Raw genomic sequence first — 67,552 nt, 5'->3', positions numbered from 1 at the left:
CATTGCTCCAGCCCCAATAAAGGCCAGTAGAGTCACAGGAGACTCCCCACAATTGATCTAAGATGCTGATGTCTCCTTGTAAACAGCTACTGCAAATTACCAATCCCTTTGCTACCCCACCAGCTTATGAGGGGCGGAGGGGCACAAGCACCTGGCCTAAGGTGTTGCCATTAAAACAGTCTCTAGTCCTGGGGTTTCACGAGGCATTGCTCGACCCAGCCAGAAAAACAAGGCAGCACAGGGTCGCATGCCAGAGGCAGGGCACAGGCTGTTCCGGTGTCCTGGCAAGAGACAGGACCAGACCCACTGCAGGGTCACACAGCAGAGGCAGATGCGCAAGGGGGTCTCAAGGTGGCGGGGGGCACCAGCCTGATTCCAAAGGCAATCTGCTCTGTTCTCTAATAGAACGATGACAGTCCCCATAGCCTTCACCTCTCCCCCTACCCCACCCCTCCACTCCCCTCCCCCATTCAGAGACGCAAGCAGGCCTCTTCCTTCCTCTCATGCTATCCTGGCCTGACAATTGCTGGGCCCTGATTCTGAGCCACCTTTCCACCTCCCCAATTCCAGGCTCAGCTCGGGGCCTGCTCTAACTGAGTGAAATCCAATGACCTGCATTATGCACTATGGCCCCTTCCGGCTTTAACATCTATTAACCCAACTTGTGACCGTCTAGAATAGCTGGAGTGCAGAAGTGGAGTGGGGAAGTCGTACCCCTGCAACAAGAGCTGTGCCCATTGTGCCAGCCCTATCCACAGAACCCCGCTGGGCCAGGGGAACACCTGACTGGGGGGCCCCCCGCTGCAGCATAAAGGGTCCAGAATGCAGGCCAGAAGCAGAGCCCAGCTCTGCCGCCAACTTGCTGCCTGACTTCAGGCAAGTCATTTAACCACCCCCTCGGTGCCTCAGTTTCCCCATCTGTGACACGGTGAGAGAGACTGACCCAGGTCCATTAACATCCACAAAGCAACGGGACCAGAGAGGAGCAGACTCACAAACCCACCCTCAGGGACAGAGCTTCCGCCTATGGGACCTCAACCAGCGGGTTTTGTCATTCATGGACGCAGCGGGACGTGGGTGCCCCCCAGCAGCCCTGCAGGGCCCATGGGAGCAGGCCCAGGGGGGAGTGGAGGTATCCGGGGTCACCCTCCCGGTTATGGCTCTGACACTCCGTGGCCGGCCCAGGCTGGCAGGGCATCGCCCCCTGCCCGCAGCGCTCACCGTACTCGATCCCTCCCGAGAGGAAGAGGAGGCCAATGGTGAAGTTGGTCAGTTTCTTCTTCCTCTGATACTCCATCGACCCGGCTGCTGCTTTCCTCCCCGCGGGGCGGAGGTGACGGTTCCCTGCAGGACTCAGCGCCCGGCTGCGGCGTCTCCGCTGCCAGGGGCCATCGCGGCGGCTGCGGCGCGCAGCCTGGGGGCCTAGCCGGGCAGCCCTGGCCTCTCGCCAGCCCTTCCTAGGTGCACGTCGCTGGGGGCCCCAGCCCCCCACCAGGATCCAGCGAGCCCGGGGCGGAGCCGAGCGAGCCCGCAGCTGACAGCGACCAGGGCAAAGCGCCGGCTCCGGCTCCGGCTCCGGCTCCGGCTCCTCCTCTCCCAGCGCTCCCAGGTGGGCGTGGGCAGGGCCCCGCTCCCGGCCGCAGGCGCCTCTGAAGGAGAAGCAGCTCAGTGGCCCCCCCCGCGCAGGTGGCTGTTATTGGTCCCCGTGCAGGGCGGGGACGGGGGGTCTCAGGGACAGCGGGGCGGAGGAGCGGTTTCAAGATTTAATTGCAATTGGTTGATGCCAAGCCCAGGCGCTCGGGCAGCGTCTGCTCCGCTGCAAGCCAGGCCCCCGCCCCACGGCAGGGGCTCAAACGGGGGGGGGAGGCTTTCTGGCCGGACACGGCCACGGGCCTTGGCGGGCCCTCCGGGACCTGGAGCCGACGGACGGGGGAGAGCTCAGCGAACACCTCCCCCCCCCCCACCTGGGCGGGAACCGCGGGGCGTTTTGAAACAGTAGCCGCGTGCAGCCGGGAGTTTAAAGGGTGCCCCCCCCCAGTCTAGACACACCCCTGGGCCTGAGAGATCAGGAGACCCCCCCCCTCCCCCGCCGGAGTTATCACAACAGTCCCGCTGCCCCCCCCCGGGATCGGGTGAGGCTCCCACCCCTGCGGCCAGATGGTCCCCCCCTTCCTCTGGGTGTTGTGAGGGGCGGGGGTCGCGGGCCTCAGGGGAAGGCGGGGGGGGGGCTGGTCTCTCAGGAGCGGGGCACCTAACGCCCGCCCCTACTGGCGCTGCCCGCAGGTGGAGCAGACAGGGACAGAACCCAGGCGTCCGGGACTCCCCAGTCAGGGGGCGGAAGCGGAAACGGACTTGCCCCGTTTCCGCCCGTCAGGCGAGTAGCGAGGAAGCCTGTACGCATGCGCAACCGCTTGCCCGGGGTGGGGGGGGGGAAGAGTTTCCGCCCCGCACTGACATGGCGGCTCCGCGTGGGCTCGAGCGGGCGCAAGGCGGCCGGAAGTGAGGCTCGGAGCCCCTGCCGCGCGCTCGCCGACCCGTGCTCGCCATGGCCGGGATCCTCTTCGAGGACATCTTCGACGTGAAGGACATCGACCCTGAGGGCAAGAAATTCGACCGGGGTAAGTCAGGCCGGGGCCTCCCTCCCCCGGGGCTCCTCCCGCCAGGGCGCGAGAGGGAACAGCCCCATAGCCCCCTCCACCCCCTGGATCTGGGGCTGGATCGGGACCCAGGCCCCGGGGGGGAACAGCCCCATAACCCCCCACCCGGCTGGATCGGGACCCAGGCCCCGGGGGGGAACAGCCCCATAACCCCCCACCCCACTGGATCTGGGGCTGGATCGGGACCCAGGCCCCGGGGGGGAACAGCCCCATAACCCCCCACCCCACTGGATCTGGGGCTGGATCGGGACCCAGGCCCCGGGGGGGAACAGCCCCATAACCCCCCACCCCACTGGATCTGGGGCTGGATTGGGACCCAGGCCCCAGGGGGAACAGCCCCATAACCCCCACCCCACTGGATCTGGGGCTGGATTGGGACCCAGGCCCTAAGGGGAGCAGGCCCCTTAACCCCCCCCCCCACCCCCTTCGCTTTGAGGGCTGGATTGGGACTGAGGCCCCAGGGGGACAGGTTCCATAATACCCCCCGACCCCAGATCTGAGGCTAAATTGGAATTGAGGCCGTAGAGGGGACAGGTCCAATAACATCTCCTTCCCCCTGGGATCTGGGGCTGGATCTGGACCGAGGGCCCCGTATTTCATGTGTTGCTGCTTCCGCTCCTTCTCTTCCAGTTTCCCGCCTGCACTGTGAAAGTGAGTCTTTCAAAATGGACCTAATCCTGGATGTGAATATACAGATCTACCCCGTGGACCTGGGTACGTATGTAGGGTGCCCACAGGCTGGCAACTGATCATCCCTGTAACAGGCAGCACCTGTTGAGCAAGAGCCAGCTGCTGGCAGAGGTGCCCATAACACTGAGGGCTTGTCTACCCAGGATACAAATGCAAATTAAGGAAAGGTGTGCATCTGAAGTGTATGATTTAAAGTGCAGTAAGCCCTCACTTGTATGCTGCCATTCTGAAGGAAAGAGGCCTTGGATGCGTTCAGTGCATTTAATTACTTAGGTCCAGTGGCCACAAACAGCTGTGATGTGAGGAGAGATGCTCTTCACCTGCCTGACAGCTCCATGACCTCTGGGGTCCGTGCTACTCCGAGCGCATCACCTGGCATCTGGATGCGCTGCTGAGTGTCCCTGATCACCTTTTCTGGAGCTGGGAGCCCTGAATATTGTGTTCCCTGGTGACTGGGCAGATCGGGCTAGGAGCCAGTTCGCACGTAGCTCTCTCGTCTTTGCCATCGAGCACCTTTGAATTAACATACAGCTAGTACTCCTGGTGTGCTCTGGTTTCTGTGTTGCTCCCTTTTCCCCTGCCCTTGTGTGCATGAGAACGTGTGGCCTGTGACAGGTGTGGCTGTGAGCAGCTGGCCTCCTTGCAGGCTTGCCTTTTATCTCTTGCTCTCTATTGTGTGGTTCAGGTGACAAATTCCGCCTGGTTATCGCCAGCACTTTGTATGAAGATGGGACCCTGGATGATGGGGAGTATAATCCCACTGACGACAGGCCGTCCAGGTAATGGGGCAGTCCTCAGTATGAATTCCCCTTGGGTCGGGTGTGGTCAACTCTTGTGGGGATCCGAGCTGGCTGAGGGCAGTGAACCAAGGGGTACTGACAGTGGGGAAAGCGTGGAGTTGGGGAGCTGCCATGGGTCAGCGTCACTGTCTGATGACTTTGGCCTTTAAGCACCTGGGAGAAGGGGCTAACGAGTTCCCAGCCTTTGTCTGGTGGAGTCCCCTTGTGGTCTGTTGGCAGCGGGGTACTGCTCTGTCTCCTGGCGCGTTTGCTTGGTGCCCACTCTCTTGTCCTGCCCCCATTCACTTTTCCTCTCTCTCGGTTTTCCTTCTCATCTTTCACTTTTATCCAATCTCTGTTTCTTTTTTGGTTTCTAAATTTTCTTGTGTCTGTGACTATTTATACATCATCACTGTCATATCTGAGCAGCCCCTACCTGTTCTTGGCGGCCCTGGGTCTGTAGCTCCCGCTTCCTACTCACCAGGGGGTTATTTGCTGCTTGGGCTGGCGGTGGCCATTGGTGACTCCGTAGGGCTGGATCGCACATCTCTTGAGCGTCCCTGTGTGCTGTGGGGGCAGAGGCCAGACTGTGCTTATGTGGCTGGCTACATTCGGGGCCATTGCAGGAGTGCAGAGGGCCCCAGGTGGCTTTCCAGGTCAGGTCTGTGGGTGTGCGCCTCTCTCCACCCCTGGTGTCTTGTTGCACGCAGGGCCGACCAGTTTGAATATGTGATGTACGGGAAGGTGTACAGGATTGAGGGCGATGAAACATCCACAGAGGCAGCCACACGCCTGTAAGTGCCCTGCTTGCCCCTACCCCCCATGCCACTCCCCTGTTGTCCACGAGAGGTGATGCGGTTCTGTGCCCCTCCAAAGCGCGGTGCCTGGAGCTTGGGGTAGTCAAGGGAGGGGGCAACATGGTCCTGCCCAGAGTCCCTAGTGGATCCCTAAGGGGAACACCGGGGCACTGAGCTCTGTCCACTGCACTCCTCTCACGTAGCAGGCTCCTAATTCCCAGAGGTGATGGCTGGAGGCCATAGCCAGGGGCTCCCTTTAGCCACGAGTAGGGCCGCTGACATTAGGGAGGTGAGCAACTGTGGCTGCCTCTTGGCTACTCAGGCTTCTGGAACCTGGGTGTGATGCCCCCTCCCTGATCCGTGGGATCCTGTTCTCACCTCTGCCCCTCTCCTGCCCTAGTTCTGCCTACGTGTCCTACGGTGGTCTGCTCATGAGACTCCAGGGAGACGCCAACAATCTGCACGGCTTCGAAGTGGATTCCAGGGTTTACCTCCTGATGAAGAAATTGGCCTTCTAACCACAGGGGGCCGAGCAGCTGGGGACTGCGGCTGCAGCTGGGACCCTGCCTCACATGCAGGCTTTGCAAATCGACACGGCCTTGCTGGCCGAGACTGGGACCCTTGTGTTCAACGGCTGCTGGATTTCAGCTCTTTTGGCCCATCAGGACCCTCTGGAGTGACGCAAAGAGGGAGCCACTAGGCTGTTGTACTCCCTGCTGGTCCAGATCCCTGCACCACCTGCAGTTCTGCCAATAATGCCCCTCTGCTGGGGCCTGCAGCCCACTCCTGTTCCAGGCCAGCGCTCTGCCCCTCGTGAGCAGGGGGATAGCTCTAGGCAGGTCCCTGGCTGGAGGCGATGGTGAGTGGCTGCCGTGTGTGCTGCAGGCTCCATTCCAGACCCCTCCTTTCCCATAGTGGCTGTGGGGCTGCTTCCCTGTCGGCTCCACTCTGCTGGCTGCATGGCAAAAGTCTGCACCATTTCCAGCAGTCCTTGTGTTTCGTGGCCTCTGTGTTGGCTGGGAGCAGGACAGGGAATCGTTATGAGCCAGCCCCACCTGGTTCTTTACTAAAGTGGGTTCTTCGGATGTGTCTCTGCTTAGGTCACTCTAGCACGTGTGAGATGTGGGGGCGGGGAGATGAGAGGTGCCAAGGAGATGCGACATTGTGAGACTGGCCAGGACTAGGACCACAGGGATCGAATCAAACGCTTCAGCCCCAGCAGATTGCTACACTCTGGTGCAAGAGCTCCAGTCCCGACGTCCTGCTAAAACCATCAGCAGTGACACAGCTAAAACCACTGGTGTTTAAGATGGGGAGTTCACCTCTTTCTGCACTCTGGCTTCTAGGTGCGCAGACCTGACTGTGTCGGTCCCTTGTTTCAGGCACGGCTGCACTAGTTACACTGGAAGGTTTCCTTTGTGACTCTAAGGGCTAGACGCTTCATTTTGTCTCCGAGTTGACTCTGCTGTTGTCCTCCCTTCCCCACGCCAGTCATTTCTGGCTATATCCAGACTGTGACCCTGGGTTACGATTGTAAAAAGTTTTGGGACCCGCTACTTGTCCAGCCTCAATAAAAAGGGGAGAGGGCTCCCCCTGCCGGAGAGCTTGTGAGCCAAGTCTTCCAACACATGGGGTGGCCCTTAGTGACCGGCCACAGGTAGAGTTTTTCCGAAGTAGCTATGGCAGCAAAAGTCCACTCCACCTGCAAAAAGGGGCTTTTGCCAATAGAGTTTTTTGTTTGGGGGGCTGGGACAAGCTCTGCCGGCCCAGGGGCTCGTGCCCTTTCTGGTGGAGGGAAGGCCTGAAAGCCAGGTGCAGAGCCAGCCAGTGAAACCAGACGCAGCTCTATTGAGCATGCTCAGTCTCGCTGATTTCATTCGCGGGCTGGATCCTGGCCTTTAGATTCCTCTCTGCTGCCTGGAGTTTCCTTAGTGAAAAATCCACTCTGATCAGAGGTGCGAATGGCCCCGAAGCTCCCAGGAGAGCCGAGAACGGGAGTGGGGTGGCAGGCAGTGGGGATTGGGTTTTAGAGGGGGCGTGGAGGAAGAATGCAGCAGGCTGTAGGAAGTGTGTGCATGACGTAGTGCCTGTGGCGTAGACATGGTCTCTCTAATGCTGTCTCCTTCCATGTAATTCAGCCTAGAAATTGCTGCAGGGTAGGGGTGAGAGGGGAGATGCCTGCGAGATGCTTTAGCCTGGGAAGAGGGCCAGCCTAGGAGAAAGTGTGAGAGCCGGAGCTTGCTCTGTTTCTGGAAAAGGCACCTGTCTGCCTGCCGTTCCTGCAGTGGCCACAGGAGGGTGCTGGATACCTCATTCTTAGGGGAGGGTGGGGCTGGTTCTCAGCCCCCACACAAACCCTCCAGAGCAGGATAGGGAGCTGGGTGGAGGAGAGAGTCTGGCCCCCCAGTAAAAAGGCTGGCGCCCCCCTGTGCATGGGCCCCCAGCGAGCAGGCCTGGGTCCCAGCGCTAGCCCCAGATCCCACAGTTGCCGGTGAGCTTTGCCCCCCCGCTAAGCGAGATCACAGGGCTCTTTAGAAAAATACGCTCTTTAATCGTAAGACGTTTTCCCAGTAAAAGACACCCGCCCCCTTCCTGATCCTTAACTCTAGCGAGCAGCCCGAATCCATCTCCTTTCCGTTTCCACCGTCGTGATAAGCAGCAAGTACAGCAACACCCTCCCTGCGGGGAGGCTGGGCTGCGGTGACGCATGGAGAGCTGGGGGCACGAGCCTTGGGGCTGCAGGATCGTGCACCTGCAAGTGCCTTAGCCCACAGCTGCGTTCTGCCGGCTGATCCCCTGGCACAGCGAGTCCCCCACCCCGCGGTGCTGGGCTGGATTACGCAGTGGTCGGCTGGAGACAGGGCTGGTGGATGGGGAGTGAGTTCTCTCACACGTGCCCTGGGGCGGGGACGAGTCCGCACGTGTTGCACGTGTGTTGGTTGGATTCAGAGGCCCCATGCCAATGAGTCCTGCCTCACTGTGCGCCCACAGGAGCTCCTCCCTGGAGGGCAGCGTCCTCTCCCTTTCCTGGGATGTGCAGAGCTGACACCGCATCCTCTGGCCCCAACCAGTCTCATGGGGGCCAGGCCCCTTTTTGCTCAGCTCTCAAGTCTTCGCTGTGAGTCGATATTAACCAACGCAGAAATGGGGGGCCTCTCTAGGACTGAAGAAGCCCCTTTTCTTGTCCTTGGGTGTGACCTCCTCTGCTCCAGCAGGGTCCTCTCTGCCCTGCTCTTCCCCCAATCGCTAGAGAGTGGGAGGGGGCAGGATCTGCTTCCTTCCCAACTTGTCTCCACCTGTGGTCTGGTGGGTGCCTCCATCATGAGGCAGGGCTTTCACTGTCCCCTTGAGGCAGCTGGGGACATGGGGTGCTTGGGGGCTCTGGCACCCTTTGGCTTCCTTCCCGGCAGAAATCCTTTGCCAGGTCATGGAACAGGAAGCGCAGCTTGCCTTGCACGAGCTGCCGGTAGACCAGGAAGATTACGCTGGGGTGGCTCTGCAGGGTTGTCCGGGAGGCGCGGTCCGGCTGCCAGGCACTGACCTGTCCCAAGACAGAGAACGGGCACTCAAACACACAGCTTCCCCCGCCCTGAGCAATCCCCTTCAGCGTCACCGTCCGGGGCGAAATCTGCAGCTGGGACTCCGGGCTTAGAGAAGAGCAAGGTGAGCTCTTCACCCTGCTGTGATGGGGGTGGGCTGGGCAGGGCTGATGGGGGCAGAGGGGCAAGGCTGGGGCTGGGCAGAAGGGGTCTCACCTGCCAGCTGAAGGTCTGCAGGAGCAGGAGGAAGGAGTTGGCTTTCTTGTAGAGCTGCCCCAGGAGGGCAGCCGCACACTCCTGCCTCACATGGCCCTGCACAGCCGTCACCGCGTCCACCAGCAGCGCCAGGTCACCGAGGATTTCCTGCCTTTTTGTCTCATTCTGACAGGGACAGAGAAGGGAGAGGGGGGCGTGAGTGCCTGGCCCCAGTGCTGCAGGGGTTGGGGCCCCCTAGCCGCAGGCAGGGACTCAGGGGTGAGAGCCTCAGTCCTTCCCACGTCTCCTAACCCAGCAGCCTGATGGGAATGTGGACACTGGCATCACCCCACCAGCAGGGGGCGAGGGAGCCTGCAAGGGGGATCCCTAGAGAGCAAGAGTGCCCCCTGTTGAGCCCATGGGCAGCAGCCAGCAGAGGAACAAATATCCCCCTCCCCTCAGGGACTCCTCCCTGTGTCTGCTGCCCCCTCTGTGATGGGCTGAGTGATCATCTTCCCCTTCCTGGCCAGGGAAGAGCTGGAACTCCTGGACCCGTCCCACGCCACTCCTGTCCCCCAGGGCCCCTGGCCTTACTCACTGTCTTTGTTTTCCATTCCCGGAGGCTGAAGTCCACCATGGGCAGAGGAAGGGGCTGGGAGAGTGAGGGGAGCTCCTGGCACTGGCTCTATGGGGAGAGGAGGTGGAAAGCACCGAGTGAGATGCCAGCAGGCCTAGGAGAGCCCAGCCCGTGAGGCCAGCTCTAGGGGCAAGAGACGGAATGAGCACAGGCTCAGGAGGAGTGGAGGCCTCGTTGGGGCTGTGCCGCACAGCTGGCCAGGCAGGATATTTCTCTGCCTTCCTTCCTCTGAAGTTTGTGTGATCCCAGCCTCTCCCACCAGGGGTCGCTGTAGGGGGCCGGGCAGGAGGAATGCTGGCTGTGGGGGGAGCTCCCGGCTGTGCCAGTCCCAGCCTCTCCCACCAGGGGGTGGTGTAGGGGGCCAGGCAGGAGCACTGGCTGTGGGGGAGCTCCCAGCTGTGCCAGTCCCAGCCTCTCCCGCCAGAGGGCGCTGTAGGGGGCCAGGAAGGCACTCTGGCTGTGGGGGGAGCTCCCAGCTGAGCCAGTCCCAGCCTCTCCCACCAGGGGGCTCTGTAGGGAGCAGGGCAGGAGGGCTGGCTGAGGGGGAGCTCCCAGCAGGGGGCGCTGTAGGGGCCCGGGCAGGAGGGCTGGCTGAGGGGGAGCTCCCAGTGGGGGACGCCGTAGGGGCCCGGGCAGGAGCGCTGGCTGTGGGGAGCTCCTGGTTAGCCGGGCTGGAGCGTGTCTCCTTACCACTCTCTTCTCCATGTCCTTGGCTTCGCTGATGTACTTCTGGATCAGCCGGTTGTCGCAGACCAGCCGGGCCGGGCTCGTCCTGGACAGCTTGATGTGGAGGAGGAATGCTGTGAGGAGCAGCAGCCCTGAGGGCAACCAAAGGGAAAGACAGCATGGGCCAGACTTCCCCGAGGGCAGAGCCCAGCCAGGAGACCTGCACGCCCGCTCCATGGGGAAAAGCCCAAGAATCTCCCCTAGTTTGCCTCCCCACACCCCACCCAGGGAGAGCTGTGTCCCCATCCCACAGGTCAGTTCTTGGGCCATTCTCCAGGGCTAGCACAGGCCTATTGTCCCGTCTCTAGGCCCCTGGGGCTTTTACCTGGCTACATGCTGGCCCTGTCTGTGTTGCCCTCTCCTGGTTTCAGCACCTGCAGTTATTTAGTTGGTGCGCAGCCAGGCGTGGCTCACCCGCCCCTCCCTGCAGCCTGTGGGCGCCCCATTGATGGAGACTCATGCTGGGCCACACGTGCTTCTCCAGCTGTTTCTCCTGCCTTCTCCTTCCGGGTAGTCACACACCCCACCCACTACCTGCCAGGCAGGACAATGATTTACTTGTCCACCCTGAGGCCGGCGCTTTAAGTCAAACCAAGCTGAGCTCCAAAACCGAGCCAGTCTCCCCTGGCCCAGTGCTGGGCACCTGCCTAGCTCCCTGCCCCACTGGGAGTGGGACCACCCCCTCCTCCATCCCCTTCCCCTCCTACCCTGCACTGGAGCACGGTCGAACGTGTGAGAAAAGTCTAAGGCAGCCCATGCACTCGTCCTTTAACACGTGTGAAACTGCTCACGTTCCAGCTCAGGCCTAAACTTTCACTCCGCCAGCCTAGCTCATGTTAAAGCCCACACTGTCTTGTCGACACAGCTTTGATCCCTGTCTAGCCAAGAGCGGGGCAAAGGAGGGGCTGGGCCTGACCGCCCCTGTGTGGGCCCCCGCGTCGCCATTCACCGCTGTGCATGAATTCTCCGCTTGCCAGCAGGGGGCGTCTGATACACCCACCTGCACAGGTGTAAATGACCCACGGTGCCAGGCAGGGAGAACTGGGTACGGTGGGTGCTTTTTTTAAAAAAGGAGCTGTTTCTTTCCAAAGCAGCTCAGGTCTGGGGAGGGATGAGGGGATCTGCCAGGCAAAGGGGTGGCAGAAATGTGAGAAGGAGAAACGGAGCAAGAGGGAAACAGTTTTAAGGTTAGGGAATCTTCCCAGAGATGCCCTCTGGCCCCAGTAAGGGAGCCGGCAGGCTGCTGGGATGGATTAACGTGTGTGTTGCCCCACAGGTGGCTAGGGCATCTTCAGACAGAAAGCCCCTTTGTGGTGGTGACTAGACCAGTTCATAACACCAGAGTGGCGCCGACAGCCCTCTACCAAATCAGGCCTTGCTGTGCTTGGTGCTGTACAAACACACTGAGACAGTCCCTGCCCTGATTAGCTCACAGTCCAAACAGACAAAGGGATGGAAGCAGAACAGAGAGGAGAGGTGACTGGCCCAAGCCCCTGCAGCATGTCCATGGCAGGACCAGAACCCGGGTCTCCTAGCTCAGGGCCCTACCCACCGGGCCATATGGCTGTTACTAGCTAAGGGGCTTTGGAAGGTTGTGCCAGGCTGAACGTCAGCGGGTTTCCAAACAGAAGCCCTTCCCTGAACTGCTAACTCCTGGAGAGTAACCGTCCCAGGTAAGCAGCTGATTTCCCTCCCACTCGCAACCGCATCAGCTTGGGCCAGGCAATGTCCCCCTGCTAGCCCCGTGCCATTTCACTTTCGGCTTCTCAGGGAGCAGCTGCAACCACAGGTGCGGGAATGTGGCAGGGGAAGGCTGAGGCCAACTCCAACGCTTTCCAATGGACTGAGACGACAGTGGAACAAATGTGACTATTACAGCCGGAAAACAATGGTAAAAGGACATTACAGTTGCAAAGTCAAGCCCTGTAACCTTCCCTTGGCCCACTTGTGCGGATGCGCTGCAGCCGTCACAGCTGCTTGCCGACAGCAGAGGAATGGTGAGACGCAAGACTTCTGGGATCGATTCCAGATTGCAGAGGGGAGTGTGATCTAGTGGTTACAACCCCTTCTTTAACAGTCCACCCAGCATATACCTGCTGCAGCCTGTCTCTGCCACCGTTTACCTAGATCCCCCCACACACAGCCAATCTCTGTCCCCCAGTTCCTTGCCCACCCCCACTCTAACAAGTTCTCTGCCCCCTTCTGCAGCCAGTCTCCAGGCACCCCCAATCCTCTCTCCTCTGTGTCTGTCCAGTTTCCTCGCCAGTTCCCCCGCTGCCTGGGCCCCAGCAGGCGGTGCGCCGAGAGCACAGGAGAGTCTCAGACCGCTTATGTCCAGAGCAACAATTGCAGGGAAAGGCCAGCTGAGGGTGGGACGCGCTCATTTGCCCTCTGCGGATGGGGTCTGGCTGCAGCCTGGGCTGGTGCGAGGGTTGGAGCATGCTCAGTGCAGATGAAACCTTTGGGGAATTTAGCTGCCAAACTAGAACAAATCTCTTTTGCAAACTGAGATTTTTTCAGCGGCTTATAACGTGGCCGAATTTGGGTTGGTTTTCACAGGGTCGGCAAAAGGCAAATCACTCCCACCAGGGCAACCCTTTTGCCAAATCTCAAAGCCCTACTCCAAAGCGGGGGGGGGTGCGAGAGCTTCCCACCCAAACACTTGCAAGTGTTTTCTTAACATGGGCAAAACGACATTTTCCTCTCATCTAACAGAATTGTTTTAGCTGAAACTTTCCCAAAAGATTCAGCCAGAGGCAGATCCCAGGCATGGAAAATTTCAGCGTGAATGGTTAAAGCGTGGCAAACAAGGTCTCCCAAAGGGAGGCCATGAGCTCTAGGCCACCAGCTCCCTCTAGAATTAGGGGTTCTACACCCTGAAACATTGGACCCACCTACTTGACAGTGCCCCTTGGCAGGAGAACCGCAAGTATCCACTGCAAAAGTGAAATGGGGCCATGTTTCCTGCTGGGCTCCATCCCCAGGAAGCGGGGCAGCGATAGGGGAGGATAAATGGCTTCCTTAGCTGGCCGTGTGCGTCGCACTCTCATCCCGCTGATAAGGCGCGTTTGCACTGCGAGCGACTCTGGACGCAGGTTCCTCTTCGGTGGCCTCGGCACAGACGCGGACGGGCTCTACGTCGCGGGCAGCGTCACACGCGGCTGAGAGCATTTCGGGGAATGCCAGTGTCCTCTGTACACTGCGTCCCAGAAACCCCCGCCCCGCCCCAGGCAGCCCCCGGGCCCTGCACTCTCCAGAGGCAGCGACCCTTCCTGCAGTGACGGGGCCAGCACCGCTCTGCTGGGGGGCCGATTCCCCGCACTCGGAGCCCTGGGTCTCTAACAGAGACGCGCTAGTTCCAGGGGAGTCCTGAGCTCGGGACGGGGATTCTCTGGCCTGTGGGTGAGCTTGCTCCGCTCGGCCGGTGAGTCTGTGAGCTCAGGAGCCTGGCGTCTCCCCTTGAGTCCCCTGTGAGAGGCTCCTTGCTACTCAGCTGCTTTGAGCATTCCCAGGCCTTTGCTGTAGCGGCCCTGCCCTTCCATCAGTCCCCATCAACCCCACCCACCCCTGCCCTGCCCCTCCGTCTCCATCACTCCCGCCCGGCCCGGCCCTGACCCTCCGTCTCCATCACTCCCGCCCGGCCCAGCCCTGACCCTCCATCTCCATCACTCCCGCCCAGCCCTGCCCTGCCCTTCCGTCTCCATCACTCCCACCTGGCCCTGCCCTGCCCCTCCATCCCCATCACCCCCACCCAGCCTGGCCCTGCCCCTCCGTCCCCATCACCCCCACCCGGCCCTGCCCCTCCGTCTCCATCACTCCCACCTGGCCCTGCCCTGCCCCTCCGTCCCTGTCATCCCCTGGTCACTGCCCCTTCATTGCCACCAGACCCACTTGGCCCCTGCCTCTCCCTCCCCATCAGCCCAGCCCTGCCCTCCCGTCCCTGGCAGCCCCCCCGCCCCCATCCCCAGTCCCCTACAGCGTGAAAGCCTCCGATGCACGGACAGGTTGATCTGGTCCGTGTGATGGGAACAAGGTTGTGAGCCAAGCAGGGGCTGGCCTGCTCCCTCTCCCTCTGCTGGCGCTCGGAGCTGAGGCTGTTTGGGACAGGGGCAGGCAGGTTGGGGATTCCCTTTCCTGAAGGACTGAGAGTGGGCAAAGCAGTGAGAGACGCCCCATCAGCCCAGGGGGACGGGGTGCTCTGTGTGACCCGGGGCTGGAGGGCAGTCTGTGGCACCCGGGGGCACTTGGGCGGTCTCGGGCCAGCACAGTCACTGACGTTACAGGTCTGGGAGGTGCCCGGCCAATAGCTCTGAGCCCCACATTCCCATGGGGGAGAGGCCTCATCCCTGCAATCATGGGCACAGCCCTGGACACTGGGCTGCAGGGACCAGTCCTGCCCCGGACCAAGCAGGGCCCGCTCTGGAGCTCTGTCTATCCCTGCCCAGGTGTGAGACTCCATGCCCCTCCCCATGCCCAGACTTGGGGGGTGCCCTGTCCCTGTCCACCCCCAGCCCAGCACTCACTGTTCAACTCCATGCTAAGCTGGCCGTCTCTGCACTGCATCTTTCTCCCCGGTGCCAGCGGCTGGGCTCCTGCTCCCGTCCGGCTTCCATTTAGGGCAGCTTTAGCCCAGGCTTTTGGCGGGGCAGGAGGACTGGGCCGTGAGGCAGGGGACAGGAGAGCCCCTGAGTGACGCTGCCCAGCTCCCGCTGCCGAGTGACCACAGCAAGGCTTCCTGTTGTGTTGTTTGACCTCCGAGGGAAGGCACTGGGGCACAGAGCGCAAGCCCTTGGGAAGGCTTCCTGCTTCCCCCGGCTTCCTCCTTGGCTCGCAGCGCTGGAGCTGTGCACACGGGCTGGGATCTCGGAGGCAGCCACCTCGCTGTGCTCACCCACTGGTGCGCGATACAGCTCGTGCCATGAACCAGCCCCACCAGCTCCCTCTCTGCACGAGCCGGTTGAGCCCCGCTTCCTGCTGGGTCCGCGTCTCCTGCCCACCTGCTCTCACAGCACGGACTGTGGGAACTTGAGTGCCCCAAAGAGTGAACGGCATGCAAGCTGGGGGCCTGGCGCTGGCTCCCCACTGCTGGAGGCCTGCAAGGGTGTCTGCTTTGGGCTGCACAGCTGGCTGGTTCCCCCAGAAAGCCCCAACGATCCAGCCAGGAGGTCAGGGCTCACGGGCTGCTCTCGGCACCACCTGGAATGGAGACAGTGCAATTAGTGAGCAGAGAAGGGAAATTCCAGTTCCATAGTGGACCTGCTCCCAGCACCCCCTTCACTCTCCCTGGCACTGGAGTCCTGGCCTGTGGGCTCAGGGATGCAAACCCCACCTCCACCCCCACCCCGCAAGGTCCCCTAAGTGACACACAGAGATGCTGGTGATAATCCTGCCCCAGACGCCCAGCATCCACCATCCAGAGGAACACACACACATCTGCCCTGGGAGCTGTAAGGGGCCCGTTACCCTCATGTCCGTGTCAGGCAATCAAGCCATGTCGGGTTCACACTAATGCAAAGAATGGGCAGCCCCATTTCCAGCATCCTCAGAGCTACCCTCAGCCTCGTCCCTGGGCTTTATCACCTGCTCAGCTCCTGCTGCCCCACAGAAGTGCCTCCAGGCACTGTCCTCTGCACTGGGCCCCTGGGGCATCTCTGGGGTCACGCTTGGACTCAGTCATCTGCCCCAGTGGGGGTGCAGGGCAGAGCTGAGAAGATTCCCGGGAAGGAATCGGATTCTAGACGCTAGAGCTCTGTGAACCAGGGAACCAGCCAGGGAACCGAGCTGATACCATGTGACCGGCATGTCCCATCCAAATTAGCCAGTCCCTCTGGACTCCTCACCGCGAGCGGCCGCTGGAAAACCCTGTCCAGACCAGGCGCAAACAGCCGAGCAGTCCATACAGTGGGGCAGTGGGAAGGGCACACAGCTCTGGGGCGGGGTGGGGAGGTGTGAGCTTTGGGAGCCCAGAGCAGATTGCAAGTCAGGAAGGGACAGGGGAGGAAGCTGGAGCAGGCACAGAGCCCCCAGGCCCAGGGGGCAGCTGGTGGAATCCTTAGGGCCTGGGGAAGGGGCAACTGTGGGACAGGGGCCCAGGCCCAGGGAAGGGGCAGCCGTGGAAGATGGGCATGGGCCGGGGAAAGGGCGACCGCAGGAGCCCAGTACGCAGAGGCCCAGCCCAGGGAAGTGGTGGCCCACCGGAACCAGGCAGGGGCCCAGCCCAGGGAAGGGACAGTGCAGGAGCTAGGCAGGGGCTCTGCAGGGAAGTGACTCTCGAGCTATTTGCTCAACGTTAATTGTTAATGAAAGTCCCCCAGGATTGGTTTAACTGTGGAAAGCCCAGGCTGCCCCCTGCTCAGTAAGAGAAGGGGTGAAACACAGCCAGCCTGGAGCGTCAAACCCTCAGCTCCCCTGCCCGGGGGGGGGCCTGTAAACCCCCCCCCTTCGCCCCCACCCCATGAAGTTCTATCTGGTGAGTGCCAGGATGCCAGCGCGGAATGGGGAAGGGCAGACCCCCCCTCCCCCAGCACATTCACCCCCAGTGAGGAGCTGCTCCTGCATGGGCAGAAGCTGGATACACCCCAGTGTCCCCCAGGAGGGCTCCATGTGTGCACCCCAGCATCCTCAAGGTTGCAGGTGCCTCTTGGGATGGGGTGAGGCTCTTCCTTCACAGCACTGTAGGGCCTCCTTCAACACTGGGCTGTCTAGCCAGGTGCTGCCCTGCTGCCCATACAGCCCAGCCCCTTCCCCAGGGGAGCTGTCTGCCGGGTAACGACCCATCCGGGGAGGAGTGCATAGAGCCAGTTGGAAAATGACCCCCCGCAGCTGTGCCAACAGCCCTGACACCCCTCGGCTGTACGCTGCCCCCGCCCCTCGGAGTGGGCACCCAGCCTTCCTCTGCTCGGGAGCTGCATGTACAGGGGGCATGCTGCCGGAGATCCCCAGGGCCACCTCTCGTGCTGCCACTGGGGGTGCCCAAGCGGGGTCAGGTCCCATTGCGCTGGGTGCCCGTCCCACAGAAAGCACAACGCGCTCTGGGGCCTGAGGGGCTCAGTCGGAACAGACCTGCCAGTCTCTGCCCCTGTGGTTCCTAGCATGCATCTTCTCGGGGTATGGCCATCGGAGAAGGGTCAGACCCACCCCAGCCACACCGGCTCCTCCCCCGGGCTCCTCCGCCCAGGGCTGCAGGAGGAAGCTGTTTGCAGGGCAAGCGCCTAGAGGCAGGGACCCAGCGCTACCAGCATCTGCAAAGAGCCTGGCAACCAACCACTGACTCACGTCTGTTGCCCCCCAGCTGCCCCGCATCTGGGAAGCCCTCAGCTGGGTTCACTGTTGTCTCCTGCCTTTCCTCTCAGACTAGTCCCGCTCACGGTCAGGCGTACGCATGCACACAAAACACACTCGCTCACGCACCTCCGGCCTTACACACCTGCACATGCTCACACGCCAGCCACGTGGGCCATTGTTCCTGGCAGAGGTGCGGCCTCCCTGGGAAGTTGGATGTGAGACAGACCAGACAAAAACAAACACCGCTCCTCTCCCATGACCTCCCTCCCTCCCCGACCCCAGGCCCTGCCATGCCAACCTGGAGAGCCGCAGAGGAGCTGGGCCGGCAGTCTGGGATCTGGAGGGGAAGCCGGAGGGCAGGGAGTGTGCCAGCAGGAGCTCCGGCCTGGTTCTGAGCAGACGCACGAGTGGGCCGGCAGGCGAGTGAAGCGCACCGGGGTCAAACACCCCCAGCTTCCCACACACCTGGCCTTGCCCAATGCAAACATTAGCCGAGCTGTGGTGGGCGTCTTTGCCTGGCCTCCTTGCCTGCTGCTGACGTGACGGGCTGCAGGCGCCCTGGCATCAGGGAGTCTGAGCCAGGAGCTGAAGCGCCAGGGCTATGCAGGGCACAGCAAAACCGCCCCAGTCTTCAACTGGCTGTACTCTGTGTCTCCATAGCGCCAACTGCAAGTGGGCACAGAGCCTCGGACCCCGTCTCCAAGGGCACCCAGATGCCATGGGGAGGGCATGGCCTCCACACTGAACTGCCTTCCTCGTCCTCTTGCTTGAACCTGAAAGTGGATTCTCTTTAAAACTGGAATTTAGCAGCGGCTCACAAATCTGCCCTCTGCCCTCCCACAGCCCATCTGGGACCTATACGGAGCTGCCGCCGGTGCCCATGCCCATGGGGGGGCTTCCTCTGCCCAGCCCGTGGGCTGCCAGCAGGAAATAAACCCACAGCAAAGAGCATGGACCGAAGAGGCTGCCAGCCTGCTGCTGGGACCAAATCTACGGAGTGGCCCAGGGGGCAGAGGGCTGATGCTTTAAGCGGGACGACCTTTCCCTTGGTAATTAAGGAAACTAAATTAATCTGGACCTGGTTAGAACCAGCCCCAGAAGAGCAGCAACAACAGTAATAACTAACCAAGCACCCCAAAGTGTGCCGAGTGCCTCCCGAAACCAATAAGATGCAGGCCCTGCCCAAAGAGCTCACAACCTCCTTCCAGTCAGAGACACAATAAGTGCGTGGCCGGGACATTTCAATACCATGGAATGGGGGCGGGGGGGTTTTGTGGCTTTTGTGGGTATAAGTTCTAAGCAGGAGCTCGACACCTGAACACGTGATTCAAGGCCCCAGTCCTGCAACTGGATTTGTGTGGCTGGGCCCTTGCAACAGCCAGACATTAGTGGTGAGTTGAAAATGAACTGCACCCCGGCTGGTAGAAAGCATTTCTCCAAGATCTAACTGCCCATATGGTCAGTTAAAGAGCGCACAGGTGACCGCCAGAGTGGAGACAGGGCCGCAGGGACAGGGCTGGTGCAGTAACTCATTGAAGGTTTACAGACAGCCTGGTGGAGCAGGGAAGTTATTTCTGAACTGTCGCTGTCTTTGGGGACGCCCGTCTCAGGTTCCCAGTGGGGGTCGGGGCTGAGGCATCTCAGAAGAAATTGAGCTTCAAAAGGACAAATTGACATGCCAGGAGCAGGGGGTTGCTGTACAGTTCTGGCTGAGAAAGGCCATGATCCCAACAGCAAGGGCCAGATCTGAGCAACAGGACCCAGACTGATTTAACAGCCCAAGCCTTGGGCTCAGCAGCAAGGCTAATGGGGATGCACCACGCAGAGTCTCCAGCCTGTGACCCTTCTCGCATCCGGCCCCAGAAGCGAGGACTCCAGGCTGCGGCAGCGGAAGACACTGGGGAGTGCCAGTAGGGTTAGCGCTGGGGAGTGCGTCAGCTGAGAGGGGTCTGTTGTTGGATCCTGCTTGGGCAATTGGCACGTTGATCTGCTTTGGGAAGCCCGGTGTTTCGCAGCTCTTCAGGAGTAACGGTCCCTAAGCTCTCTGGCTGCCAGGGCCGTCCCTGCAGAATGCAACGTCTGCATAGTGCAAAGAGCTGCATTGTCAGGAGCACTTGCTATTGCCCACCCACCGCAAGCCGCTTAATTGGGGGTGAACTGCACTCCGTGGAGTGTCTCAGCTCTCAGGCTGACACCACGCTCCGGCTCCCATCGCAGACCTTTCCCCAGGGCCTAGACTGAGCATCACCCGCTCTCGGGACATCAGACCCCCGTAGTGTGTAGTGGAGGGTGTCCAGGCCAACCCCTGCATGCAGCATTGTGGGCCTGAATCAGCGTTTGCCGAACAGGGGCCCCTCCCAAATCTACCCCAGCATTCAGTAATTGCTCACGCAGGGCTGTGCATGAGGCAGTGGCTGGCGGGGGTCCCTGGGTGACACAGGGGCATTCAGAATACGAGCAGCCCCGATCCCAAAGGGAATGATCCTGCCCCTTGCCATGCGGACAGCGTCAGGGGGGCAGGTGGATGAAATTCCAACCGGTCCCACGCTGAGAAGAGGGAAACGGTGCCAACGGTGTCACTCGCTTGCCACTAGGTGGCGGCAGGTAGCTTCATCTGAAACCATGGGAGCTGGGGGGGGCCACTGTTACCTTGCAGCCCTGGCCCTAGGCAGCCCCTTGGCCTGTCTGCCAGCCCCGTCAGAGTCCAGTGACATGGGTCCCTCTGGCTCCCCAGCCCAGTGACTGGCAGCTAGAAGTCACAGTGTCCTGCTGCAGCCTCAGCTGGGTGGGGGCAGCTCAGGCTGGGCTCTTACAGGGCAAAATCTCTGCAGTGGATCTACCCGGCCCCGGCCTGCCCCGTCTCTGAGCCAGCGGGAGAGTGCCTGGGTGCTGGGCTCCCCCCGGCGCGGCCTGGCGAGAGCAGGGAAGGCACAGTCCAGGCACTGCTGTAGGCAGTGGGGTAGGGGGCGTGCTCCTCTCGGCTCCAGTGCCCCGGGACCGCAGGGTGCTGCAGGGAGCCAGGTGGGGGAGCCAGCGGGGGGGGTTCTCTCCTCGCAGTTGGGGCTGACCCCAATGCCCCAGGGCAGCGCTTGGGGGCGCTGTGTGGCTGCAGTCGCCGCCTTTTGAATGAGACGGGAAACCGATGTCCTGAGCCGTCACAGAATCACAGCAATGTAGGGCTGGAACGGCTCTCGAGAGGTCATCAAGTCCAGCCCCCCTGCACTGAGGCAGGACCAAGTAAACCTAGAAGTGCCCTTGTTGCCAAGAAGGCCAATGGCATATTGGGCTGTATTAGTAGGAGCGTTGCCAGCAGATTGAGGGAAGAGATTATTCCCCTTTATTTGCCACTGGTGAGGCCACCCCTGGAGTACTGTGTCCAGTTTTGGTCCCCCAACTACAGAAGGGATGTGGACAAATTGGAGACAGTCCAGTGGAGGGCAATGAAAATGATTAGGGGCCTGGGGCACATGACTTACGAGGAGAGCCTGAGGGAACTGGGGTTATTTAGTCTGCAGAAGAGAAGGATGAAGGGGGATTTGATAGCAGCCTTCAACTACCTGAAGGGAGGTTCCAAAGAGGATGGAGCTTGGATGGTCTCAGTGGTGGCAGATGACAGAACAAGGAGTAATGGTCTCAAGTTGCAGCTGGGGAGGTCTAGGTTGGATATTAGGAACACTATTTCACTAGGAGGGTGGTGAAACACTGGAATGGGTTACCTAGGGAGGTGGTGGAATCTCCATTGTTAGAGGTTTTTAAGGCCCAGTTCGACAAAGCCTTGGCTGGGATGATTTAGCTGGGGTTGGTCCTGCTTTGAGCAGGGGGTCGGACTAGATGACCTCCTGAGGTCTCTTCCAACTCTAATATTCTATGACCACCCTGGACAGGTATTTGTCCGATCTGTTTTTATACCCTGCAATGACAAGGATTCTACAACCTCCCTTGGAAGCCTGTTCCAGAGCTTAACTACCTGGAGTTAGAAAGTTTTTCCTAATGTCTAACTTAAATCTCCCTTGCTGCAGATTAAGCCCATTCTTACTTGTCCTACCTCCAGTAGACAAGGAGAACAGTTGATCACACAGCCCTCGTTATAACAGCCCTTAACATATTTGAAGACTGTTGTCATGTCTCCCCTCCGCCTTCTTTTCTCTAGACTAAACAGGCCCACTTTTGTAACCTTCCTTCATAGGTCAGGTTTTCTAAACCTTTTCTTGCTGTCTTCTGGGCTCTCTCCAGTTTATCCACCTCTTTCCTAAAATGGTGTCCAGAATGGAGTACTCCAGCCGAGATCTCCCAAGTGCCGAGTAGAGCACTTCTCAGTGTCTTACATATGACACTCCTGTTCATATGTCCCAGAAGGATCTTAGCCTTGTTTGCAAATGCATCACACTGATGACTTATATTCAATTCGTGATCCACTCTAACCCCTGATCCTTTCCAGCAGTACGACCACCTAGCCAGTTATTCCCCATTTCGTGGCTGTGCATTTGATTTTTCCTTCCTAAGTGAAGTACTTTGCACTTGTCTTTATTGAATTTCATCTTGTTGACTTCAGACCAATTCTCCAGTTTGTCAAGGTCTTTTTGAATTCTAATCCTGTCCTCCAAAGTGCTTGCAACCCCTCCCAGCTTGGTGTCATCGGCAAATGTTATAAGGATGTCCTCCACTCCATTATCCAAGTTATTAATGACAAAGCTGAATGGTACCAGACCCATGACAGAACCTTTCGGGAGCCCACTAGATACATCCTCCCAGTTTGACAGCAAACCATTGATAACTACTCGCTAAGGACGGTGTTTCAACCAGTTATGTGCCAACCGTACAGTAATTTCATCTAGGCCACATTTAGCTGGAAACTGATTCTTCCTGCATGGGGTGAACAGAGCTGCCACAAGGGAGGGAGCTGGGAAGCTATGATACCACAGGGCTTTGCGTGGGCTTGGTAATAGGCGAAGGAGACCTACCTGGTATGAATGAAGGCTCGTGCTGTCTCTCCCGCTCCTTGCAGGCCTTGTCTCCTGCCTTCTCTTTCTTCCTAGTCTCCCAGGTGGACGGGGGTGCTGGGTGCCATTACTCTGTCATACGCAGGGGCGACCAGAACGGTTTGTGCTTGCGTGGACGGACTCCTAAAAGGAGGGGCTTTGGGAGATCATGAGCCAAGGACTCAGAGCAGGGGTTGCAACTTGGAGTAGGCTACACTAGTGTGCCTGTTTTTTTAAGGAAGCTATGCCTGATGGGAAATAAGATGCTCCTATAAAGCCTGCTATTTCTACCCCAGCCCCAGCTGTGGTGTAGGCTGCAGGCCTGGTAGGAGCCGGATGACCAGCTCTGCCTGTGTATTAGCTGGACGGGGGCACCTCCAACAGAGCTATAAGTGCTCCATCTGGCTCCTGGGATCAGCTGTTCTGCCTCTCCCCTCTTGCTGCTCCCCCCAGCCCCAGGGTGGATCCTGTAGTGGTGGAGATCGATCCCAACTAGCACCTACCTCTCCCTGAGAGTACCCCCCACCCTACACACCCCCATGGGTCCCGGCTCCCCAGCCCCCACTCATCCTAGATTCACTCCTCCCCAGCTACAGCTGCCAGCTCCACGTTCGCAGCTCCATGTCCTGCCCATGCCACTGCTTGGGGCAGGGTGTATTGACCATATGCGGAAGTCAATTGAGACATGCAAATTAGTGTGTGGAATAATTTACATAAAAGGCCACACCCAGAGCTGCCTTAATCTTGGCGCTGGGGCAAGGGCTGTTTGCAGGACAGGCTGAGTTACTGCTGCTTATTAACTGAGCTGTCCCATACTCCCAGATCATGCTTCATGCAGCCCCTCCTGTGATTCTGGGACCCTTTTCTGAGAATCAGAGAGCTTAAACCCCACATCCTGGCAAAACTCTAGCTCTGGGAGATCCTTCTGATCCCAGGAATCACCCCTCCCTTTCAAAGGGACTGTTCCTCCCTTCCTATCCCAAAGCAATGCCCGGGGTTGCTATTAAACAGCTGCTGGCTGCAGGTCAGTGGTAAGCGAAGTGCTATCTAGATGGATATTTTGCAAAGTGTCTTGGCTGCTCTGGGACTTTTGGGGGCATCGGCTATTGAGATCTGAGCCACCATGGGTGGGCAGATCACATGGGAGTCAACAGAGAGGTATGTACTGGGGATCAGTGCTTGTCACCCTGCTTTGAGTGACTTCCTCCTCCTGGCTACGTCTCAGGTCCTTTGCTCTGTACTCCCCCTCCCCTCCCTCTGGAGCTCTCAAGCCCCATGCTCTTGCTAGCTCCCCTTCAGCATCATCTCTCCCCTGCTCAGCTGCTGCACCTCAGGGTGCTGGGCTTGGTCCCCTGCTCTAGACTCTTACGTGGGTGACCTCATCTGCTACCTTCTCTACACCTGGGGCTCCCAGACCTCCCTCTCTGCCCTGCTCTCCTCCGAGGCTGCCTAGTTTGCTTATGAGAATGTCACGTGTGGGACGGTGTGAAAAGCCTTACTCAAATCAAGATCTCTCACGGCTGCTTCCCCACCCGCCGCTAGGCCAGCAGGCCTGGCCACGAAGGAAATGAGGTTGGTTTGGCACGGCTTGTTCTTGACACGTCCCTGTTTGCTATAGCTTACAACCCTGACACCCTCAAGGGGCTTACAAATTGAGTGTGTAATCACTGGGTCCAGTATCTGTCCAGGTCTTGAAGTTCGGCTGGGAGGTCTGGAATTCCCTGGGTCCTCTTTGTCCTTTTTAATGTCAGGTCTTATGTTTGCCCTTCTCCAGGCCTCTGGCTCCTCACCCGTCCTCCACGAGTTCTCCAAGATAATTGCTAACGGAGCAGAGATTGCTCCAGCTAGTTCCTTACTTGCCCTGGGATGAATTTCATCAGGCCCTGCTGACTTGAATGCATCTAACCTAGCTAAATTTTCTTGAACCTGTTCTATCCCTGGTGTTCCTTCCCCCTTGTCAGTATTATTCATTGTTGAGTATCTGGTCACCATTAACCTTTTTAGTGAAGACTGAAGCAAAATAGGCATTAAACACCTCAGTCTTCTTAATGTCACCAGTTATTAGTTTCCTTCCATGCTAAGTAGCGGACCTGCACTTTCCTTCATCTTTCTCTTGCTCCTAATGTATTTAAAGAACTCTTCTTGTTGGCTTTTGTTCCTTGCTAGCTGTAACCCATGTGATGCCAATGCTGCAATCTGCTCTGGTTTGGAGGAATGGCTGGGTGGTGGGTGGGGGTCAGGGAATGGGATATAGGGCCTGTCGCCTATAGATCTCCAGCATGAATCCCAACAGGGCTCTTCCCTTTGGTGTCCCTGTGTGAATAGGCTAGGTGGGGCTCTGCCCAGTTGCTGGGCTGACCAGTGGCATATCTCCCTGCTTGGTACCAAAAGCTTTAGCAAAGCCCAAGCTGCAAATGGGCCCCAGGGACCGAACGCCCCCGGCTGGGCGAGTGCCTCTGTGCTCGGAACGTGAGTGCCATCTTCCAGCTGCTATGGAAACGGGGCTCAGAGGTGTCACCTTGCTCCGAGGCCCTGCCCTGCCAGCACTTGCCCAGTCACAGCTGCTGGAATGTGGGGACCAATTGTTCCAGGTGAGAGGAGCACTCAAAGCAAAGCCTGGGCGAGGGACAGAAGGGGTCTTCGTGCAGGTGGGCGGGAGGGGCCCATTGCATGGCTGCTGCATTGGTGACAGAGGGATGGGCGCCACCCTCTGGCACCTGGCATCCTCATTTACACCTGGGCAGAGTGGGTGACAATTGCTCCCAGGCCAGGATTCTCCTCTTTCCCCCTGGTGGGAGCCATTTGCATTCAGTTTGCATGGGTGTGAATGACTGAGCCAGGAAGGGGGAGCTGGCTCTGGGGGATTCTTTCTGCAACTTCACTCAAGCCCTTTCCCGTGCAGTCAGGTGCCATCTCCACTGAGCCCTTCCCTGTCCTATGCCCCCCAGTGGCGCCTGCCTTCCCCCTCCCAGAGGCAGCTGGAAGGCCACCCACAGCTGCAGCCCTGGTGGTTCCCACACTGGCATTTGGGCCAGAATGTTAGCACTAGCTGCAGGGGGAGATGGGAAGCTACAGGCCACTTCCAGGTGCCTGGGGTGGGGGGAGCTGAGGGGAAGCCCCCAGGCCCTTTGAAGCCCCTGCTGCCATAAAGATCCCATCATAAAAGAGAAAGTCAAGCGGACAAAGGGGATTGACTGTGGGCTGCTAATCTGGCAGCAAAGCAAACAGCTCTGTTTGCTCATGGGCCAGCTGTGCTCAGGCTGGGTGGAGGGCAGTGCGGGGAGCTGGGCTGCAGGGGGTGGCACGGAGAGCTGGGCAAAGGGGGCTCACACAGGGGTCGGGGCTCCCTGCCGTGGGGGAGACCAGCACCAGGAGAGGGCAGGGAGTGCAGTATGCCACTGCATGAATCTGGAGCCCAGCGCAGGCGACAGGCCGGTGACAGGGTGCACCCCTCTGGCTTTCTCCTCCCTGGCCCCCTGGGACCTGCCAACAGGGCCGTTCAAATGGGGGTGCAGCTCTCAGGATTCTGCCTGTGGGGCGAACAGGGCCTGTGCGGGCATGTGGGGGGGGTTCAACATGTATGGGGGGCACAGACAGAGCCAATCTATGCACACCCCCACTTGCATGCTGACCGGCTTCCACATCACACTGTTCTGCCCTGGAGTCTTTGCAGCGTATAGCCGGGGCCGCTGGAGGGTCCATCGTCCTGAGGGAACCCGGCCGGGTGGGGAGCTCAGTGGGGCCCCTGTCTCAGGTCACAACCATGGAGCCCATCAGCACCTCATTGCCCCTGCGAGCTCTCGCCCTGACGAGCTGCCACCCCCTCCTCACGCCAATTTTACATTTGCAAATTGATAATAAACATTCGTTTGGAGGATAAACACAGCCACCAGCACCTCATTCACGGCCCTACGCCTCTCAGGCTCCCTGAGGACCCAGCTCCAATCCCCTCCCGACCTTCCCCAGCACACACCCCCGCCAGCTGCCCCCGGTCCCCCTTCTCTCAGGACCAGGGGCCCGGAGCTCCAATCCCCTCTCCCAGCACACCCCCCTGCCAGCTGCCCCCTGCCCCCTTCTCCCACGCTTCCCTGGGGACCCAGCTCCAACCCCCTCTCCCGCCACCTGCACCCAACCTCCTCTCCCAGCATCCCACAGAAACGCCTGCAGGCCGGGATGTCGGGGGCGGGTTGAAAGCAACCTCCCTACAGGGAGAGGACCTGCCGCCCGAGGGGGACGCAACTTCCCTGGAGCCAGACCTGGTGCTTGGGGGTTTGACCACTGTGCGGCCCGCTCTGTGCGGGGCAGGCTCGGCCCATGCAACATGGCGGCTGAGATGCTCAGGCTGCTAGCGAGTGGGGGAAACGCTGGGTGGGCTCCACAGGGCCCATAGTACATTGGACTGCCCCCACAGCACCCAGGTCTGTCCCCAGAGCAGACATGGATCGTTGGGAGCCCAGGGAACTGGCCACTGCTGGGTTCCACGTGCCTCCGTTAACCCGGGCTGGGGAACAGCACGGCACAGGAGTAAAGAATAGGGAGGAATAAAGCACATGGGGCAATCCTGGCCCCAATGGGGGACTTGCACCCTAGCCCCTGCCCCAGGGAGTGGGGCTAGGCAGTAGCGCACTCCCCCAGCCCCACATTGACCCAGCTGGGCCCTGGAGGGAGCTCAGTTCAGCTCCAGATGAAACCGAACTGGAGCAGCTGGACACCCCGGCCCATTCGAGAAAGCTGGAGAGCGACACAGCGAGCGCCTGCTCACTGCTCTGCGGGGAAGGGCATCCTTCATCTGATGCACCCGCCTCAGTAGGTTCCCAGCCCCTGAGGTCTGGACTAGGGGGCGTTTGGGGGGCATCGGGATGTTCTCTGTCCCGCCACAGTCTGTCAGACCACGAGCCACCCTGGGGCTCTCTGTCCAGCCACGGTTCTGTCGGACCACGAGCCACCACAGAGCTCTCTGTGCCACCACGGTTCTGTGGGACCGCGAGCCGCCCCGGGGCTCTCTGTCCCGCCACAGTCTGTCAGACCACGAGCCACCCTGGGGCTCTCTGTCCAGCCACGGTTCTGTCGGACCACGAGCCACCACAGAGCTCTCTGTCCCACCACGGTTCTGTGGGACCGCGAGCCGCCCCGGGGCTCTCTGTCCCGCCACAGTCTGTCAGACCACGAGCCACCCCAGGGCTCTCTGTCCTGCCACAGTCTGTCAGACCATGAGCCACCCTTGGGCTCTCTGTCCAGCCACTGTTCTGTCAGACATGAGCCGCCCCAGGGCTCTCTGTCCCGCCACGGTTCTGTCAGACCGTGAGCCGCCGCAGAACTCTCTGTCCCGCCACGGTTCTGTCAGACACGAGCCGCCCCGGGGCTCTCTGTCCCCCACGGTTCTGTCAGACCGTGAGCCTCCCCAGAGCTCTCTGTCTCGCCACAGTCTGTCAGACCGTGAGCCGCCCCAGAGCTCTCTGTCCCGCCGTGGTTCTGTCAGACCGTGAGCCGCCCCAGAGCTCTCTGTCTCGCCACAGTCTGTCAGACCACGAGCCGCTCCGGGGCTCTCTGTCTCGCCACAGTCTGTCAGACCACTAGCCGCCCCGGAGCTCTCTGTCCCGCCACGGTTCTGTCAGACACAAGCTGCCCCGGGGCTCTCTGTCCCTCCACGGTTCTGTCAGACACGAGCTGCCCCAGGGCTCCCTGTCCCTCCACGGTTCTGTCAGACCACTAGCCGCCCCGGGGCTCTCTGTCCCCCACGGTTCTGTCAGACCGCGAGCTGCCCCGGGGCTCTCTGTCCCACCACGATTCTGTCAGACACGAGCTGCCCCTGGGCTCTCTGTCCCTCCACGGTTCTGTCAGACCGCGAGCTGCCCCGGGGCTCTCTGTCCCTCCACGGTTCTGTCGGACCACGAGCCGCCCCAGGGCTTAGCTGTTTATGATCTTGGTAAACAGGAAACCTGCCTCTTCACTGGGCCCAGCGCAGAAATTCTGAATAATGGCTGAGGGAGAGGGCTGCGGCACACCGGGGAGTGCTCTCCAGGGCCTCCCAGAGCCGGCCTGGCCCAGAGACCACAGGACAGGATGCCCTGAGCACAGCTGTGACACTCTCCATCCCCCAGCTGCAAGGGCCACTATTTCAGGCATCACTAGGAGTTCCCCCGTGGGGCCCATGCTGACTCCCCCCCACACACACACATATCCTTGGGCCCTACTGAGAGGTCCTGTCACTCTCCTGATGGACTGGGCACTCCAAGCCTCTAATGAATGGGACTGTTCCATCGCTGCGGGGGGGTGGGGGGAGACCCGGGAGGGGGCTGATATGGATGGCAGGAGAGTGCTGTCCCTCCCAGGGACCAGCCCAGCCAGCCCGTCTCTCCTAATTAACCCCCCTACCCCACCCCCAGTAACCTCTGCAGGAGGGCAACACATTAAAATCCAAGCGCTGGACCCCGGCTCCCCAGGGGCTGGCTCTGGCCTAGGAACTTGGGCCATGATTTCAGCCGGGCTTTGAACCAGAGCTTGGCGCCAATCACGGGCAGGGCGAGCTGTGCTCAAGAGGGTGGTAGCTGGACGGGGGTGGCCCTGGGTTGGGGGGACCGGGACCTGTCTGGACGTGGGCTCACAGTGGCTGAGCCAAGGGAAGGGCGTCTCGGGGTTAATTGCCTAATTTATCTTTCCATGGCCACTGGGCACTTTCTAAACAGCAAGAACCGGAGCTACATTCGTATGGGGAGGGCAAGCCAATGCCAGCGGGAGCCTGCCCCCTCCCTTCAAGAGGCATCCATGAGCCCCACCATCCCAGCCACTGTTCCTGTGCCAGAGGGCACCCAGCACCCTTGCCTGCCCCCCAGACTAAGGGCTGGAGCTTTGCAGGGGGGGAATTCCAGGGTCCCCCCTTCCGGTGAGCCCGAGCGAGGCCGGAGCTCCTTCTTGAGCTCGTGAGCCTTAAGCTGAGCCTGCCCCTGGTTGAGCTGGCCGTGAAGGGTTAATGCCGTCCTGTGGGAGGAGCAGGTGGGTGCAGGAATGAAATTCCTTCTCACTGTCCTGTGAAGTCTGGGCACAAATATTTGTGTGTCCTGGCTCTGCTTGTGTGGCAGGGCTCCTGGGGTGGGGGGGTGCTGGGAACCCGCCGCTGCCCATCCCCTGGCAAACACAATTCCACAGCACAACTGGTGTCATTAAGTCTTCCCTTTCTAATGCTGCTAATCCTGACTCCAAACAAGAGCCCCTCCCCTCCAGCGAGAATGCCCCTTGCTGGGCACAGGGACTCCGCAGGCTTTGATCCCCACCGGCCTCGCTAGCTCAGCGGGAGCCACCAGGCCAGCAGGCGGATGGGAGACCGCTGCTGAAAATTCAGGGAGCGGTGTGAGCCGCTCCGTTGGGGGGTGCTCTGCATCCAGCCAAGTCTGACCCTACGGGGTGCTGCGCTGCAGAGAGCGGTGGAAGGGATCATCCGGGGGTGCTCTCCACCCAGCCAGGACTGACCCCAGGTGGGTGTTAGGAGGTGGAGTGCTGGGAAAGATCCCACAGCGCTCATCACAAAAATACAGGCCGTAACCCTGGTGTCCCCGCCGGACACAGCTCTGCCACGGCCTGCTGCCTCGCCAAACACTTCTCTTTCTCTGAGTGCCGTCAGCCTGCTCCACCCCACACTGAGCCCGGGAGGGTCCAGCCCTGGCCCAAGGGAGCCAGAGCCGCTCCGACGGCAGGGCCCGGGGTGGTGGGCTAGGCTCGAAGCTATGCTGCTGTGTACGTTCTGTAGCAATCTCCTTCCTTCAGGGGATTCACAGGGCCAGACTTTCCAAGGAGGGATTTGAGTGAAGACAGCGCGGTGGGGGGACTACATCCCAGCATTGCTGTGAGCTGTTAAACAGCTGCTGTGTCCTACCCCAGAGGTGGCTGCGCATCAGTGCCAGATGCAGCAGTTCCTGGATGTAGCTAACCGCCTGGGGCCTCTTTGGATGAAAGATGTTCTCTAAAGCTGAGGTTTTATTGAATCCACCCCCAGGGCCTCTGTTCTGGACCAGTTCACCCCCTGTGCAGGGGAAGAGGAAGCCCTGTGCTGATGCAGTTGGACCTTTTATAGATCCCTGTTGTTCCAGGGCTCCCCGGAGGCCTGTGGAGTCCCAGGGAAAGTGAGTAAAGATTGGCTCGGGGCAGCTGGGGGTTTACTTGACACACAGCAAATCCCAGCTCCAGGGCTTTGGACGAGAGCAGGGAGAGATGCAGAGCAAATGCCAGTCGCTGAGACGTCCCTTCGCGCCAACTCAGAACGAAGAGTTGACATTTCAAAACGCCCCATGAAATGAAGTTTCTGACAAAAGGTGTTTCGGGCCCGTTGGACTGGGCGTCACAGGCCGGGCCACCTTCAGGGGCCTGGAGTGCTCCGTGGCTTTGACACTAATGAATGCTGTTCTAGATGGAAGTATGCTGGCCCCAGCCACTGTCGGAGCCCGAGGAGTGGGCTAGCAGGATGGCTGGGCTGGCCCGGCCTGGCAGCTCTCACCTTCCTGTGCTCTTCAAGTTCTGAGTCTTTTTCGACCCAAACAGGGACAAAGTGGCCGTGCTCCCACACGGCGCGTGGCTGGTGCTGCATCGGCACTTCCCACTGGGAAGCCTCCGAGCGGGGTTAGCGGGAAGAGGAGCCTTGGTGTCCTCCCAGAACGGGAGTCCCCAGAACTTGCCTCTCCCGTGTGGTCCTCCCCCCTGCCCCAGTGCAGTGCCCTCTCCCTGCCAGGCTCCCATGGGAGCACACACAGGCTCTGCTCCAGCCCCACTGCCCCCCTGCCCAGGCAGGGAGCCTCACTGGTTGGGATTTAGAGACCCCCAGATTATATAGCTTGATGCCCACTATTGAAAGCACCAAGGAACCATCCCCCCCAGCTCAGCTGCCCAAGAGTCTGGCTAGGAGCGGGCCAGATGACTCAGACTGCAGGCCCACGCCAGACAGAACATTGCCACGGTGCAGGGAAAAGACAGGCCCCGCTGGCGTCTATCAGGGGTGGGTAGGCACGACCCACCCAAGACGGGGTCACAGGCTGTGCTTGGGGCCCAAGCCCCAGGGTCTGTTTGTGGTTCCTTTCTTGATCCAGGTCGCTGCATGGGGTGGGCTCCTCGCTGCTGTCTCTCCCCATCCCCCAGGGCCGGCCCGGTTTTTCCTTTCTGCATTTGGATGAGCCATCGGCTCTGGTTCCTGGCAGCCTGGGGAAATCCCTTCCTCCTGTCTGGGGTGGAGGAGGAGATGTGCTTCTGCGGCCCAGACTCTCCTCTGGCCCACAGGCTCTGCTCAGCATCTGCCCCCCCCCCCCCGAGTCCCACCTCTGGGGTGCAGACCCCACTCGCTCTTTGGCCAGAATCTACTTCCGTAATGCGCATCTGACTGACAGCCAGACAGCCAGTGTGTGCCCTGTGTGCCCTGGCTAGTGCTGGCACAGAGCAGACTGACAGACAGCATGTACCCTGCATGCCATGGTTAGCACTGGCACAGGACAGACAGACAGAAAGTGTGTCCTGTGTGCCGTGGCTAAGGCTGGTACAGGACAGAAAGACAGCACGTGCCCTGTGTGCCACGGTTACTGCTGGCACAGGATGGACAGACAGAAAATGTGCCCTGTGTGCCATAGCTAGCGCTGGCACAGGGCAGACTGACAGCATGTGCCCTGCATGCCGTGGCTAGCGCTGGCACAGGACAGACAGACTGACAGCCAGCATGTGCCCTGTGTGCCGTGGCTAGCGCTGGCACAGGGCAGACAGACTGACAGCCAGCGTGTGCCCTGTGTGCCGTGGCTAGCGCTGGCACAGGGCAGACAGACTGACAGCCAGCGTGTGCCCTGTGTGCCGTGGCTAGCGCTGGCACAGGACAGACAGACTGACAGCCAGCGGATTTCTGGCTCAGTAATGCTTGGCCTCTTTTGCACCCTGTTGCTCAGGCCTGACGCAAGCCCGCAGCGCGGCTCTCCGTGCCCTGGCACGCCTCTGTCCCAGCTCCTCCTCATGTTTCCCAGCTCAGGGAGCCATGCTGGCATCGCGGCCTGACTTCCCCGGCCTTCGCTCTCCCAGAGAACGGTTCCACGTGGAACAGCCGAGCAGCGAGCACAGCTCGCCAGCCAGGGCTGCTCCAGAGCGAACATGAGAAAATAATAAAGTCCATGTGTTACAGACGAAAGACAGCTGCTCCCCCCTCGCATCCCCCAGCCCGTACCTGAGAGTCCCCCCACTCCCCTCAGGCTTGGCTGGGCGAGTGCCGAGAGCCAGTTGTGCAAATATTGCCGGAATATTCGTAATCCCCGTGTCTAACGTGAATTATGAGATGTTTCCACAGATTATGAAAAGTAATTCCCCGGGGCCGACAGGCCTTAGCCAGAGCAAAGCGCCGGCAGCCTGCCCAGCGCGGCTCCGCTGGAGGGGGTGCCGAGCGGGGGGATTAGTCATGGGAAAGTGCTCGGATCGTCACAAGACTTTGGGGAGGGCTTGGCTCTTTCTTTCCCCCCCGTGAGTCACTGGAGTCCGTGCTGGAAGTTCCAAAGTCCTCGCAGCTTTGGGCACCTCTTCGCCAGCCAGGAAATCACCCCCCGCTGGCCACGGGGTGGAGGGGAAGCTGCCTTGGGCACAGCGAGGAGATGGGAGCAGCAGCCGGGCCGGGCGCGGTTTTCTTAGGGGACGCCTGCGGTTCCCTTTGCACAGATCTTTGCGGAGTGGCTCCTTCCTGCCACCCCGAGCCCTTTGCATGTTCAGAGCATGGCCCAGACAGAAGCTAGGGAGCCCAGATGTTGGGGATCGGCGCAGAGCTGAGTGGAGAGCTCCACGGAGGGAAAGCAGAGAAACGCACACGTCCAGAAACACAGAGCCTTGGTCCCAGGAAACACAGCCTAGGAAGCCCCTGGGGTTGGCTCTGGGATGCCCAGACCCCAAGGCCATGGAAGTCTCCAGCAATGCAGCTTTGAGCTGGGGAGCTTTTGTCACCGAGTCCAGCAGCCCCCATGGCTTTGTGGGTGCAGTGTTAACAGCAGGCTTGTATTGGCTAAGGGGAGCTCTCCGAGGCAGGGACTTCTGTGTCCAGGGGGAGCAATGTGCAGTGCCGAGCAGTGTGTGCATGAGCAGCCTGGGCCCAGTCACACTGCCCGGGCACGGTGCTGCCCAGAACCCATACGCCAACCACCCAAATGGCTGGCCATAATGGGCACAGTAGAATACCCACCTCTCCTGCGCTGTGCAGCAGGGGGCGTGGCCACCTGGGAAATGGGCGGGGCCACCGGATCCCATCGAGCATGGTGTGCTTCCCCTCCCGCAACGGGCAAGAATGATGGACCCAGCCACGAGCAGCTTAAACGCGTGGGCTGAGCTGCGGGGTCAGGACACAGGTGCAGCGGGTAGACAGCCCCTTGCCGCCATCTCTACTCACAGGCACAATCCCGCCGGTGGTGCAAACCGCCCCCGCCCCCAGTGCACTGCTCGCTGCTTGGTGAGCTTGTCTGGGCTACGTGCTGCCTTCTCCTGGCCAGGGTTGGCTTTTCTGAGGGCCCAGGAGTGTACCGGCAGTGCTGCTCACCCGGCTATGGTGACCCAGGCCCCGGTCCCCTCAGCCTGGACTGTTGCAATGTGCCCTCCAGGGCTCTCGGGCCGTAGGTCAGCCTGGAAACACCAGCCGGGGCAGAAAGCAGCCACTTGCCTACTGAGTGATGCTTCTCACCGGCAGCCTGGCACCAGGGCTCCAGACCTGCGCCGGCTGCCTGGCTGTTCCCAGCTTGAATGGGAGGTGTTGGTTTGAGCTCTGAAGTGCTCTGTGAGTCGGGTTCTTGCTGCTTGAGAGCCCATCACTTTCCCCCCGCCGCACTTCTGCAGTTATGATCTTCGGGGGCACGTGAGCTGGCGTCCCCGTCACCTGAAAAAGAGGGGGTACCAGTACAGCGTTCTGGGTGAGGTGTAAATAACCCCGGTCTATTGACCTTCAGAGCATGCTACAAGACACATCGACTTACAGGTGTCGCTGGGTGTGAGAGACAGATGGGTCCATACGTAACGCTTTCTGCGTTCCGGCTGGCGAGGAGACTCCGTCCCATCCTGCCAGCTGATGACCTGACCTCAGTTGTCCACACCGTCGTCACTTCTTGGCTAGCTCCCAGCACTGTTGTATACCCAAGCAGGAAACCGTCTGCATGCAGGAAACACCAGTTATCCAGAACCCTGCAGCGCATCACCCCAGCCACAGGCCACCGCGAGCCCATCCCACCTGTCCTCCGCGCCAGCTTCCCGCAGAACAGAGTCAATTTCAAGGCTGTGGTCCTTATCTTCAGAGCGCTCCATGGGATACCGACAAGAGCCGAAAGCTCCGGATGAAGACCGAGGCCGACCGCTCCCCTGCTCTGGCCCAGTGCAACTCTCGGCCACTGGGGTGAAGCTCATCTGTGCAGGAGCCAGAGCCTTCTCGGGGCTGCTGACACGGCGCTATGAACACCCCCAGAGCTAAGGACCATCCCGCACCTCCAAAAGCAAGGTGCATTTCTGTGACCTGCCTCCTCTATCATACACCCAGAGCAACGTGCCTAGGTGTGGCTATTAAAAACCAAATCCCAGCCCTGACACTCCACTGCACACACAATTCTCCCCCCCGGGGAGAGGACAACATGTGACAGGCGTGAGCCAGGTTGCTTCACGTAGGCCTGGAAGGCGCTCGGATGCTATGGGGATGAAAGCAGGCAACCCGCCGACGTAGCCTGGGCTAGACGAACCGTGTGGGGCGAGGGAGGGGCATTCTACCGCTGACCTCATTTTGTTTCCGTCATTTTCAGCAGGGCCTCTGGAGCCTGGACTCAGGCCCTTTTCGTTGTTTGTATCAATCTAATAATAGCAGCAATCCCCACCTGCCTCCCCGCCACCCCTGTAGCCTAATTCTGGGGTGGCCGGGTCCAAAGCCCAGCCAAGTCAGTGGAAAGACTCCACCTTACTTCCATGGCCTTTGGATCAGGCTCTTGGTGAGGCGAGGGCTGCTCCATGCCCTTACCATGGCTCCCGAGACAACACTGGCATTTGCAGCTGGCCCAGGCTGGCCAGGGGAGCAGGGAGCCTGCAGCATGGCTTGTACTCCTCCCATGGCTCAATGCAGTGACCAGCACTACAGGGAGCATGCTCCGTGCTCTCCAGTAACACCATGGCACGGGGCCGGCGCTGCTCCGGGACTGCTCCGTGCTCTCCAGTAACACCATGGCACGGGTCCGGCGCTGCTCCGGGACTGCTCCGTGCTCTCCAGTAACACCATGGCACGGGGCCGGCGCTGCTCCGGGACTGCTCCGTGCTCTCCAGTAACACCATGGTGCGGGGCTGGCGCTGCTCCGGGACTGCTCCATGCTCTCCAGTAACACCATGGCACGGGGCCGGTGCTGCTCCGGGACTGCTCCGTGCACTCCAGTAACACCATGGCACGGGGCCGGCGTGGCTCCGGGACTGCTCTGTGCTCTCCAGTAACACCATGGCACGGGGCCGGCGCTGCTCCGGGACTGCTCCGTGCACTCCACCAACCTCCTGTGCATTCCCACTGCATTCCACCGCTCGGTGGGCCTGGGGAGAGAAATCTGGCATCCACAGGACATGCATTTCATAGCCCTGTGCTATCGAGAGCCCATTTTCCTTCAGCTGCGGTCCGTTTCCCTAGCTACTCGGTGCAGCTGGCCGGCATGTTTGTGTGTCTGAGCATTTCTTTTGGCACGTTATTGCTGTGTAAAGCGTACTGTATTCTACCAGCAATAAATCACCCCTCCAAAAGCCCCTCACCTTAACTCTGGCTGACATCTTGATGAGAAGCTGGGTACGCCTGCTACCTAAGGATAAAGCCACTGCCAACAGAGACAGCACTGGTATTTAGGAACAACGGCTGCTCGGATGGGCAGTGTTTCCTAGTGGATAGAGCACTGGGCTGGTTTCCATTCCCTGCTCTGCTAGGTGACTTTGAGCAAGTAACATCCCTTCCTTGTGCCTCAGTTTCCCCATCTATAAAACAGAGATAATGGTACTGACCTCCTCTGTAGAGCACTTTGAGATTGACTGATGAACTGTGCTAGAAAGGAGCTAGGTATTAGTATATATAACATTTAACACTGCATCAGCCCTCTCTGTTCGTCCCCAGAAACTTCCTCACTTTAACTCGGCATTTGTTAAACCATGGCTATGAAACGAAATTCATCCCTACCCCCGCAGCAAGAGAGCCAGCAGGGACAGGTATTAGAGCCCGCATAGAGCCCCTGCTCAGCGTAATTCCCAGCCCCGGGACGCAGCTGGTCGGCCCGTGATGCGTCCCCCAGCGGGGCTGGAACAATGTGTACAGTGGGGGTGCCGAGAGCCATTGAACCAAACTGTAAACCCTGTATGCGAGGGAAACCCCTTCAAGCCAGGGGGTGCAGCAGCACCCCTAGTCCCAGCACCTTTGCGTTCCACAGCTGGGGAGCCTTGTACCGCCCCACCGCTTGTGCCTTGCTGCAGGTCTGGGCTGCGCACCGGGCTGCACTGCAGTATACCAGCCTGGTTTTATGGACCCCTGGGTCTGCCTGAGGGGTGTGCACCAGTGTTTCAACAGCAAGGCAGCTACGTGGGTGCAAATTTCCCTAACTGCAGACAGGGCCCCATCCTATCTGAGGAAGGAGCCCTCTTGGGAGGGGCTACTGCTTGGGGTTAGGATCTGAGCCCTCCTCATCGGTGGAAAGGGGGGGGGTAATTCCGGCCGGGGTAGTTCCTTGTCCCCTGTGCAGCCCTTGCCCCTCCTGTGGCTTGCCTGGTTAGCAAGGTCACCCAGAGTCGGAGGCAGAGCCAGGCCTAGAACCCAGGGCTCCTGCCCCCTGGCCAGTTTTGCGGCCGAGAAGAACCCAGGCCAGGGTGAAGGATGCTGCAGAGCAAAGACCGTCTCTCCCACCCCATGGATCTGCCCTCCTTGCCCTACTTCTCTGGCCCCGATCCTCTGAGGGATTTAGGCACCTAACGCCCATGGATTTCCATGCCAGTTAGGCACCTAAATACCCTTGAGGACCTGGGCCTCTGCCCAAGCGCACCCCCACCCCTGGAGCTCTCCTTGCTGGGCTCTTTGCTACCCTTGCTTCTGCCACCAGCCCTGTCGGGCAGTGCAGGGGTCCCACCAGCCCCCAGGCTCCCAACCCAGCCGCCTGCCCCTGGCTCAGGGAGGCTCCCAGTGGCAGCTGACCCTGCTGCCAAGCCAAGGGATGAGTAGCAGCACCTGTCTCTGGGCCAGGGGGTCTCACACCAGGGCCCCAGGCCCTAGGGCTGCCCAGGGACTGCTGCGCACTCCCCGCGGACCTTAAACCTTCCCCATGGCTCAGGGCAAACCCCAGGGGAGGTTGGAGTGAGCCGGGGGGGGGGGGGGGGACAGCAGGTGGGGAGATGGCAGGGAGGGGAAGGAGGAGGGAGGAAGGCGTTCCAGGTGGCGGATATGGGGGGGGGAAGGTGCAGGGTTGGGGGGCACAGTGGGGGCAGGTTCAAGGCTACAGGGGTGCAGGGTTATGAGCGCTGAAGGTGGAGGGTTATAGGGAAAAGGGTGCAGGGAGCTGGGGTGTGGGCAGGGGGTCCAGGCGGTGTGGTGGGGTTGGGGGCCGTGCAGGGGGTACAGGTGCTGCAGTGGGAAGGGGGATGCAGGGAGTACAGGCAGTAGGTTAGGGAGTGGGAGGGGCAGAGGGAGTGGGTTAGGGGGGTGCAGGAGGTGCAGGGGTGACGGGCTGTGCAGTGGCTGGGGCAGTGGTGTGTGGGGTGGGGGTGCAGGGGGTATGGTGCGTGCAGTGGGTTGGGGTGCAGGGGGTACAGGTGTGATAGGGGTACAGGTGGGGTGGGGGCTGCAGGGGGAAATGGACGGTGCAGTGAGGTGGGGGGATGCAGGGAGTACAGGCAGTAGGGAATGGGGGTGCAGGGGTTACAGGTGGGGTGGGAGTGCAGGGGGTATGGTGCGTGCAGTGGGTTGGGGTGCAGGGGGTACAGGTGTGATAGGGGTACAGGTGGGGTGGGGGCTGCAGGGGGAAATGGACGGTGCAGTGAGGTGGGGGGATGCAGGGAGTACAGGCAGTAGGTTAGGGAGTGCGAGGGGCAGAGGGAATCGGTTAGGGGGGTGCAGGTGGTGGGGTGGGAGGTGCAGGGGTTACGGGCAGTGCGCGGGGTATGAGTGGTGCGGGGTGCGGGTGGGGTAGGAGTTCAGGGGGTATGGGCAGTAGGGTATGGGGGTGCAGGGGGTACAGGTGGGGTGGGGGGTGCAGGCTGTGCAGTGGGGTGGGGCCTGTGGGGGGAAAGGGACTGTGCAGCGAGGTGGGGGGATAGAAGGTATCCAGGGTGTGCAGTGGGAGGGGTGTGGAGGTTAGGGGCAGTGTGGTGGGTTGTGGGGATGCAGGGGGTCCGGGTGGGGGGAAGGGGTGCAGGTGGGGGGATAAGGGCTATGAGATGGGGTGGTGGGGGGTTACAGGCTATTAGGTGGGGTGGTGGGGATCCAGGCAGGACTCGGGGTGCAGGGGGATATGACAGGGTGGAGAGGGCATGGGCTATGAGGTGAGGTGGGGGGTACAGAGGGATACAGGCAGGGTGTAGGGGGATATGGGCTATGAAGTGGGCTGGGGCAGTGCATGGGGTATGGGTGGGGTAGGGGGTACGGGTAGTAGGGTATGGGGATTCAGGGGGTACAGTGGTGTGGGGGTGCAGGGCGTATGGGCTGTGCCATGGAGTGGGGGTACAGGGGGTACAGGTGGGGTGGGGGGTGAAGGCTGCGCAGTGGGTGGGGGCTGTGGGGGGAATGGACTGTGCAGTGAGGTGGGGAGATGTAGGGTGTCCAGGCTGTGCAGTGGGAGGGGTGTGGAGGTTAGGGGCAGTGCGGTGGGGTGGGGGGGGGTGCAGGCAGGGAGATATGGGCTATGAGGTGGGGTGGTGGGGGTCTGGGCGGGGCGGAGGGTGTAGCAGGTATGAGTGGGAGTGCAGGTGGACGGGCTATGAGGTGGGGTGGGATGGTGGGGTGCAGAGGGATACAGGCAGGTGTATTGGGATCCAGGCTATGAGGTGGGGCCGTGGGGTCTGGGCAGGGCGGGGGATGCAGGAGGTCCGGGCAGGGGGCACGGGCTATGAGGTGGGGTGAGGGGGTGCAGGCAGTCTGGGGGCTTGGGGTCCAGGCAGGGTGCAGGAGATTCAGGGGGTCCGGGCAGTGTGATGGGGTTGGGGGCTGTGCAGTGGGTACAGGGGGGTGCAGGGGGTCCAGGCTATGGGGTGGGGGGGGCGAAGGGGGTCAGGGCTAGGAGGTGGGGCAGTGGGGGCGCAGGGGGTCCAGGCGGTGTGGTTGGGTTGGGGGCTGTGCGAGGGTGTACAGGGGATCCGGACTATGAGGTGGGGCGGGGTGCAGGGGGATACGGGCTAGGAGGTGGGACGGGGTGGGGTCCGGGCGGGGTAGCGGGTGCAGGGGTCCGGGCTAGGAGGGGGGGCGGTGGGGGTCCGGGCGGGAGACGGGCTATGAGGTGGCGTGGGACGGGGGGTGCCCCCACACCCCTTCTCCAGTGGGTTACTTTGGGGCAGAGACGGGTCCGCGGGCGGGGGCCGTGTGCGGGGCCGGGCTGCCCCCGTCCCGCTCCCCCCGTCGGGGGCCGGCTGCCATTGGGCGGCTCGGCCGGGCGGGCTGCGCGCACCGCGGGCCCAATCCACAAGCCCCCCGCGGCCCCGCGTCTGCTTCCCATTCCGCTCCGGCCCCCGGGCGCTCGCCGCGAACGGACCCCCGCTGGGGGCTCTAATCCCCCGGGCCGGCCGCTGCCGGCGCCTCATTAGCGGAGCCTTTGTTTGCTCAGGATGCCTCCGCTCCGCGCGGCCCGTGCCGGAGCCCATAAAACCTGCCGGGGGCCGGTGCCTGGGCACTGGGAGCCCCTGACTCGCCCCGCGCTGCGCAGCCGGACGCCGGGGTCCCCCAGCCTTGCGCGCCCCTCTGGCCATGGCCGCCCTGCCGCTGCTGCTGGCCGGGCTGCTGCCCCTCGCCCTCTGCCCCGCGCCGGGCGAAGCCTCCCGTCCCAAGCCCCTTCTGCCCATCCAGCCCGAGAAGGACCCGCTCCCCTCCAAGGGGGCGGCAGGTAGGAGCCGGGGTGTGGTGGGGGGGGCCGCAGGGGGACCCCGGCCGGGGTGGGGAGCCTCGGCGGGGGTGGGCAGGTGGGAGCCCCCCGGGCGGCGCAGGAGAGCCCCGCGCGGGGTGGGGGAGCCCGGCTGCCAGGGTGGCACGGGGGGCTTGGGGGCGCAGCGGTTTCGCTGCTAGGGGCCGCCGGGGGCTCTGCGCTGGGACGTTCCCCAGCCCCGGGCTGGGGGGCCAGGCTGGGGTGAGCGGGGCCTGCGGAGCGACTCCTGCCCTCCCTGGCACAGCTACCCCTCCAGCCTCCATCTGGTTCGCATTGATGGATTTACACCCCCCTGTGCGCTCGGCTTGGACGGGAGACAGCGGCGGGGAGGGGCCGGGCCGGGCAACGTCTCACCAGCGCAGGATCTCATCGCCTCTCAGTCCTGACCCCTGGCCCAGCCAGCCCTGCCCCGTGCCAGCCGCTGCAGGGCGAGGGCACCAGGGGCTGGGTGAAGGGGGGGATGGAGACCTGCCCTGGGCCAGCTGCAGCAGGCAGACAAGCATGGATGGGCAGGGGGTGTATGAGGTGCCTTGGGAAAAGCAAGATGGCAGGGGTGGCGGGGCTGGGTGTTTGGGGTGTGCCCTGGCTGCAGGGTTGGCACAGGCTGGGGGGGCCCTGGCTGCAGGGGGATGGTAGGGATGGCACACGCTGGGTGTAGTAAGATGGCAGGAGTGGCATGGCTGGGTGTAGGGGATGTGCCCTTGGAGCAGCAAGATGGCAGGGGTGGCACGGGCTGGGTGTAGGGGGTGTGCCCTGGCTGCAGGGTTGGCACAGGCTGGGGGGGGCCCTGGTGGTTGGGGGATGGCAGGGGTGGCACAGGCTGGGTGTAGTAAGATGGTAGAGTGGCATGGCAGAGTGTAGAGGATGTGCCCTGGGAGCAGGGTTGGCACAGGCTGGGTGGAGGGGCCCTGGCCATAGGGGATGGCATGGGGGGCACGGCCTGGCAGGGCTGGCTGCAGGGGGGTGGCAGGGGTGGCCCAGGCCAGGTGCAGCAGGATAGCAGAGTGGCAGGGCTGGGCCCTGGGTTGCCGGCCCTGCTCTCAGGATGTTGCCCCCGTCCGCAGGCTGCTCGTTCGGAGGAAGGTTCTATGCCCTGGAGGACACTTGGCACCCAGACCTGGGCGAGCCCTTTGGGGTGATGCACTGTGTGGTCTGCTACTGCGAGCCGGTAAGCGGGGAGCCCCTGTTCCCAGAGCACCCAGGGGGGCCCCCCCCGAACCCTGGGCCCCACACTCCCCTCTGAGCCCAGCCTCCGCCCACTTGGCTGCGGCGCCCCACAGCCCCAGGCAGTGAGCACCTACCTCCCCTCCCCTCCCCTTCCACCCTAGGGGAGTGCAGTACGGGGGGCCGTACAGAGCCCTGCGGGCGGGGGGCAGTAGAGAGCCCTGGGGGCAGGGGGAGTACAGAGCTCTGCAGGGGGTGGGCGGGGACAGCGAGTACAGAGCCCTGGGGGCAAGGGAAGTACAGAGCTCTGGTGGTGGTGGATGGGGACAGTACAGAGCCCTGGGGTGGGGGCAGTACAGAGCTCTGCTGGGGGTGGGCGGGGACAGGGAGTACAGAGCCCTGGGGGCAGGGGGAGTACAGAGCTCTGCTGGGGGTGGGCGGGGACAGGGAGTACAGAGCCCTGGGGGTGGGGGGCAGTAGAGAGCCCTGGGGGCAGGGGGAGTACAGAGCTCTGCGGGGGGGTGGGCGGGGACAGGCAGTACAGAGCCCTGGGGGCAGGGGCAGTACAGAGCTGTAGGAAAGGAAATTGTTTAGAGGGGGCCGTGGCCCTTCCCCCTCCTTTCTCCTACCCCCTCCATCTCTTTCTGAGGAGCAGGACACATCTGCTGCAGCCTTCAGCAGCCCCCCTGTTTCTCCTGGAACTGGGCATTTGTGAGGGGAGGGGCTGTGCGTGGAACCGGCGAATCCCTGTGCCCGTGTAACAGGAGGCACAGAGCAAACCGCCAGCATGGCAGCGTCCTGCACACACACCTGGCTGGTCCCTGCTCCTCTGGCTGCAGTGGGGAGAGGGGGCTGCAAAGGGGGCCTTGGCCCTCGGTCCCAGAGCCCGGCCCCCCCGGCCCGGACACACAGCCAGGAAGTGGGGGGCACTTGTGGCTGGGAAGCAGCTGTGCACAGCCGTGGAGGGGGAACCCGAGGCTGGCGTACACGGGGTCTGCTGCTCAGCAGCACCGCTAATGGCTCTAAGGCAGCCAAGAGGCGAAGTGCGGGGGGACTGCATGCAGGGCGAGCCTGGAGGGGATCAGCAGGAGGCCTGTGCGAAAAGAGGGGTGCCTGTGAAGGGGGCACTGGCCTGTTTGTGGGGGGGCTGAGCTGAGGAGTTTTGCAGGCAGGTGTGCTAAGCTGGGGCTTGGGGGGAACGGGGTCACCCCTGTGGGGCTGGGAGCTGGGTCTCTCACCAAGCAGGCCACACGAGGGCATGGTGAAGAATATTTCTGTCTTCCATCCCAGCAGAGGAATCGCCGAGGGAAACCAACAGGCAAAGTCAGCTGTAAGAATATTAAGCACGACTGTCCCGCCCTGCCCTGCAGTGAGTCTGTCCTGCTGCCGGGACACTGCTGCAAGACCTGCCCAAAGGGTAAGAGGCCCTGCCTTTCTCCTGGGACTGTCTGCACGTCACAGCACACTGCGTGGCTCCCGTGTGACGGGTCTCGCTCGCTGCGCGTGGCTGGGCCCGAAAGCGATGGGAGGAAAGCGGGGTTTGCTCAGAGCGTTTGCGTTGTGTGTCTGACAGACGTTGTGTGGAGTGGGTGCCCCTCGTGCAGGCAGTGTCCTGTTTGTTTGGCAGCAGTGGGGAAGAGAGAAACAAGTGGTGGTAAAGGCTGGGGGGACGGGAACGGCTCGGGGAAGGACAGTGCTCGAAACTTTGACGCCTCTTTGAAACCGATGGCATGTGAAGTTGGCGATGTTCCACCCATTCATGAATGGGTCGTCATAAGGGGCTTTAGAGTCCAATCAAAGGCAATGTCCCTGCCCCAAGGCACTTACAATCAAAACAGACAATGCCCAGACCAAGAAGGGGAGGCGGGGGGGGGGGTGCTCGTGTTAGCACCTTTTGTTATTATTACTGCTGTGATTCTGTTGCCCTCTGTTCTGTTCGCTTTTCCACCCTAGCGTTTTATATGACTGCCCATCACGGTAATATCTGAGGGTCTGATCTTTGCGGGGAGGGGTCTAGGGCTAAAACCTGGCTGGAACTACACCCTGTACAAGAGACACACAGACTCTCCTGCCTCCAGGCAAGAGACTTCCACTAGTTAGCAGGGTTAGGAGGACAATTCCCCTGTGGGAAGGTTATTGCATAATTGTCCACTAGGGGGCTTGCGGCCCCTTTCTCAGAGGCACCAGGCACTCTTGCGGACCGGGTGGCAGGCACGGACCCCGGCTCTGGGACCGTGCTCTCTCCCCCACTCCTGGTGTTCTGGCTGTGGGCGTGCCGTGTGCCGAATGGAATCCGAGCTGGCCCCTGAGACATCGGTGCCCCTCTGGGGCTCGGGGGCCTCCGCGGGAGCTGTAAGCGGGAACACCACTGTCTGGGGAGGAGTCCTCCTCTGTCGCTCCGGTGGGAGAGGCAGGTGACCCTAAAGCCTCAAGGTGGCCATTAAGGTGCATCCCTGGTGCTTCCTGTGGGGCCCAGGCTGCTCTGTCCATGGAGGGGATTTACTGTGTTGTGCTGAGGTTTTATTTCAGCTCTTATGAAACCCCTGCACCGCAACTGCCATAAAGCACTCACCAGGGCAGGATCCTGGGTACCCGTATAAAGCCATGTTCCACGTGAGCTAGTGCTTTGAGCAGAAGGGACAGGCGGTCAGGGGAGCAGAGCGCCATTCCTGATTCTGCTAGAGGCTCGCTGAGTCACTTTGGACGAAGTCCCTTCTTTTTCTGCGCCTCGGTTTCCCCCTCGGAGAGATGGGGATTATGCCACATGCCCCGCTTGCACTGAAGATGCAAAGAATGGTTGTAATGCTTCTCCTTTCAGCCTCTCCCAGCGTCCCGGAGAAGAGGCCTGAGCCCATCTTCGACAGCTTCGAGTATTTCCAGGATAAGGAGGACGACTTGCATAAGAGCTACAATGACCGCTCCTACCTGAGCTCGGAGGACCTCACCCGGGACGACAGCCGCACAGGTAGTTTTCTGCCTGACCTCGGTGGCTGGGGGGCAATGGGCCTGGGATGGGGCAGGAGGGCTGGGGATGTATTGCAGGCTTGATTCAGTATTTGCTAAGTTTAGAAGAGTAAACCCCAGAGACTGCGAGCCACAGTCCCCTCCCCACCCCGATGTCAGTGGAGAAAGGGACTCTTGGGGGGCAGTTTGCATTCTCCCCCCTGCATGCAGAACCCAGCATCCCAGGGCCCCGAGCTGAAGGAATAACTAAGATCTCCTTCCACTTTCCTCCCCCAGACTTTGTGGCCTTGCTGACCAGTGGTGCGGAGCCCTGGCTGCCCCTGTCCAGCGCTGTGGCTAAAGCCAGGTTCACACTCGTGCGTTCCTACCTGCTCTTCTCCATCAACTACGAAAGGTCAGTCCCACCCCAGGCTCTGGGACAGCCCCAAGGAAACTCCCAGCCAGAGGCTGAACAGAAGAGTCCAGAGCCTCCTCGTCTGCAGTCGGAATGGATCGTAGATGGGACGGGGGGGTGGGCTAGTCCATTTCCAGCCCTCCAGCCAGTGTCCATGCTGGGAGTCTGCAGTTTTGTAGGACACCCAGGCTGCTTCTGCATGCCTGCCCTGGGCAGTCGGTGGGCACCCGTGCGGGGAGGTCCCTGCACTCGCATCCCACTCACCCCGCTGTCATGAGCAAGATGAGGTCAGTGCCCCAGCTGCCCAATCCCTGGGCCAGGCTGCCCGAGCAGGTAGCAAGTGGCTCTTGTTTATCAGCCGAGAAAGGGTTATTGCAAAGCCGGTCTCTGGGGTTTGACTGTTCGCTGGCTTCCTGTCTATTAGGCCTTCAGAGCCCGTCTGATAGGCAGCTGGTATTTCTCTAATATCATTACGAAACAGCTGAACAGCCCCGGTAATTCCTCCCTGGGACTCCAGAGACTCCGTCACAGGCAGGAACATTCCTTTCCTCAAGGTTTTTATTAAAAACAAATTCAGGAAAATGGGAAAGGATCCAATAAACCGGGTCCAAACACACATGGTGGCGAGCCCAGCCGCTTCTCCACGCTCCTCGGAGCGCTTAGCGCCGCCTTCAGCAGGCCCCCGCCACTCCAGGCCTGGCTCAGGGACCTGCAATCAATCCCTCCCCACCTTCAGGATCGCTGATGGTTCAATTGGATCCGCGCGAGGAGGGAGCTGAGCTCAGCTACTCTGATGCTGCAGCCCCCCGCCCCCCTCTTTTTCCTAGGGCTTTGCATAGTGAAGTGGTGACTAATTTGAAACGAAGTCAGCGTAGCCAAAGAAGGCGAAACGCGCATTATTTCTAGCCACGTTGGAGTGCCTGGCACTTGGCAGACCTGGGAGAGGATCCGGCCCCTGCCCCAAGTTGTTTACAATCCCGGGTCCTCATCCTGCAACTGCTTCTGTGCTGGAGGAGCCCTTGGCTGGCACAGACCCCGTTGGAGTCAGTGGGGCACTGCCCTGAGCTCTGGGGTCTGCCTGCATGGTGCCCCTCTGCCATCAGCAGGCTCCGTGCCAATGCAGGGGGTCTTCCTGTGCAGGAACACTTTCAGGATTGGGGCCCCTGTTGGATGGATAACCCAATGGAGGATAATAAGCTCCAATCTCCATCCTGCTCCTCACCCTGGAGCCAGTAGGTGGTGCTCACTGTCACGGAGTGTGGGGGAGTCCAGGCCCTGCACCCCTCTTCCTGGGATTCACTGAGACTCTCAGCCAGCCAGTAAAACAGAAGGTTTATTGGACAACAGGAACACAGTCCAAAACAGAGCTTGTGGGTACACCCAGGACCCCTCAGTGAAGTCCTTCTGGGGGAGCAGGGAGCTTAGACCCCAGCCCTGGGGTTCCCTGTGTTCCTCCACCCAGCCCCAAACTGAAACTAAACCCACCGAGCAGGTTCCCTGCTGCAGCCTCCATCCACATTCCTGGGCAGAGGTGTCACCTCCCCCTCCCCCTCCTGGCTCAGGTGACAGGCTCTCAGGTCTCCCGTCCCCAGGGCACATTCCCAGGTCAACACTCCCCCTCCCTGCTGCGTCACATCTCTCCCCCCTTCGAGACTGAACTGAGCGGGGTCACTGTGACCAGTGACCTGGGGAAGTTCGGGGCCCCCTCTCCGGGACAGCGCATCCGCTATCAGGTTGGCACTTCCCTTCACATGGACCACGTCCATGTCGTAATCCTGCAGGAGCAGGCTCCACCTCAGGAGCTTGGCGTTGGCTCCTTTCATCTGGTGCAGCCAGGTCAGGGGAGAGTGGTCGGTGTACACGGTGAAGTGTCGCCCGAAGAGATAGGGCTCTAGTTTCTTGAGGGCCCACACCATGGCCAGGCACTCCTTCTCGATGGCCGCGTAGTGTTGCTCCCGGGGTAGCAACTTCTTGCTCAGGTACACGATGGGGTGTCTCTCCCCCTTTTCATCCTCCTGCATTAACACCGCCCCCAGTCCCGTGTCGGAGGCGTCGGTGAACACCACAAAGGGCTTGTCAAAGTCTGGGTTTGCTAGAACTGGGCCACTGACCAGAGCCTCCTTCAGCACCCGGAAAGCCTCCTGGCACTGCTCGGTCCAGACCACCTTGTCTGGCTTCCCCTTCTTGCATAGCTCAGTGATGGGGGTGGCTATGGCGCTAAAGTGGGGCACAAATCTTCGGTAGTATCCTGCCATCCCAATAAAGGCTTGGACCTGCTTTTTGGTGTGGGGAGCGGGCCAGTCTCTGATCACCTCCACCTTGGCCGGTTCCGGCTTTAGGCGGCCGCTCCCCACCCGATGGCCCAGGTAAGATACTTCAGCCATCCCCACCTTGCACTTCTCCGCTTTGACAGTCAGCCCAGCCCCCTGGAGTCGGTCCAGCACTTGTCTAACCTGGGACACGTGGTCCTCCCAGGTCTGGCTAAAGACACAGATGTCGTCAATATACGCCACGGCAAAACTCTCCATCCCCCTCAGGAGCTGGTCCACCAGGCGCTGGAAGGTGGCCGGCGCTCCCTTGAGGCCGAAAGGCAGGGTCAGAAACTCATAGAGCCCCAGAGGGTGATAAAGGCCGATTTCAGCCGGGCATCTGCATCCAGCGGCACTTGCCAGTAGCCCTTTGTAAGGTCCATGGTGGTAAGGTACCGAGCTCCTCCCAGCTTGTCTAGGAGCTCGTCCGGCCTGGGCATGGGGTAGGCATCCGATACAGTGATGGCATTGAGCTTCCGATAGTCCACACAGAACCGGACTGACCCATCCTTTTTGGGGACCAGCACCACCGGCGAGGCCCAAGGGCTGGCCGATGGCTGGATCACCCCCAAAGCCAGCATGTCCCGGACCTCTCTTTCCAGGTCCTGAGCAGTTTTCCCTGTGACTCGGAAGGGGGAGCATCTTATCGGCGGGTGCGACCCTGTCTGCACCCGGTGGACAGTCAGATTAGTGCGTCCAGGCTGGTTGGAAAACAGCTGTCGGTACGGATGCAGCACCCCCCTGACCTCAGCTTGCTGGGCAGGGGTGAGCTGATCCGAGAGGGGGATTGTTTCCAGGGGGGAACCAGCTCTGGTCCCAGGGAATAGATCTACTAAAGGGTCATCTCCCTGCTCCTCCCACTGACCACACACAGCTAACACCACATTCCCCCTGGCATAATATGGCTTCATCATATTCACATGGTACACCCGGCGGTGGTGGGCCCGGTTCGACAGCTCCACCACATAGTTTACCTCATTGAGCTGCTTGACGACCTTGAACGGGCCCTCCAGGCGGCCTGTAGTTTGTTCTTTCTCACGGGGATGAGAACCATCACCTGATCCCCGGTGGCGTAGGCACGGGCCCGCGCCGTGCGGTCATACCAGACCTTCTGCTTCCTCTGGGCTCTGGCCAGATTCTCCCTGGCCAGGCCCATGAGTTCAGCCAGTCTCTCTCGGAAGGTCAGGACATACTCCACCACTGACTCTCCATCGGGAGTGGCCTTCCCCTCCCACTCGTCTCTCATCAGGTCCAGGGGGCCCCTCACCCTCCTTCCATATAACAGTTCGAAAGGCGAAAATCCGGTAGACTCCTGGGGCACCTCCCTGTACGCGAACAGCAGGTGAGGTAAGTACTTGTCCCAATCCTGCGGGTGCTGGTTCATAAAGGTTTTCAGCATCATCTTTAGCGTCCCGTTAAACCTCTCCACCAGCCCATTGGACTGGGGGTGATACGCTGAGGCCCAGTCATGCCGGACCCCACATTTGTCCCACAAGCACCGGAGCAGGGCCGACATGAAGTTGGAGCCTTGGTCTGTCAAGACTTCCCTGGGGAACCCCACTCGGCTGAAAATGGTCAGGAGCGCATCTGCCACGGTGTCTGCTTCAATGGAAGCTAAGGGCACTGCCTCGGGGTAGCGGGTGGCAAAATCTACCACCACCAGAATGTATTTCTTCCCCGACCGGGTCGTCTTGCTGAGAGGCCCCACGATGTCCATGGCCACCTTCTGGAAAGGCTCCTCTATGATGGGCAAAGGTCTCAACGCCGCTTTCCCCTTGTCCCGGGCCTTCCCCACCCTCTGACAGGGGTCACAGGATCGGCAATACTGCCGGACGGTGGTAAAGACCCCGGGCCAGTAAAAGTTCTGTAGCAACCTCTGCCGGGTGCGCCGGATTCCCTGGTGCCCTGCGAGGGGGATGTCATGGGCCAGGAACAGGAGCTTGCGGCGGTACTTCTGGGGGACCACCAGCTGCCTCCTGATCCCACAGGACTCCCCTTCCCCTGGGGGAGCCCATTCTCGGTACAGGAACCCCTTCTCCCACAGGAACCTCTCCTGGCAGCCTCTCCTCATGGTCCGTCCCTCACTGAGGTCGGCCACGTCCCTGAGCTTCTGCAAGGAGGGATCTTTCCTCAACTCGGCCTGGAACTCAGCGGCTGGGGAAGGGATGGGGCCCGGTTCCCCCTCCGTGGCCAGGTCTGAGGCCGCAGCCTCTCTGAGCCGTGCCCCTCGGCGCTCCCTCCCCACCCCGAGTAGAGTCTCGCGCCTCCAGTGTGGTACCCTCCCCAGGGTCAGGTCGCAGTGCCCCTCGCCGGCTCTGGCTACGGGTCACAACCAGGGCGGTCTGGGGGTCGCTTGGCCAGTCCTCTAGGTCTCCCCCCATCAAAACTTCAGTGGGCAAATGGTGGTGTACCCCCACATCCTTGGGGCCCTCCTTGGTCCCCCATTTCAGGTGTACCCTTGCCACGGGCACCTTAAATGGGGTCCCGCCCACCCCCGTCAGGGTCAGGTAGGTGTTGGGCACCACCCGATCTGGGGCCACCACCTCGGGCCGGGCCAGCGTCACCTCCGCGCCCGTATCCCAGTATCCATTGACCTTCCTCCCATCCACCTCCAGGGGAACAAGGCACTCTCTCCGGAGGGACAGCCCCGCACCCACCCTGTAAACCGAGCACCCTGAGTCCAGAGCCTCCAGCCCTCTGGCGGGGCTGGCTGGGGGTACTCTTCCCTCCTGAGCAGGTGGCAAACTGGTAGCCCCCCTTTCCTGGGTCGCCTGCCCCTCGTCCAGCTGAGTCCCTACCCAGTTAACCCTGGGTAGGTTGGGTCTGCTCAGTTTGTCCCTGAGCCCGGGGCACTGGGCCCGTACGTGGCCTCTCTGGCCACAGTGATAGCAGCTCAGGTCACGTTGGTCCCCTCGAACGGGTCGGAGGGGCCCGACACCAGGCGTTCCCCTTTGGAGGGGGTTCTCCCTATTTCCCCGCTGGGAGACCCCATGGTGACTCTCTCTCTGCATCGGGGGGGGCCTGTTCTTTTGGGACTCCTCCCGGCTACCCCCTGACCGACTGTTCACCAAACTCGTCGGCCAGCTGCCCTGCATGCTGGGGTTCGCGAGCTTTTTGTCCACCAGCCACAGCCTCAGGTCGGAAGGGCACCGTTCATACAGGTGCTCCAGTACAAACAGGTCAAGCAGGGTCCTCTTTAGTTTGGCCCCCGCTGTCCACTTGCGGGCTTATCCCTGCATCCTGTTGACCAGTTGTAGGTAGGTGACCTCAGGCGTTTTACGCTGACTCCGGAACCTTCTCCGGTACATCTCGGGGGTCAGCCCAAACTCACGGAGCAGGGCCTGTTTGAACAGTTCATAGTCCCCAGCCTCTGCCCCTGTCATCCGGCTGTAGACCTCCACGGCTTTGGGTCCAGTAAGGGGGTGAGGAACTGGAGCCTGTCTGCAGGGTCAACCCTGTGCAGCTCGCAGGCATTCTCAAAGGCCGTCAGGAAGCTATCTATGTCCTCCCCCTCCTTCCGCTGGGCCAGGAAGCACTTATCAAAGCTCCTTGCAGTCTTGGGTCCCCCCTCACTCACCGCAGCCGGGGCCCCACTGCTCCTCAGCCTGGCCAGCTCCAGTTCATGCTGTCTTTGTTTCTCCTTCTCCTGCTGCTCATGTTGACGTTCCCTCTCCTTCTCCTGACGCTCCCTCTCCTTCTCCTCCTGCTCATGTTGACGTTGTTTCTCCTCATGTTGACGTTGTTTTTCATGATCCTCCAGCTCCCTCATTTTCCTCTCCCTCTCCCATTCCAGCCGCATCCGCTCCAGGGATGGGGAGCTCCGCTGGGAGGATCCCCTGCTGGCTGCTGGGGTCAGGGGGCCCTCGGTATTCGCTGGGCTTCCCACAACCCCTCCCCCAGGCATAGGTAGGAAGGGTCTCGGGGTGTCCTGGGCAGCAGTCTGACCCCTCCCAGCCTGGTCAGGCCCCAGGGCCCACGCTGCGTCCGCCGGGCGGCTTCCCTCAGGGACAGGGATCGGGTCATCCAAGCGATCCCTCTCCTCCAGCTGGGCAATCAGCTGTTCCTTGGTGGACCTCCCGACGCGCAGCCCCCTCTGCCTGCACAGCTCCACCAGGTCGCTCTTAAGGCGTTTAGCGTACATCTCCCAGCTGGCCACGGTTTCCAGGAAAAGCCCCTAGTGTGCCAGTCCTTCTTGAGGTCACCACCTCTTTGCCAGGGTCGAGCTGCAGACTCCTCCGCCCCTGGGACCGCTTGCTGCAATCCCCCGGGGGACCCTGTTACTGCAAAAGTCCTTCTCTCTGGTCACACACTCCCAGGGGTTAACCGCCCCCTGAAACCGTCTCTCTCTGAATCTTCAGTACGCCTGGTCCCCGTCAATCCCCCTTCGTTTTACTGTTCCCCAGTCACTTACTGCAGGAAGCGCCGTTCACGGGGTGCAGTAGATCCCACCGCTACCACCAGTTGTCACGGAGTGTGGGGGAGTCCAGGCCCTGCACCCCTCTTCCTGGGATTCACTGAGACTCTCAGCCAGCCAGTAAAACAGAAGGTTTATTGGACAACAGGAACACAGTCCAAAACAGAGCTTGTGGGTACACCCAGGACCCCTCAGTGAAGTCCTTCTGGGGGAGCAGGGAGCTTAGACCCCAGCCCTGGGGTTCCCTGTGTTCCTCCACCCAGCCCCAAACTGAAACTAAACCCACCGAGCAGGTTCCCTGCTGCAGCCTCCGTCCACATTCCTGAGCAGAGGTGTCACCTCCCCCTCCCCCTCCTGGCTCAGGTGACAGGCTCTCAGGTCTCCCGTCCCCAGGGCACATTCCCAGGTCAACACTCCCCCCTCCCTGCTGCGTCACATCGTCACACTCACGCAAGCCCCATAGCAGACCAAGGGGCAGGGGGGCGGGAGGAGGTGCCCTGGGTCCCCCGCCCCAGCTCTCTGGAGTCTCAGGGGAGCAGCGCAATAATACACGAGAAGAAGCCTGCCTGGTTACAAACCCGGTTCAGCCACTTCCAGACCCCACCTGCAGTCTGCCAGCTCAGCCGTCCAGGGGGACGCACGCTCTCGTTGCATGCAGCTGCGGGACGGAGATGCCCCTGCATGGCCCCTAGCCCAGGCCTGATGCTTCTCTGCCGGCTTTGCACGGACTGCACGTTTGGCTCAGCCCCGATTCTCAGATCCCCGGGGAGATGTCTCCTTCCGACTCCGGTTCTCCTCTCTGCCCAGCACTTCGGTGTCTGTGCCGCCGAGACAGGGATCATCCCCTCCCTGCAGAGGCCTTGGCCCAGGCAGCCCCCAGGGCACAGCACGTGGCTAGCCGGTGAGAAGCCGGTCTCCCTGGTTATCTGCCCCATCTGCCCACTCTCTGGTTTAATCAATGAATGTGTTTCTATGGTGGCCGTCGCTATAGTGCCCCAGACTGGGGAGAATTTGCACACACCCCCTTTGGCCCCCATGGGGCCTGTCAGGGAGTCCCCCGAAGCCGGGTGACCTTCCATGGGTCAGGGATCAACCAGACAAGGCCCTGGAAAGGAGATCCTCCCCTGGGGCTCGTGTTGGGGTGAAGGGCCTCAGCTCTGGGAGCCACAGCTAGGGCTTTTGGGGGCCAGGCAGGGCCAGTGTGTCCTCCCCCCACCCCCTCTGCCTGGCCACCCTGGCTCGCTCAGCCGCTCCGGTTCCCCCCCACGCAGGCTGGGTCCGCCGAGCCGCGTCCGCTTCACCGACCCCGAGGGCAACGTCCTGTTTGAGCACCCCGTGCAGAAGAGCGTCTCCCTGCAGGACGGCATGGTGAGTGGCACCCCCGTGGGCAGCTGAGACAGCGGCCCGGGGCTGGGCCAGGCAGGAGGCAGCCCCGCCCACGCTATCCTTGCCCACGGGCCTCTGTGCCCTCTGGGGCCGCTTCCTTTCTCCATGCTGCCTCCGTTGGGCCAGCCCCATTGCCAGCGATGTCCCTCCCTCGTGTCCGTGGGACTTCGCTCCCCTGAACCTTTCTCCCCTTGGCTCTGGCACGGGCTGCCCTGCCCTCTCTACCTCGCCCCTCCCCACTCACCAGCTGCCCCTCCCCACAGATCTGCGGCATGTGGCGGAACCTGCACAAACCCTCCATCCGGCTGCTGAAGTCTGAGCAGCTCCGCATCTCCCTGGTCACCAAGGCTCAGCCAGCTGGCGAGATCCAAGGCCCAATCATCAAGCACCGGGCCCTCTTCGCAGGTAACTTTCCCCTTCCCGCTGCCCCTGCCCTGGGGCAGCTCTGAGAGCCCTGGGTGTCTGGGGCCTGATTGCATGGGGGGCCCTACTGGCCACAGTACCTTTGGCTGGGGTCTCCGTGGCAGCCAATGCCCCGAGTTCCAGCCAGCCCATTCAGGATGCCCGATGTCTCACTGCCCCCACGCCCGGGTTATCTGTGTCCCTAGGGCTCCTGCCCATCCCCCCCCCCCCCCCCCCCGGGCTGACCCTCACAACCTTCTACCCTTTCAATCCCAGAGACCTTCAGCGCCATCCTGACCTCCGTGGACCCGACCCACATGGGCACGGGGGGCATCGCCATGCTGACCCTGAGTGACACCGAGAACAACTTGCACTTCATCCTCATGGCCAAGGGGCTGCTGGAGCCGGCGGACAAAGGTAAGTGGGGACAGCGAGGCAAGGCCTGGAGCAGCCTTGGGGCTCTCGCACCAGGCGGAGCATACTTGGGCAGGGAGGGTTGGGATGGAAGGGTCTGTGTGGGGGCAGTCAGGGGCTGTGTAATGTCACTGGAGGAGGGACTGGGTGTGGGAGAATTGTGGAGATGTTTGGTGGGGTGGTGGGTGGAGGGGATCATTGGGGGCAGCCTGTCTAATGCTCTTTGCCTTTGCAGAATTTCCTTGGGTCTCACTTAGGGTCCGGATCCTGCACCAGAACCGGGTGCTGCGTGAGGTCAGGGCCAACATCACCATGCAGGTAAACAACCCCCTTGCCACCCTTTCCCCCTTCCCCGCAGTCCCCTGGAAGCCAAGCCATGGCACTTTCCCCCTCCTCCTGGTGGCTGTCTCCACAGGACCCAGACTTCGCGGAGGTGCTGAGCGACCTGTCGAGCCGCGAGATGCTGTGGCTCGCACAGGGGCAGCTGAAGATCACGGCGGAGACGGAGGGCAGGCGCCTGCGCCAGATCGCCGGCTACATCACTGCCAGGAAGAGCTGTGACAGTGAGTGGCAGGGAGAGGACGTCGAGGCCTCGCTATAGCAGGATAGGAGCTGAAGAAACGGACTGCTGGGTCCGCTGGGGGGCAAGGGGTTGCTGGAATGGGAGTGTCAGAGGGCGGAGCCTCCTGGGAAAGGGCGGAGCCTTCCACCCCCCAGGAGGCCCCCGGAAGGGAAGGGTGGCCCATCGGCCCTGGCTCCCTTGGAGGCAGCCCGAGGTCCAGGTTAGCACATGGTGTTGTGGTGTCTGGCCGTGCGGCCACCCGGGGCACAGGGTGGCTCTGGATGCCATGCCTGAGAGCCCTGTGGCCCCTCTTGATTACAGCCATCCAGAGCGTGCTGTGCGGAGGAGATGCCCTGTTGCCAACCAAGACAGGAGCTGTGGGGTCTGCCAAGCTGATGCTCCATGAGAACGGACACTGGAGTATCAGGTAGGGAGGGTCGGTGCAGGGGCAACATGGGGTTGGGGCTACACTTGTGAGTGTTTGGAGAAACCTACATGAGCACCTTGATCCTCAACCCTTTCCACACTGGGACCCAGCAGGGAGGGCATAGACGCTAACTCCATGGGTGCTCCAGGAGCACCGACGGGGGGGGAGGGGAATAGTGGGTGCTCAGTGCCCACACACACACACCTACCTGTCCATGTGCCCCTGGGAGCTGTGATACCCCCCCTGCAGGCTGGGAACCCCAGGCAGACCTGCCATTGGAACGTGGAGTCGGGTCTCTTGGGTTCTGTTTCCAGCCCCTGGGAGGGGGGGTGTGGCTGGGGCTGGGGGGAGCCTGCATATCACGACCCTTCCCTTCCCTGTCCTGAATTTTGGTTTCCCACCTGTGAAAAGGGGCTAGTGGTCCTGCCCTGCAGAAGGGTGTTAATGCGGGTAACGTCCGCAGTGCTGTGAATGGATAGTGCTGAGTGGCGGTAAGGATGGGTGGACGGACCACCGCGCCCCTCTCCACGCCCACGGGTGCAGCTGGGTTGATTTTTCCTGGGGAGCTTTGCTAACGCGCTGCCCCCGTGCCTCCCCCAGGTCAGGTAGCCAGGGACGGCGAGTGAAGTCACCAGCGTCACCCTGGAGACCAAGCCGCGGAGGAAGAACAAACGTAACATCCTGCTTGACATGACGCCCAGCTACAGGGAGGGGCTGGTGAGCGCCCTGCTGGGGGGTAGACGCTGGGGGTGGATAAGCATCCAGGGGGCCCTGGCTAGACCCCTCCCCTGGAGGATGATTGTGGGGGCAGTGTGGGGCCATCCCCTCCAGCCGTTGTCCAGTCTAACGGACCAGATCCTGGTGCACTGGCTGAGAGCCCCTGGATGTGGACCCGTGCCTCGTCCTCTGGATCTCCTCCAGCTCGCCTGGGCGGCTCCTCTCTCCGGTCCCTTCTGTTCGCCTGGGAACAGGGCCCGGGACAGCTGTGTCCGGCTGAGAGACCCTCTCCCCGCTCTGCACTCTGTACTCCCAGACTCCTGCATCTGTCACCCCCAAATCACACTGGCCACTGAGGGGGCTGTGCCTCATGGCAAGCTTCTGTCTGATGTGCTGCCCGCTCCCTCGGCTGGTCAGGATCCCAGGGCTGGGGTCCGGATCTTTCCTTCTCCAGCTTGCCCACTGAAGCTCTCTGGACCAGGAGGCCCTGATCCAAGGGGATAGCTGGTGCTAAGCTAGGCTGCTGGAGAGAGCAGATCCCGGAGGTTTGTTCTCAAGCAGGGCTCTGGTTCCTGGCTCATGTACGTTGACTCCATTCTCCGGAGTCCCCCGCGGCCCTATCCTCCCCCTGTGCTGTTTCTAGCCCTCCCACTATGGCTGGTGTCTGTTCTGCCCCTGATTCAGGATTTGGGGTGTTTCACTGGCCTTTTCCTCAGCGATGTCCCTGCACTGCCCAGTAACTGCGTCCTCTCTCCATGCGGCATTGAGCCACATGGCTCCCCTGGTCCGTCCCGGTGACAGCTCTCCTAGCCACGCCAATCTGGTGCTGCCCCAGGAGCCTGGGCCCCCTCTTGCCCTCTGCCAGCTCTCCATGAAGTCATGGGGGCTCTGGGTATGTGAGCAGGGGGAGAGCGGAGTTTTCCTTTCCAGAACCCCCATGCTACTTACCTCCACCACCTGCCCCCCACCACCACTACCGATCAGCCAGAACAAGCCAGATCCAGCCTAGGCCCTTTGGCCCCGATCACCAGGGCAAAGGCCTTGGGAATAAACCCGTGGAGAAAAAGCACAGCCAAGACTCCTTGGGCAACCTGGCCCTGGCTGCAGCTGGCACCTCCCTTGAGGAGGTGCTTAAAGAGATTGCAGGCAAAATCCATGTGGCAAATACTGGGGGGGGGCAGTCCCAGGCTGGAGAGGGGCCTGATCCAAACCCCAAGAGCCCTGGGGCAGTTTGGGGTACTGTCCAGTCCGGAGATGTGTGTATTCCAGGCCTGGTGCTCCACCATGGCACAGGGGGTGCGCAATACCCAACCCTAGAGCGGAGTGACAGCGTCTCACACCCACCTGGCACTTGTCCTGGGTTAGGGCCCTGCAGAATCACCCCTGACGTCTGTCACCTTTGATCTGTTGCTTTGCTCATTCCTCCAGCCTCTTCTCACTGATCCTTTTTTGTGCTGTTTTTGAGCCGCTCCTTCCCCAGGGCTGTGTAGATCGGCCTCCGTTTCCCCCTTTCTCCTCCCATCGGAATAGGCCCGTTTCCTCTCTAGCTAGATTCCAAAGCCCTTTCTTGCCCTCCCTGCCCTGCTGGCCTTTCCGCCAGCTCTGTAGAGGCTACTCCCTGGCCTGCATGTGTCCAGGTGGAATCTCACGCTGCATGTTCCCCTTTGCCTGCTGCTCCCTTCTTGATTTGATAGGAATTGCTGGATCAGATCAGAGGCCCGTCTAGCTCAGACAATTGCCAGTGCCAGACTAAGGGGTGAAAAATGGCCCTAGGCGGGCAATTATGGAATAACTTACCCACAGGGCACTTTCCTTCCTGACCCCAGGCAGCCAGCCCTTTATGCCCTGAAGCCTGAGGATTTATATCCCACCTAGCAAGTGTTTCTCCTGCTCTAATGTAGCTGGAGATGTTCTCATTACCCACGTCCTGGTCTGAATCCTAATGAGTTCTTGGCTTCAGTGATGCCTGGGGGACTCATTGCCACAAGGTTTATCACATGCCTAGGACAATCCTGTTCCCTTGGGTCAGTGTTAGAACTTGTCTCTTAGATTTAACGAGCGTCCCCTCACCCTTGTATGAGGGGAGGGTTTACTGTCCCCCTCTGCCATCCGCTTGTAGCCCTTTATCACATCTCTTCTCTAAACTGTCCCAGACATCTCAGCCCCTCTCCAGATGAGAATTCCCAGCCAGGCTGCTGAGCCATTGTCGCCGGTCTCTGAACCCTGCTCTCCGCTGGGAGATGAGGGGCACAGAGCTGAGCACAGGATGCCAGGTGGGGCAGCCCACTGAGTTCGTGTCGTCCGCTCATCGCCCTGCGGTGGCTGCGTACCTTTCACGTGAGATCAATAGTGATTGTGGAGCCCCTTGTTCTCCGTCCCACTCTGCACACGGACATTAAATCTGCCTCCGCTGATCATGCGGCTGGGATGTGGAAGGGGCAGATGCCGTGCTGGGAAGGCAAAGTGGTTGGATTGGAAGAGATTTGGGGGCCAGTCTCTGTATGTTTAACCAGCCCCATCTCACTCCCTCTGTACTGTTATGAGAAGATAGTGTCATCTGGCTGTGGCTAGTTCAGCATGTTATATGTCCGACCCCTTTCTCCAGCCCACATAAGATCTCTGGGGCAAGGCCCATGCTGTTTCAGTACGTATGGGCAGGGTGGTAACACCCCTGCCTCAGCAGAGGGTTTGAACCTGGGACCTTCAGCACCACAGTACAGATGTCAATCGCTTGAGCTAAAAGAGTAACTCCATTACCTGGTAGCAGTAGTAGACTGTTACCCATAGTGGCACAGCCCCTGGAGGAGGATGGGAGGTGCATTTTGTCAGGGTTGTGTGGCCGGGTAGGCCACTCCCACTTAGCGTGATGCTCTGTCCCCCTCTATGTGGGTGCTTCTGAAAGAAAGTGATAGTCTCTCTCCCCGGCTCCCCCAGCAAGCACATTAACCTCTCTCCCCCCACCCTGGCCAGGCCAGCGGGACCTGGCAGCACATGAACGCCCGGGACACCCACATGTTACTGCAGAGCGAGCTCTTCCTCAACGTGGCCACCAAGGACTTTGAGGAGGGGGAAGTGCGGGGACAGATCAGCTCCCTGCTGTACAGCGGCCTCCTGGCACGATATTCAGGTACCTGCTGCTGGGTGGTGTCCTGTTTCCCCTCACCCGGCTGCCAGCCCCACTGGGCTGGAGGGCACGAGGTGGGTGGGTCTCTGTAGGTCAGGGACCCCGGGGGCTGGCCCCAGGGACTGCAGAGTGGGCGGGTGACACCTTTTGCTGGCATAGCTGGAAGCACGTGTCTGACCCGTGCCCCTTGTGCCCAGAGCTGCCCATCCCCCTGGCTGGCCAGCTGGTGTCTCCCCCTGTGCGGACCGGCTCGGCGGGACACGCCTGGGTCTCCCTGGACGAGCACTGCCACCTGCACTACGAGATCGTGGTGGGCGGGCTCGGCAAGTCGGACGACGTCGCCATCAGCGCCCACCTGCACGGCGTCGCCGAGCTGGGCGAGCGCGGCCATGAGCACACCCGGCTCCTCAAAGGCTTCTACGGCACCGAGGTGATGGGCCTGTGGGGCGGTGTGCCTGGGGCTGGGCTGGGGGGGAAGGGGGTCCTTGGGGGAGGGGCTGGGGGGTCTGTGGCTGGAGAGGGGTGATTGGGGGGGAGTGATGGGGCCCTTGTGGGGAGGAAGGGTGCCTGGGGGAGGGGCTGGGGAGAAAAGGGGGACCCTTGGCTGGAGGGGCTGGGGGTACCGGGCTCTCGGAGCAGCGCCGCCCCAGAGCACGGTGCCCCCTCTAACCTTGGCAGTTCTGTGCTGGCCCTGGCTCCGGGGCAGGGGAGCAGACGGGCCCCGCTAATGCCCCCCTCCTCTGTGCCTAGGCCCAGGGCGTGGTGAAGGACCTGGACGCAGAGCTGCGGCACCACCTGGCCCAGGGCACGGCCTTCCTGCAAGTCAGCACCAAAGTCAACCCTCGCGGGGAGATGCGGGGGAGGGTAGGTGCCACTGACTCACCCCCTCCGGCTTTCCGCTCCCTGGGCAGCAGCTGCGGGAGTCCCAGACCCAGCCAGGCGCCAGGCCCTGCCAAAGGCTGACTCAGGCCAGATTGGTCGCAGCCTGCCAGGGCCAGCGACCCCCCCCCCTCGGCAGCGGGCGGGGGGCGCTGTGCTGCTGGGCCTGCTCCACCCGGGTGCCCAGGAGAAGGGGACCCCAGCACTAGCTACCCTGCTCCGGGCTGTGAGACCACTCCGCATCCCTCGGACAGGAGCAAGGAGCACCCAGCGTCCCTGCTAGGCCATGCATCCACCCTCCCAAGAGTGCATGTCACTGCAGGCTCCTCCAGGACCAGCTGCCTGCCCTTTCTTTGCCACTTTGGGGCAATGGGCCGCCCAGCACTGCATGCAGAGTTCTCTGGGGCCGATGCCTCGCTCCTGACTCGCAGCCCCCTGCCATCCCAGGCCTCTGCTGAGCAGCCACCGCCGATGGTACCAAATTGTGCAGGGACCGTGCTGGGCACTGCTGCGCCGTAGGGACTGGGATGAGCCCAAACTCTGTCGCTTGCAGCCTGAGCCAGACCGGAGGAGATGGAAAGACACGCGTTAGCCCATCCCTCTCCGAGCCGGCTCAGCTGACATTTGGAAACTCAGGACATGCTGCCCCCCTGCAAGGATTAGGCCAACCAGAGCATAGGTCTCCCTCCAGACAGCAGTTCAGGGTGCCCCCTCCTTATCAATGCTCCCAGAGGGGGTGTGGGCCAAGCCAGAAAGCAGAGAGTTAATGCCCTTCCTGCCCTGCCCTCTGCCCGACCCCTGCAGGAGAAGGCAAAGGCTAGCTGGAGTGGAAGGAGCAGCCTGGCTCAGTCTCTCCCCACCCTCGGCCCCTCTGCTCCCCTGCTCCTCCAGCTGACCCCCTCATCCAGGTTCAGGGCCCCGGGCTCGGAAGCTGCTGTGTTGGGCCAGCGGTGCCTGTCCCTGGCACCAGCCCTGCCCCTGGTATTCCTGGGTGCTAACTCCACTGGCTCCCAGGATGGAAAAACCAGCGGGAGGGGATATTTGCAGACAGAGCAGCATCCGCTCCCTGGCTGGGCCCGGAGCCCCGGCGGCTTTCCCAGAAGCTATGTTTGGCTGGGACGCCTCCAGCTGCCTCCTCGCTATTCATCAGCTGCAGCATGTTTGTGTCTTGGCTGCCCCGGAGACCCCGGGAGACTTGCTTCCCCAGGGAGGGGGCTTGGCCGTGCAGGAACAGGAGCAGCTGCTGCCTGGCATCCCCTGGCACTGCTCTGGCTGGCACCATGTAGCAGGGCTGGCCGCTGCTTGGGTGCCAGGGCTCGAGCTGGACAGGAAGTTTATTCTTTAAAGAAAACTTGCATTAATTCCTCCATTCTCCTCAATCCTCTTCTCCCGACAGCAGGGAGGGGAAGTAGGGGGCTTCCCTGGCCACGGGGAGACGGGGCAGGTGCAAGCTGCGCTGTCCAGCTGCAGGCCGGAGTATCCTGCAGGGGGCAGCGCTCTGGGATGCAGGCGGGATTGGCTGGCAGCCCCAGCGCTATCCGGCGGGGGCAGCGCATGGGGCGAGGGGGACCGTGACTGGCAGCAGCGTGGGGTGGAAGGCAGCAGGGCGAGCTTGTCCTCATAACTGCAGTGTGGGAGCAAGCTTGTGCCCTTGCAGGCCTGGCTCAGCAGCGCCACCTTTGTGTAGGTTAAAGAACGTTCCGAACCATTAGGAAAGGGAGAGAGAACAAGATAGACAATATCCCAGGGCCCCTAGTGAAACCCCTGGTGTGCCCACCCCTCGAATCCTGCGGGCAGCTCTGGGCGCCCCCTCTCAGCAAAGAGATATTTGTGTTGGAAAAGATACGCAGAAGGGCAACCAAAATGATTAGGGGTTTGGAACAGCGTCCGTGTGAGGAGAGACTGAAAAGATTTTTGGACTGTCTGGCTGGAAAAAGACGACTTGTGGGGGATATGACATAGGTCTATAAAACCATGACGGGTGTGGAGAAAGTGAATAGGGAAGTGTTATTTATTCCTCCACATAACACAAGAGTCAGGGGACACCCAATGAAATTAACAGGCAGCAGGTTTAAATCAAACAAAAGGAAGTATTTCTTCACACAACACACAGGTAACCTGTGGAACTCCTTGCCAGGGGATGTTGTGAAGACCAAAACTATAACAGGGTTTAAAAAAAAAAAAAACTAGAAAGTTCACTGAGGATGGGTCCATCAATGGCCATTAGCCAGGATGGGCAGGGATGCAACCCCATGTTCTGGATGTCCCTAGCCTCTGACTGCCAGAAGCTGGGAGTGGACAACAGGGGCTGGATCACTTGATTGCCTGTTCCATTCATTCCCTGTGCAGCACCTGGCACCGGCACTTGGCAGAAGACAAGACACTGGGCTAGATGGACCATTGGTCTGACCCAACCTGGCCGTTCATATGTACTTTCTGGGCCAGGCCCTGGCTGATAACCCCCCACCTCCTGCAGCCCTGCCCCTTAACCGCTGGTGCCCTTTCCCTGCCAGGTGCACATTCCCAACCAGTGCGAGTCGGGGGGCGTCCGGCTGGCCCCTGAAGAGGATGAGCTCCTAGAAGAGCCCAAGCCCAAGGACCCCGAGCAACTGAAGAAAGACCCCAACTCCTGCTTCTTTGAGGGGCAGCATCGAGCACACGGCTCTCGTTGGGCCCCTGCCTACGACAGGAAGTGCTCCTTCTGCAGCTGCCAGGTGGGTGCAAGGGATCCCCGAGGCTGCTGCCGTACCCTGGCACCTGCCATGGCTTCTGACCGAGTCCGTGGGGCTGGGCACGGCATTGGTCTGCATTTAGCTCCTTAAGGCCAAGGAGCCAGGAGGGGTGCCTGCCTTCCCCTGGTCACTGCAGCCACCCCCAGGGTGGGAGCGAGGGGCCGGCCTCTCAGTCAGCCTCCCCCCACACGCACCCCCATCCCCACCCTAATGCTGGCAGCTGCCCTGGTGTGCCAGGCTTCCACCAGCTGAGCCGGGTCCTTCTGTCTGCCAGCTCCTTGTCACCCTCCACCCCCAGGCACTCCCCCCACCCCCCAGCTGGCACCTTTCTCCATCCAGCCCACCGTAAAGCTGCACCCATCCAGCTGCCTCTTGAACTCCTGCACCCCGTCACTTCTTGCTCCTTCCCCTCCGGAGATAGGCCCCTGGGGAGGGTGGGGAGCAGGGACCTCAAGCTCTCTGGTCCTGGGCTGCCCCTGCTCAGGGGCTGTGGGCCAGGGAGACACGTCCCATGTGGAGCCTGGCGTTTCTTTCCCGGCAGCCCCGGATGGGCTGCTTGTGGGCAGAGTAGGCTCCCGGGGCAGGGCCGCTGCTTCAGGCCTCGGGGGCGGGGGGGGGGATCCCTTCTGGGTTGAGTGTGTAACTGGCTTTGCACCTGCATGTGCCACTGTAGCCGCTGAGGGCCTGCTTCTAGAGAGGATAAGCGATCACCTGCTGCTGCTGCCTCGAGGGAGAGCTCCCTCAGCTCCAGCGGCAGAAGCCTGTGGCTTTGGCGCTGTAAGGCCAGGGTTCTAGCCTGGCTCCCGGGAGGCAGGTAGGCTCTGTCTACGGCTTGTCCGTCTCTGCAGCACGGATTCAACCCCAGGGCTGTGCCCCCTCCCTTGGGTTTAGGGGTGACCGCCAACCGCTAGCTTCCCCCTGCTGCTGATCCACATCCCAAGTTCCCTGGGGTTACAAAGGCGCCAGATGCCCTCTGCTGGGCGGTGTCTAATGAGATGTGTGATTTTTTTTTTTTTCCCCTCCCGCAGAAGCGCACAGTGATCTGCGACCCGATCCTCTGCCAGCCCCTGAACTGCACCCAGCAGGTTCACCTAGAGGACCGGTGCTGCCCGGTCTGTGAAGGTACTGGGCTGGGGGCTGCTGACGGAGAGGAGGGCCGTGGGGGTGGGGAGGGGGCTACACCCTGTGACACAGGGCCCAGGGAGATGTTCAGGGGGTTCCAGAAGGGGCAGTCTGCCTTGGAGCGGTGTGTTGGGCTGAAGGGGGAGCTGGGAGGAGGGTGCAGCTCTTGTGGAGGCATCTGTGTATCCCCAGCAAGGGGCTGGCAGTGCCGGGCAGCTGGCCCAGCTGTGGCAGAGCGCCCGGCCCAGCCAGCGTCCGTGTGTCTGTCCCTCACGGACTCCTCTTGTTTGGACAGAGAGGAAGGCAAGCCAGGAAGAGCTGAGAGCGGAGAAAGCCCGGGACAGCAGCGAGGGTGAGTCCTGCCCGGCAGGAGGGGAGGGCGGGCAGTAAGCCCTGACCCGACCCAGGAGGCAGGGCTCTCTCTGGGCCCCTCTGCCCCGCCTGGCTCCGGATCTCTAACGCTTTCCCCATCTGCTACCCCAGGCTGCTACTTCGACGGCGACAAGACATGGCGAGGAGCTGGCACCCGGTGGCACCCTGTGGTCCCCCCCTTTGGCCTGATCAAATGCGCCATCTGCACCTGCAAGGTACCGTGGAGCCCTTGTCCATGGAGGGGCAGCCCAGTGGGCCCAGCGCTGGGCATGGCTCCTCCTGGCATGGCCCTGTGTTTCAGCTGAACCTGGGCCCCCTCCTGCAGGACAAGAGAAGGGGCCCTGGGGCTGGGTGTGCCATGGAGGAGTGCTCCAGGGATGGGATCCATGGGGCAGGTGAGAGCCCAGTGTGGGGGGATGGGAGTGTATGTGCCCCCAGTCAGTGGGGAGCCCTCAGCAACTCCGTTTCCCCTTGGGTTTCCTCCCAGCCCCTTGAGAGCTGGGTTCTGGCTCCTGACCCTGGGATTCTGGCCCCCTGGTGAAGGGTTCCTGGTGCCATGTGGTCTCAGCCCACCCCATCCTCTCTCCATTCAGGGAGCGACGGGTGAAGTGCACTGTGAGAAGGTCCAGTGCCCGCGCCTGACCTGCAGCAACCCCATTCGAGTCAGCCCGTCCGACTGCTGCAAGCAGTGCCCAGGTGCATCCTCCAGCCGGACCACGTGTGGCCATGGTCTGCCTCGCCGCCATGCCCAGGGCGCTCAGCTGCAGTCAGGGCCCCGCTCTGCCACGCCCGGCATGGATGCACAAACATCTCATGCCCTGGATGAGATTGGGGGCCGCATCATGCTGGGCACTCCACAGGCCCCCCCCCTCCAGCTGGCTTAGATCACTGCTCAGAGCGGGAGTCCCTGATGCTCCCACAGGAGCAATGGGCCTAGCCCCACGCCGGGGGGGGGTGGGGAGTGGGGTGGAGTGGAGGGTGCTTGCACCCCATGACCCGTTGGCTGTGGGGCGGTGGTCAGTGCGGGCACCTAGGGTCTGGGCTGAGAGCATCCAGCTCATTTCAGCCGGCGCCATCAGCTTGGACTGGATTTGAACCCGCTGCCCGAGGGTTTCGCGTAAGGCTTCTAGTGCAGGGCAGGGTGGGCCGCCCTTCTCGCTCCCATGATGCTCAGCTGTCCCAGGCTGCGGCTCCATCCCCATCTCAGGCTTGGCATCCTCGGCCCCTTGGGCAGGCCAGTCCGCTTGGAGGATCTGTGGTCCCAGCCCTCCTCTCTCCTGCACCCACCCTTCTCCTGCCAGCCACACACTCCTGGGGAGCCAGCTGGGAAGAAACTTCGGGGTGGTTATTCCATGATTGCCCACTAGGGGGAAGTCTTACCCCTTCTTCGAGGCAGGAGGCCAGGTTAGATGGGCCCCGGCTCTGATCGGGTCCCTGCTCCCCCTTGCTGGCCTCCGAGTCTGGGGAAGCTCTGTCTCCTGCTCCACCCTGTGCAGGGCACGCCGCCTTGGGGGGCGAGGAGGCATCTCCGGGGGGCACGGCAGACAGCCGCTCCGCCCCACTAAGGCAGGGCGTTGCCTGTGTTTCTGCTCCCCGCAGCTCCGGAGAAGAGCCCCCCTGAGCTGTCGGACATGATGCAGGCCGACGGACCCCGGGCCTGCCGCTTTGGGCGCCAGTGGTACATGAGCAACGAGAGCTGGCACCCAACGGTGCCCCCCTTCGGGGAGATGAAGTGCATCACCTGCTGGTGTGTGGTGAGTGCGTGGGATCGCCCCCCCCCGCCCCCCGGATCGCTGCATGGACACAAGCCCAGGAACAGCCTCTCCGAGCCCTTGGGGGAACCAGAGGCCCCATGCTGTGAAGGGGGCAGGGAGCTCTGTCATCAGAGGCTGGATAACAGGCTTTCTGGGCACTGACCTATCTGCAGCCAGGCCCCCTGTGCCCTCCTCCCCTGCTCTCCAACCTGGCCAGGCCTCCTGGCCACACCCCCACCCAGGAAAGCTCCTTCCATCCCCTGCAGCTTGGCCAGGCCCCTGGTTTTCTTCCCAGGCCCACCGGGCCCCTGTCTAACTCCCTTCTCCTCCCCTGCAGTCCGGGGAGACCCATTGCCAGCGCCAGGAGTGTTCCCCCGCTTCCTGCTCCAGTCATGCCAAGAAGGAGACCCGCTGTTGCGCCCGGTGCCGGGGTGAGTGTCGGGCCGGCCTGTCTGTCCATCCCTGGTCTGTTCCCCTGCCCTCCTCCCAGCACTTGTGCACAGCTTGGGGATCAGTGTTCTCCAATGGCTCCTGCGTGCCTGATCCACTCGGCGCCGGGTCGGTGGGCCCTGATCCGGGAGGGTGGGCCCCGAGTTGCCACGTCCCAAGGTATCAAAGGCGCCTCCCTTCCCGGGAACAGGTTCCACCGCTGCTGAGGGATCTCCAGGTCTGCCCAGACTCCTCCCCGGGCCAATGGCCTCACAAGTCCAGGCTTGGCCCCTTCAGCCCAGCCATGGGCCGAGATTAGCCTCACTGCAGGGTCCCGCTGGGGCCTGGCCCGAGCAGAGCTCAGCCCGGATGCTTGCCAAGGGCAGAGCTAGGGCTGGGCGAGCCCCCTGCTCGCTGACTCGAACCCTGCTCAGTGGTTTTGCCTCTGTTCCGCAGCCCCAGAAGAAGCCCAGGAGAAGCTCAGAGCTGACGCCCCAGAGGCCTGGAGCCGCTAGCCGGACACCAGTGGGAGGAGGAGGAGCTGGTCTGGAGCAGCCGCCCAGTCGCGTGACCAAGAACTGTGCTGCCCCAGCCCAGGGCACTGCTCCCTGCTGGCTGCGGGGAAGCTGGGGTGCGTGGCCCAGGCCAATCCCCCGGCCAGCCCTAGACTAGTTTTGTTTCTTTGGTTTGTTTAACATGACAGATTCAGCCTTCTGCTTCCACCCAGGCCTGAGCCGCTGCTCTGGGGAGAGCCCCGGGCCCCTGCCTCTGCCCTGAGGGGGCTGGCTGGCTCTGCTGCAAAGCTGGGCCCCCCAGGGAATGACACTGGGCAGAGGCTGCACCTGCACATGGCAACAGCCCGGCTCCGTGATAGTATGGGACTCGGCCCTGATCCCATTGGGAGGCTGAGGATCCTGGCGTGCTGTCCTCCCTGTGCCCCCAAACCCTCTCTCCCTCTGGGGAGGCACACGGCCACTGCGGGGATGGGGGCCCAGGTGAGCCTCTCCCTCAATACCTGTGGCCGTGCAGCCCTGCGTCCCGTCCCAGCTGGGCTCCCTGGGCATGGCCCAGGCCTGGCTTGTACATAGTGTAAAATCTCCCTGTTCCTCCACCCTCTCCTCTCTCTGCTTGTTCTTTGTCTGGGTTTGTCGTGTAATTTATAGTTCTAGGAGGGCCTGTCCGTCTTGAGCAGACAAATTAATCTTCAATAATTTAGTCTGCTCAGGGCGGGCCCCTCCCTGCCTCGCTCAGGGCGGAGCCCCGGGCCCTCCCCGCCCTGCGCAGACAAATGAATTTGGGGAGATTGTGTATTTATTAAAAACAAATGAACCTGCCCCACTGCGGCTCTGCCTCTCATTGCTGCCCCCTGCTGGGAGGCACCGTCAGCGTGCGGAGCCAGAGCACCGCTGGGACCGGCCACACGCATGTCCTGCCCTCCTGCCCTCACCTGGGATTAGCACCCCCTCTGCCTGAGACAGCCCCCCCCCCTCCATCCAGCACTCTCCACTGCCCAAGATCTCTGCTGTTCCCCCTCCCTCAGGCTTAACACTGGTGGGATTAGAGCACCCCCTGGTGGCACTGAAGTGGGATTTGCCTAGAGGAATGG

General features: G+C 61.4%; 4 protein-coding genes across 8 annotated transcripts in view; 2 read left to right on the top strand and 2 right to left on the bottom strand.

Annotated features, from left to right (window-relative positions):
• Nucleotides 1-1,855, bottom strand: part of LOC141993801 (major facilitator superfamily domain-containing protein 8-like) — an 18,106-nt gene extending 16,251 nt beyond the window's left edge. Inside the window, exon 1 of one of the 5 annotated variants that reach the window (XM_074963470.1) lies at nt 1,222-1,855. In XM_074963470.1, the coding sequence (XP_074819571.1) occupies nt 1,222-1,297 (76 nt within the window). In that variant the 5' untranslated portion in view covers nt 1,298-1,855. The remainder of the gene's footprint in view (nt 1-1,221) is intronic. The other 4 variants (XM_074963472.1, XM_074963475.1, XM_074963473.1 and 1 more) reach the window with 4 other exon arrangements.
• Nucleotides 1,856-2,424: 569 nt separating this feature from the next.
• Nucleotides 2,425-6,542, top strand: POLR2H (RNA polymerase II, I and III subunit H). Its single transcript, XM_074962899.1, has 5 exons — nt 2,425-2,618; nt 3,288-3,371; nt 4,033-4,126; nt 4,837-4,920; nt 5,324-6,542. The coding sequence occupies exons 1-5, from the start codon at nt 2,546-2,548 to the stop codon at nt 5,439-5,441; spliced, it is 453 nt and encodes a 150-aa protein (XP_074819000.1). The 5' UTR covers nt 2,425-2,545; the 3' UTR covers nt 5,442-6,542.
• A 945-nt stretch (nt 6,543-7,487) lies between these two features.
• THPO (thrombopoietin) lies at nt 7,488-14,741 on the bottom strand. Its single transcript, XM_074962897.1, has 5 exons — nt 14,544-14,741; nt 9,985-10,112; nt 9,256-9,342; nt 8,679-8,843; nt 7,488-8,464 (listed from the first exon to the last, which is right to left on the bottom strand). The coding sequence occupies exons 1-5, from the start codon at nt 14,581-14,583 to the stop codon at nt 8,243-8,245; spliced, it is 642 nt and encodes a 213-aa protein (XP_074818998.1). The 5' UTR covers nt 14,584-14,741; the 3' UTR covers nt 7,488-8,242.
• A 25,433-nt stretch (nt 14,742-40,174) lies between these two features.
• Nucleotides 40,175-67,277, top strand: CHRD (chordin). Its single transcript, XM_074963469.1, is given in 24 exon segments — nt 40,175-40,342; nt 41,446-41,549; nt 42,836-42,962; nt 44,364-44,510; nt 44,786-44,903; nt 52,898-52,994; nt 53,276-53,417; nt 53,691-53,831; nt 54,064-54,146; nt 54,244-54,391; nt 54,712-54,801; nt 54,804-54,817; nt 55,418-55,534; nt 58,505-58,661; nt 58,856-59,088; nt 59,409-59,522; nt 62,051-62,251; nt 63,298-63,391; nt 63,687-63,743; nt 63,875-63,978; nt 64,357-64,459; nt 65,363-65,517; nt 65,855-65,948; nt 66,403-67,277. Coding segments are annotated over 24 exon segments (2,835 nt in total). The 5' UTR covers nt 40,175-40,206; the 3' UTR covers nt 66,462-67,277.
• Nucleotides 67,278-67,552: the final 275 nt, after the last annotated feature.

Source organism: Natator depressus, chromosome 9, assembly GCF_965152275.1.
Source record: "Natator depressus isolate rNatDep1 chromosome 9, rNatDep2.hap1, whole genome shotgun sequence".
NCBI classification, from domain to species: domain Eukaryota; kingdom Metazoa; phylum Chordata; order Testudines; family Cheloniidae; genus Natator; species Natator depressus.
Note: the sequence above shows the minus strand (reverse complement) of the source record. Positions and strands in the feature narration are given on the sequence as shown.

What these genes read in the sequence shown, in the direction of transcription:
- POLR2H (XM_074962899.1), top strand. Translation starts at nt 2,546, where the DNA reads ATGGCCGGGATCCTCTTCGAGGACATCTTCGACGTGAAGGACATCGAC. An exon ending in GATCTACCCCGTGGACCTGG is followed by an intron (nt 3,372 to 4,032) that starts GTACGTATGTAG and finishes TGTGTGGTTCAG; the next exon opens with GTGACAAATTCCGCCTGGTT. An exon ending in ACTGACGACAGGCCGTCCAG is followed by an intron (nt 4,127 to 4,836) that starts GTAATGGGGCAG and finishes TGTTGCACGCAG; the next exon opens with GGCCGACCAGTTTGAATATG.
- THPO (XM_074962897.1), bottom strand. Translation starts at nt 14,583, where the DNA reads ATGCAGTGCAGAGACGGCCAGCTTAGCATGGAGTTGAACA. An exon ending in GGGAATGGAAAACAAAGACA is followed by an intron (nt 8,844 to 9,255) that starts GTGAGTAAGGCC and finishes TGTCCCTGTCAG; the next exon opens with AATGAGACAAAAAGGCAGGA. An exon ending in TGCAGACCTTCAGCTGGCAG is followed by an intron (nt 8,465 to 8,678) that starts GTGAGACCCCTT and finishes GTCTTGGGACAG; the next exon opens with GTCAGTGCCTGGCAGCCGGA.